Raw genomic sequence first — 72,089 nt, forward strand, 5'->3', positions numbered from 1 at the left:
GCATCGCTGACACTTAGGTAAGTATAAGTGTTTTTTTTTTGTTTTTTTTTACAATAGTGTTACTGGCACATTGGGGGGGGCTTATTACAAAACTGGCACATGATGATGGGGGGGACTTTATACTGGCACATGATGATGGGGGGGAACTTTATAGTGTCTGTGACTTTCAAAGTCCCACAGTCCTTTGTTCTATTGCTTTAAGTATATTTTTGTTTTGAAACAACATTGATTCTTTCTTAAAAACGGGGGGGGGGGGCGCAGTTTGCCATCTTCGCCCTGGGCACCAAATGGCCTTGTCCCAGCCCTGCTGTATATTGATAAGCCTGTTTTAGGTTGTTTGGTTCTCTCCTATATGGTTGCCTCCTGATTTTACTGTCACAGGTTTAACATCACATTATACCTAATATGGTACGAGACTGGCACTCCCACGTAGGAGTAATAGTAGTACAATATGGAATATCGACAATATTTATTACATCACATAAGATCCAAATTAAACAAGCTAAATAATTGCTGCAGCAAGTATATAAATATTAAAATCTTTAGAATAAAAGATCCAATAAAAAACTCCAACAGGAGTTTCCCAAGAAAATGAGGGGGGGATAGATCCCTGAATAAGAAATAGAATGCACAGTTCTGAGCAGATCCGCCCACGCTATAGTGCGATGTTTCCAATCTGTTTAATACTTGCGTCTATGTCAGACTCTTGACTATATGTCAGGCTCGTTCCTTTGATATAAATAGCAATAGCAAGTATCCGATAATACTTTGGTATGAATATGGAGGAGAAAAGTCTGATTTTATTACATGACACGGAGGCTCCTATTGCATTCTCTTTCTTTACTGAAATTTCTATAGCAGCACAGAAAAAGAAGAAAAAACTTTACCACACAGGGTAACCATGGCAACAAGCCCTCCCCTAACCCAGTATAAGAGTCCTGGCATCAAATATCTCCTCCTCTTTCTTTGCTGCTCCACATCAGATAAGTAGCACTTTTTTCTCTTGTGTAGCTAGATATATATATACGGTGATATTAATTTTGATATCTGACAGAGGGGGTTTTCTCCCCTTTCTGGGGTCTTGTTCCTTTTATCTAGGTTCCGTTTTACTGTGCCCTGCTGTGGTTTTATTACCCTTTTGCCTGCGCTTCTGGTTATTTTCCCAGAGATTGTTCCCTTTAGTCTGCCTTTTCCCCTTATTCTTATTTGTTTTTCCTCTCAGCGCTTCAGCGTTCAGCGCTTCCCCCTTTCTCCCTTCCTTGCGGCGCTCACCTTATTCGGCCGCCGTCTTCTGCTACTGAATCCACTCCCCCTCGCCATCTTTGCCCGCCCTTCTTCTTCCCTGCTCGCTTTCCCGCTTCTTCTGGTCGGGCGGCGCGCTCTTTTCAGTCCTACCCGGAAGTCTCGTTTGTTCTCGCGAGACTACGCCTGTCTGTCCCTGCAGTTACCGGATTCGGCTGCTCCGATCCTCTCCTGCCGATTCACGTCTGTTATTCATGCTTAGTTTCTAAGTATTTATACTTTCTGCTGTTGTTCTTACATTATATTGTCTACAGTCGGCTATAGCCTATTTTATTCATTATGGCTGAGGGAAATATTATTAACCCTTCCCTACCTGGGGGCCCTGAGGAGGTTGTATCCCCTCCTTCTCTACTCCATAGTGCCCCTGCTGTTTCTATGCCTCTACAGGCTTCTGATTTGCAGCGTTCTGTTACTGCTGCCATTCAAGCCGCCATGGGCTCTGTATCCAGCGCCATATCCTCCTCTATATCTGAGGCGCTTAGGGGTCATTCTTCTAAACGTCAGCATCGCCCTGCCCGTCAGTACAGTCACCCTGTGCCTGAGCCCACCGCCTCCAGAAACCCTATGACTGGTGTGCAGAAATCCACCATTGAGAGCGCGCAGATATCGCGCAAAAGAGCCCATGCCCGCCGGGCAGAAAAGGCGAGGCCTTGGAAATGCGCCAGAGCGCAGCCAGAACCCGATTCTGAATCGGATGTATTTTCTGATGAGGAGGCTAGTTTACAGGATGTTTCTTCTGCTGAAGAAGGGCTTGATTTTGTAGACGAGGTCCTCCCGGGCACCTCTTCCACCTTGGTGGACCCTATGGTCTCTCCTGCCCCACCCCCTACTTCTACTTCAGCGGTCCTAGACCCATCCGGAGAGTCCCTCTTTGACCCTGATGCTCTGCATCACCCTCGCTCTGCCGAGTGGCTGCCATCTGATCATGTGGCTAAATACTTGGAATTCCGGGTTCGCCATCCCTTATCCAAGGAGGCGAGAAATAAATTACGGGCTGAATGTCCCAGGCCAATTATTCCTAACAAAGTGGGCGAAACACCTTCGGTTGATCCGAAAATGACCCAGTTCCTGGCCAAGTCCGGGTGGAACCCGCGTAGGGGTTTGGAGTCGGCCCTGAAGGCCTGTCAAGATAAATTGCTTGACGTTTTAGGTCCTCTGACCAAAATATTTGAGATGGCAGAAGCTGCCAGAACCCAAAACCTGGCCATTGACCCAGAGGAGCTTAGTGGATGGGTTCAGAGAGCCGTGTGTATTACCGGCAATGTCAATACCTCTCTATCCATCGAGAGGAGAAAGGCCATATTATTTAAAATAGAGCCGAAGCTCTCAAATTTGGCTCTTACTGAGACCGGCAAGGACGCCCAGGGCCTTCTATTCGGGGACTCCTTTATTAAGGACCTCGGCCGCTTTGTAGGGGCCTTCACTGCACTCGATAAGGCTCAATCGTCCATGAAACGTGTTTTCCATGGGCGGGTCTCTTCTAGGGCCGGCAGCTCCAGGGGCCGCCTGTCCGGCCGTGCATCGTTCCAGTCCCGCGGTTTTGCGGGTCGAGGCTCCTACCCATTCCGTGCCTCCCAGGACTCAAGACAGCCTCCGACATTCTTCCCGTCCCGTGGTTCCTCTTGGAGATCCAGAGGCCCCAGAGGTTCTTCCTACCGTCGACCCCTTGGTAAGTCATCCTCTGTATTCTTCAGCAATTTGGATAGGAGGCAGACTCCATCATTTTTCCCATGTTTGGTTGACTGTCACCACAGACCCTTGGGTCCTAACTACGGTTCAGGGGTTTCATATAGAATTGATTGTTCCATCTGTTCAGATTCCTGTTCCCCATCCCGTTTGTCTTCCATTTCAGAAACAACGCCTTCTACACCTGGAATTGTTTTCTCTTTATCAGAAGGGCGCAATAGAGCGTGCTCCCCCTACTCCTGCGGGTGTCATCAGCAGCATCTTCCTGGTGGCCAAGAAGGACGGCCAAATGCGGCCGGTAATAAATCTCCGTCCCCTGAATCGCTATGTCCGTAACCGCCATTTCAAAATGGAGGGCATTCATCTTCTCCGGGACATGCTCCTCTTCAACGATTGGATGGCCAAGCTCGATTTGAAAGACGCCTACCTGACGGTTCCGGTAGCGGATTCTTCCAGGGACCTGTTGCGTTTCCATTGGTGCGGCGAAACTTGGAGATTCACATGTCTTCCATTCGGCCTATCATCAGCCCCTTGGTGCTTCACCAAGCTGATGCGGCCGGTTGTGGCCTTCCTCCGCAGTCGGGGAATTCGTCTAGTTATTTACCTGGACGACATCCTTCTCATGGCCCAGGATCGCAACCATCTTCTGGAGCACCTGTCGACTTCTATGGATCTTCTCTCCCGGTTAGGTTTTCTCATCAACCGGGAGAAATCTTGTCTTGTCCCGTCTCGTTCCATGGAGTTTCTGGGCTTCCGAGTCGACTCTGCCTCAGAGTCCCTCAGTCTTCCTTCCGCCAAGGTTCGGTCTATTCGCAGGGAACTTCACCGGACGTTGACTCTCCCTCAAGTCTCGCTACGCCAGCTTGCCCGAGTGATAGGCCTTCTATCCGCTTCCATTCAGGCGGTCTTCCCGGCTCCGTTACACTACCGAGCTCTTCAACACCTCAAACTCGCACACCTTCGTGCCGGTGCTACATACGAGGACCTGATTTTTCTGGACAGAGAGACCAAGGACGAGCTTCAGTGGTGGATCCACAATCTGGAGGCCTGGAACGGCAAGGCTATCTTTGGCCCGCTCCCGGACTTCACGATAGAGTCGGACGCCAGTCTCTCGGGCTGGGGTGCCTACTGCAACGGGGTGACCACTGGCGGGCGTTGGTCCCCTGCAGAGACGAATCTGCACATCAATTCTCTGGAGTTGCTGGCTGGCTCCTTCGCGATTCGCAGCTTTACGAATGGTATGGCCAACGCATGTGTGAGACTGCGGATGGACAATATCTCGGCGGTGCGTTATGTCAACGCCATGGGAGGAACACGCTCTTCAGCTCTTTCCCAGCTAGCGAGGGACTTCTGGGAGTTTTGCCTGGAGAAGGACATCAATGTTGTGGCAGAATATCTTCCGGGTTTGCACAACACTCACGCAGACTGGTCCTCTCGTTTTCTGGTGGATTCCAGCGATTGGAGATTAGACGTGAAGATGTTCTCTTCTATTTCTTCTCGATGGGGTCCCATGTGCATAGACCTTTTCGCTTCTCGCCTGAATGCTCAGCTTCCGAGATTCTACAGCTGGAGACCAGACCCGGACGCGGAGGCGGTGGACGCTTTTCTCCAGAAGTGGACCAGTCGTCTGTCATATGCGTTCCCACCGTTCATGATGATCCCTCGAGTGCTTGCTCAACTGCGTCTTCAGAGAGCCGAGATGGTCCTTCTGGTTCCTTTCTGGACTGCCCAGTCGTGGTTCCCTCAACTTCTGGAGTGTCTGATCCAACCTCCCTTGCTCCTGCCGTCTCTCCCGGACCGTCTACTCGATCCGTCAGGTCACCAACATCCGCTCGTTTTGGACGGGTCTCTACGCCTGATCGCGTGCAGAGTTTCAGGAGTCCCTGGGACGTCTCTGAGGTTCCGGAAGCAACTAGACGCCTTTTGGAGAGCGCATGGGCTCCGGGGACTAGGAGATCCTACCGTGCTGCCTGGCGATCTTGGTCTGACTGGTGCCTGGCAAGGAACTTGGATCCCGTATCAGCCTCTGTAACTGAGATCTTGAAGTTCCTCACTTCACTGTTTGAGTCGGGTAAGGCTTACCGAACAATTAACTTGTTTCGTTCTTCCATTTCTGCCTTTCATTCGGGTTTTGACGGTCGCCCGGCTGGGCAACACCCCTTGGTCTGTCGTCTTCTCAGGGGTTCCCGTCTTTCCCGTCCACCTCGTCCTCGATTTTCTTGTACCTGGGACGTTTCCTTGGTTCTTTCCCTTTTTTCTTCCTGGCCCTCCAATGAGCAGCTCTCCTTGCGACAGTTGTCTGCTAAGTTGGTCACTTTGTTTTGTTTAATTTCATGTAAGCGGGTTTCCGATGTCAGGGCCTTAGATTATGATGCTAGGTCTTTTACGCCTGAGGGTGTTGTTTTTAACATTTCGCGGCGTACTAAAACCAACATTAGATCGGTTTCTTACCCTAGCTTTCCCGAGGTTCCTGCCCTTTGTCCAGTTGCGTGCCTACAGGTATATGAGGCCCGCACGTTTCCTCATCGCTCTTCGGCATCGCCGGAATTATTTCTGTCGTATCGGCGTCCATTTGCTCCAGTCACTTGTGTTACCTTATCCAGATGGGTTAAGTGGATTATGTCCTTAGCGGGTGTGGATACTTCTGTGTTCACGGCTCATTCCACTAGAGGCGCTGCTTCTACATCTATGGCGGTTGCTGGTGCCCGTCTGGAGGATATTCTTCGTGTGGCTAACTGGTCTCGAGTTTCCACATTTCGTGAGTTTTATTTCCGTCCATCCACTCATGTATTTTCTTCTGTTATTCAACAACTTTAAACTTGCAATAGGAGCCTCCGTGTCATGTAATAAAATTGCATGATTTTCCTAGTTTATGACGTAAAGTCATGATTTTATTAAGGACACGGAGGCGAGTATTGCCCCTCCCATATTTATATTCTCCTACCCTCATTGTCTATTTTATGGTATTTTTATGATATTATTATTATTACTGTTATGCTATATCATACTTCAGGTTGCTTAATATTTATTTATATTCTTATTCGGCTTTACTACAGTACTGATCTGCTCTTATCGCTATGCAGTACATTAGACTTGCATTGATCTTACATTATCTATGTTCTCTTGTCTGTTTTTTCCTTAGGATAACAACACTGGCGTTCTTGGTGCCTGAGGTCAAGTTTGGCTCTGTTGCCTGGTCTCTACTGTCATCCCGGTTGGATGTTTTCGGATTGGGTTCTTCGGGTTTGGATTCGGTCCTGCTGTCATCACGGTTTGGAGGATGTGCCTACATCAAAGAAAGAGGAGGAGATATTTGATGCCAGGACTCTTATACTGGGTTAGGGGAGGGCTTGTTGCCATGGTTACCCTGTGTGGTAAAGTTTTTTTCTTCTTTTTCTGTGCTGCTATAGAAATTTCAGTAAAGAAAGAGAATGCAATACTCGCCTCCGTGTCCTTAATAAAATCATGACTTTACGTCATAAACTAGGAAAATCATGCAATTTCTACTTACAGTGTCCTTGCACCGTCCCTGGTTTGAATGTTCGGCGTCTCACCTTGTTTGTACGCTGCCGCTGCTTCTCGGTCGATGCGCCGTGATCTCAAGGACACTGTCAGTAGAAATCGGACTTTTCTCCTCCATATTCATACCAAAGTATTATCGGATACTTGCTATTGCTATTTATATCAAAGGATGAGCCTGACATATAGTCAAGAGTCTGACATAGACGCAAGTATTAAACAGATTGGAAACATCGCACTATAGCGTGGGCGGATCTGCTCAGAACTGTGCATTCTATTTCTTATTCGGGGATCTATCCCCCCCCCCTCCCCCATTTTCTTGGGACACTCCTGTTGGATACTTTTATTGGAGATTTTTTATTGGATCTTTTATTCTAAAGATTTTAATATTTATATACTTGCTGCAGCAATTATTTAGCTTGTTTAATTTTGATCTTATGTGATGTAATAAATACTGTCGATATTCCAGATTGTACTACTATTACTCCTACGTGGGAGTGCCAGTCTCATACCATATTTTGTATACCTGCTTTGTTTGATTAAGTGAATCAGCTGAGACTAGAGCACCCATTCCAGACTTGTCAGAGGGACTTCATAATGTTTGATGCACTTTCATATTTATATATGTGCAACCTGTAGTAGAGATCCAATTACCTGTTTCTCTCCTCTCTTAAAGGGACACTGACAGGCGAAATCAGCATATATAGTTAGATATATCACATTACAGGTCTTATAGAGTCTTTTAAAAGCATATAACTATCCCCCCCTGTCCACCTTATAAAGAGCGAAATATAAAGTTTTATAACCTGCTTCTCCGTTCAGCAATCTGCCCAAGGGGCGGCGTTTCATGTGAAAATGCGCCCAGCCAGCCTTCCCAACTGCCGTTCTTAAGCCCCGCCCAGCTCATCATTATTCACTTCGCTGGGCGGGGCTACCTCAGCCATGCACTGTTCAGAGCAGCGCTTCAGAGCGCTGCTCACTCACATCATATAAGGGGTTAATTATAGTGCGTCCGACGGCACGGCGGGGCGCAGGCGCAGAAGATTAGGCATGAACGATGCCCGGAGGATTGAATTGCGCAGGAGCAGGATCAGGACTGGGGAGAGTTCTAGCCCCGCCCAGCGAAGTGAATAATGATGAGCTGGGCGGGGCTTAAGAACGGCAGTTGGGAAGGCTGGCTGGACGCATTTTCACATGAAACGCCGCCCCTTGGGCAGATTGCTGAACGGAGAAGCAGGTTATAAAACTTTATATTTCACTCTTTATAAGGTGGACAGGGGGGGATAGTTATATGCTTTTAAAAGACTCTATAAGACCTGTAATGTGATATATCTAACTATATATGCTGATTTCGCCTGTCAGTGTCCCTTTAAGCACTTTATTAGGTAGTATATGTGTCATCAGCAGGAGGACATCTTTCTTGTGCTCACCTTATATACTTTACACATTTAGTCTCATGCCAGTTGTCCCTCTTACACTTTTTTAGTCCCACTGAAATGGTGGGGACTCCTGTGTATATGTTTTTACATGTCTGTTATACACTCACCTAAAGAATTATTAGGAACACCATACTAATACGGTGTTGGACCCCCTTTTGACTTCAGAACTGCCTTAATTCTACGTGGCATTGATTCCACAAGGTGCTGATAGCATTCTTTAGAAATGTTGGCCCATATTGATAGGATAGCATCTTGCAGTTGATGTAGATTTGAGGGATGCACATCCAGGGCACGAAGCTCCCGTTCCACCACATCCCAAAGATGCTCTATTGGGTTGAGATCTGGTGACTGTGGGGGCCATTTTAGTACAGTGAACTCATTGTCATGTTCAAGAAACCAATTTGAAATGATTCGAGCTTTGTGACATGGTGCATTATCCTGCTGGAAGTAGCCATCAGAGGATGGATACATGTTCTCATTCTGTTTACGCCAAATTCGGACTCAACCATTTGAATATCTCAACAGAAATCGAGACTCATCAGACCAGGCAACATTTTTCCAGTCTTCAACAGTCCAATTTTGGTGAGCTCGTGCAAATTGTAGCCTCTTTTTCCTATTTGTAGTGGAGATGAGTGGTACCCGGTGGGGTCTTCTGCTGTTGTAGCCCATCCGCCTCAAGGTTGTGCGTGTTGTGGCTTCACAAATGCTTTGCTGCATACCTCGGGTGTAACGAGTGGTTATTTCAGTCAACGTTGCTTGTAGTGTCCCACTAGGTAAAGGTGGGCACTACACAAGGGTTAATGTGTTTATTGCATTTACTGCCGTGTGTTGTATTTCCCTGTGTTATCTGGGTGTCAGGCCTGTCAGGGTGCAGTTTAGCCTCCCAGGCGTTAGAGGGAGCTAGAGAGCCCTAGTTATATATAGGTAGGCCCAGACAGGGAGGAGAGAGATCATAGTCAGGAGTCTGTGGAGACAGAAGTGAGAAGGCACCAGCCAGAGATATGCTGAGGGCCTCCTCCTGACATGCAGCTTGATAGCCCTGGCTGCTAGCTACGACCAGGAGGCTAGTGAAGAACTCTAGCCTGCCTGTAGATCAAGTGAGCCTCAGTTAGCTCAGAAGATTACCCCAGTAGAAGAGATGTACCTCCTGGGAGCAACCTGCAGCATCCCTCACAGTAAGGACAATACAGCAAGTTCAGATAAGTAACCTGATGGGCAGAAGTACTATAAAGTAAAGAGCAAGGGTCAATACTGGAGGAAGGATTTATATACCAAGGATTAAAGCCAGCAATTAGGCATCCGGGCCTTGGGATCCAGCCAGCTAGAATAGCTGAAGGGGATAGAGTAGCATTGACTGCAAAGCATTAACTGTTTGCCCTCCAAGTATCTTGCATGATTAATACCTGCCATTATTGAAAGAAAACCTGCTTGTGGAGTATTGTTCAAGGGACTGCATCATCATTATCAACTGTAACTGTCTGTACAAAGTTGGACTACTTTTCCACCAAGTAAAGCAACGTTTGGTTCCCCAACTGTGTACTCATTTAATCCTCCTACAAATCGGTGTGCCACCGTTACAGGCGTATCTTAAAGGGACCTTACCTAGGGCACTCAAAACACCTACAACACCCAGGGCACCTCACATACCATCAGGCCTGGTCCCTATCTACAGAGTGTGCCCCAGAGGAACTAGTGTCTGCCTCTCCTTTCACTGTTGCATGCCTGCCCAGGGTTCTCCTCAGAAAAGTGAGTAACCCTCGATTGCCCATACCGTGACCTCACTGTCGCTATACCCTGCAGGTCTGGCGTGCTGCATAAATTGGCGTCACAAACAGGATACGATCATTCCTGCGCCATTGCGGATAAAAAAAACTGTGTGCTACTATATGCCTTAAAGTGACCAAGCCCTAATTGCTTTATTGAAAATTGCTGGGCCAAAGAACTGTAATAATTTGCGGTGTGAAACTGTGCTTTTTATGGACTGTTTTACTGTTGTAAAGCCACCGCTTGCTGTCAGTGAATAGACAGCGATTTTGCTTAAAGATGGCCGCTTAACCTGACTGGATTTATTTGCTGCGTCATCTTCATACTAAATTGGCGGTAAAAATTGGAGCCTTCTGCTGAAAAGTGCGGGAAAGGCTATATGTCCGCGCCACCGCCCTGTCTGGACATTTGCATGTCTGCAGAAATGGACTCTGCCTCCCCCATACTGGAGTACCTGGGGGGTGGCCTCTCAGAGCAATGGGAGGATCTGTCTTCAATTATTGGTGCCGCCCTGTCGCTCTCCAGAGAAGGATCGAGCATGTTGAAGAGTGAGGACTGCTCTGGCATTATGTCGGCACCCATTGGATTACAAATGGATCCTAATACCATGGAGCAAGAGGACGCTCCACCGGCCTACTCTCCGGTACCGGAGAGACCCGCCTGCCCGCCACCGAGGACGCAACCAGAGAACTACTATGGCTCCTGGAGAGACTTTTTCCAGCCCTCATTTAAATGGTCGGCGCTGATGGCAGAGATACGGGAGGCCACCATAAAGAAAACTACCAAGACAAAGATCTACTATGAGGAACTGGCAAAGACCGTTCATGAGCGCCACACTGACACCCAACCCCGCCTGGAAAGGAGAAAGGGGTTGGTTGTGGCCTTTGACAAGAACCGTGGCTACGGTTTTATCCAGGACTATACCACCAGCAGAGATTTGTACGTAAATCGGAGGTCCGTCAATCGGAGTTACCTCTCCGAGTACATGCATAACCTCCGTGAGGGAGAGGAAGTGGAGTTCACCCCTGCCGAGGGCCTGCGAGGCCCATATGCCACTGCTGTGACCCGTCCCAGAAAAGAACCGGAGGACTGGGAAGCTGATGAGGACTATACTGGCTGCGAGCGTGAACCAGCGCGCTCTCCAGAACCGGGCCATCATGCATTTCAAGAGCAGGGCTCTTTCATTGGCCGGAACGTATTCTGGCAACCAACGGTAGTGGAGAAGTGGGTGAGCCCATATCCATCCCCTGAGCTGCCTCGCCGGGAGAAAGCCATAAAAGAATTAGAGAACCTGGAGCGATTCCATGTGACCCTGGACAACATCCAAAAGGGTAAAAGAGCGGACGCCTCACCTGAACCTGCAACGGCTGCGCAGGATGCGCCCTCTACTTCACAAGTGCCGGCGGCGACATCGGAGGACATCGATCCCGAATCCGAGAGTCTGGGTGACCAGATCGTCCGTCTGGAGGAAAAGCTGCGTGAACTACGCCGAATTGCCACCGCCAGAATCCGGATGCCACCTAGAAAGGAAGAGGTTCGACTCCAATACTCGGACATCGCTGGGTCAGAGGTAAGGGTACCTGTCCCTACCAGCCGGCCACCTACTGCGACTGCGGCTGCATTGAGGCCCCCAAGGAGGCCCTCTCACACTGTATCCCGCTGTGCAGAGTCAGTTGTCACGGAACCCACCGGACCGCCTGCAGCAGCGGTACCCAGGCCAGCGCAGCAGCCCACAATTGTCATGCCTGCACCGGTGCGGTCAGCAACCGTGATCACCCCTAGGCCTATGGGGCCAATACCAATTAGGGGTCCCTTTATGCTGCAGCTGCCCCCCTATACTGTGTTGTGGGCACATCCGCCTGTTGACTCTCATTACAGGCCCAATCTACAAATGGAGCCAGGGAGCACCACCGTGATGCAAAGTGGATATGAGATGCCCCTGTGAATTGGCCTGCTAGGCCATTGATTTGTTTTCTTTTGCCAAAGGGACCTTATTGCTGAGGATTTAACCCTTCCAGGAGTCCTTTTTTTTGTTCCTTTGTTGCTGCTGCCAGTTACCCACGGCTCAGTGGTAGTGTCGCCCACTGGAATACCAATTGCAGCAAAGCCATGTTGTTTACAGGACCTCCTGCCTGCTTCTTCATTATTTGAGCCAAGTTGTGCCCATTTTTTTATGTTGCACCTTTAACCCTTTTTGACCCCCTTTTCAGGTTGATTAAGGGTATTGCAGCACTTATTTTTATATATGCCATTGGAATAATGTGGGCTATTTTTATGTGCTGTCATTTTATTGTGCAACCTAAGTCCAAGGAAATGTGCCCAGGGATAGACTCAAATGCACATGAGCCTCTGAGATATTGCTACTTTAAAGAAATGTGCCCAGAGATAGACTCCACTGTATGCGAGCCTCTGTGATCCTATACCTTCGCCACTGCTGTCTTTGAAATACTTGCTGTGAATAAGAAAGGAACCTGGGTACGGACTCATGTTTGTTCTTTGAGCCTCCAAGAACTTTTAATTGTTTTGCATTTTTCTACTGTTCTATTATGGACAATTTGCACTTAAAGTATTATATGGACTATCCTGGTATCACTGATACGCTGCACCAGGTCAGCGCCCCTGTTCCCTTACATATCCTGAGAGAAGAGAACAACGACCCTTTTCACCACTCCTTTCAGTGACACTGTTTGTAAATTTTTATATTGTTACTGTGGTGATTGCTGTATGTGCATGTTCTCATTTGTCTTTCAGGTTGCCGCTTCCAGATGGGCGGACCCTCCATGTTACGCCGAGGACGGGCAACGTCATAGCGTGGGGGTATGTAGTGTCCCACTAGGTAAAGGTGGGCACTACACAAGGGTTAATGTGTTTATTGCATTTACTGCCATGTGTTGTATTTCCCTGTGTTATCTGGGTGTCAGGCCTGTCAGGGTGCAGTTTAGCCTCCCAGGCGTTAGAGGGAGCTAGAGAGCCCTAGTTATATATAGGTAGGCCCAGACAGGGAGGAGAGAGATCATAGTCAGGAGTCTGTGGAGACAGAAGTGAGAAGGCACCAGCCAGAGATATGCTGAGGGCCTCCTCCTGACATGCAGCTTGATAGCCCTGGCTGCTAGCTACGACCAGGAGGCTAGTGAAGAACTCTAGCCTGCCTGTAGATCAAGTGAGCCTCAGTTAGCTCAGAAGATTACCCCAGTAGAAGAGATGTACCTCCTGGGAGCAACCTGCAGCATCCCTCACAGTAAGGACAATACAGCAAGTTCAGATAAGTAACCTGATGGGCAGAAGTACGATAAAGTAAAGAGCAAGGGTCAATACTGGAGGAAGGATTTATATACCAAGGATTAAAGCCAGCAATTAGGCATCCGGGCCTTGGGATCCAGCCAGCTAGAATAGCTGAAGGGGATAGAGTAGCATTGACTGCAAAGCATTAACTGTTTGCCCTCCAAGTATCTTGCATGATTAATACCTGCCATTATTGAAAGAAAACCTGCTTGTGGAGTATTGTTCAAGGGACTGCATCATCATTATCAACTGTAACTGTCTGTACAAAGTTGGACTACTTTTCCACCAAGTAAAGCAACGTTTGGTTCACCAACTGTGTACTCATTTAATCCTCCTACAAATTGGTGTGCCACCGTTACAGGCACTGGCGTCACGTATCTTAAAGGGACCTTACCTAGGGCACTCAAAACACCTACAACACCCAGGGCACCTCACATACCATCAGGCCTGGTCCCTATCTACAGAGTGTGCCCCAGAGGAACTAGTGTCTGCCTCTCCTTTCACTGTTGCATGCCTGCCCAGGGTTCTCCTCAGAAAAGTGAGTAACCCTCGATTGCCCATACCGTGACCTCACTGTCGCTATACCCTGCAGGTCTGGCGTGCTGCATGCTCTTCTATTAGCTTGAATCAGTCGGCCCATTCTCCTCTGACCTCTAGCATCCACAAGGCATTTTCGCCCACAGGACTGCCGCATACTGGATGTTTTTCCCTTTTCACACTATTCTTTGTAAACCCTAGAAATGGTTGTGCGTGAAAATCCCAGTAACTGAGCAGATTGTGAAATACTCAGACCGGCCCGTCTGGCACCAACAACCATGCCACGCTCAAAATTGTTTAAATCACCTTTCTTTCCCATTCTGACATTCAGTTTGGAGTTCAGGAGATTGTCTTGACCAGGACCACCCCCCTAAATGCATTGAAGCAACTGCCATGTGATTGGTTGACTAGATAATTGCATTAATGAGAAATAGAACAGGTGTTCCTAATAATTCTTTAGGTGAGTGTATATCTGTATTTAATAAAGAGATTTTTTTTTATCAATGAGATGGTTGTTTCTATCTTTCTTTAGTTGCAGCAAAGGAAAACCTTAGTTTTGCAGCCTCAGCTTCTGCACGGGTGAGAGCAGCCTTTTCTTTTATTGAGGACTTGCTAGAGCAGATTGCTCGTGACCTGGTCCTGTATGATGATGCCTGGCTAGCGGACATTTGCAATGGGCCGGACCATGGTACAGTTACACGGATGCCAAATTATGCAGTGGGTCAGGATATGAGTATAATAGTATATAGTTTTGTTCGTGACGCCAATTGCAGCGTGTGCAGGGTACTAACACAGGGCCCTTTAAGGTGTTATAACTCACGTACCAGGTTAGGAATGCCAGAGTGGTGTAATGTCTCTGTATGGTAGTGGTAATAGTGTCAACGGTGTCTCCTACCTGGGTACGGCTGGACTCCTGGCTCACTTGCAATAAATTGAGTGTGGTGCTAGTAGGAGTAATAGAGGAATTTGCAGCAGTAATTGATTAATTTGTAGCTCTGTAATGTGGCAGGAATTTGGCTTCTGCACTCTTCTGCTGTGTGGGGACTGACTAGCTGAGGAGGAATGGATTCTCCTAGGATCTCTGGTTTGTACTCACAGTTAGCTTCACAGGGTATGGTTCTTCCTCGAACTGGAGTTGTCTGCTTGCTTTTTTTCCAGCTGAGACAGAAGGGCTCAGGCTGGGGATGATGATCAATGTCTCAGCCGAGACAAGATCCTGGCTTTGGATCCCTATATCTGGGAGCTCCTACACGCGCAGCCTTCCCCTAGCAGGGGATGGGCTACACTAACTTAACTAACTTCCTTCTCTCCCCATGAGGCAGGATATGGGCGCAGCCCACTTCTGCTCATAGAGGGGGGATCTGAACTGGAATGAACCATTCCAGCCTAGAAACACTAAACTGGCTCTAACTCCTTGCTAACACATTGCTGCCACCTGCTGGTGAACATGAAGAATGACAACAATATACGTTTAACAAGGCTTTCAATGCACATTTGTGAGGATGTTATGTAAAATTACATGAGATGACAAAGTTAATGCTCCTAACAGATTGTAGCGGGGTAGAAGAGTTTAGTAACAAAACTCTGGGGTGTTACACATTGTGTGCCTTTTGCTGGCTGCTTAATGTCTCTGTGCAGACTCAGACTAGGTAGGGGCGGACGTCAGCGTGGTCTGGATTGTGCTGCTCTTGCTGTGGGCTGCGCTCCCGCTTCTTGTGACTGTATGGCAGGCGCTGCAACCTTGTACACAGGACCGCATGTGTGACAGTGGCTCTGTATAGTCATATCCACTATCACTGGTGACTAGCCTCTGTTTTACTGTTCTGTCTTCATACACGTTCACACAGTGTGCAGTCTGACATTCAGCATAAACCATTCCTGTCTTCCAAATAAGAGGACTGTTCTTTGTAGTCTAACTTGTTTATTGGTAAAACAGGATTGTTGATTGGTAAAACTATAAGAATACAAATAGCAAGTATAAGTATACATAGCATGTACTGTAACATTTGCATTAACACTGAAAGCACATGGTAAAATGGCTGCCTATACATAGGATTACATGTCTAGCTAACAACTACAACTAGCTGAACAGCGCTGCATAACATCATGTCCCTGAAACAAAGGTAGATCTCTCACCAGATATGCTTATACAAGGATGGTGGAGTTTAAGAAGGAGACATGCATAGGACAGCTCTGCTGATGTGTTCTGGAGACTGAAGACTTCTCTTTCCCAGGATGCTTTGCACTCCCACAATGCAGTAGTCTTTGCAACAGGAAAAACAAAGTGTAATACAAATTAACACCGCTAGATGGTGCTATTACCACACTAACCATTTGAAAAATACTAAGACTCTGGAAGAATGAATTGGAATCATTTATTAACACTGCTGGGCAGAACACTGCTACTTGTCTCCACCTTGATGGTCTGAACTGTGGTATTGATCAAAACGTCCGTCTTAGAAGTAGTCATCATGATGGTCTCCTTGGAAGTGGCTGTCAACACCTTGGTTTCCATGCTTGGCACACTTTGGGCCATGTCATCTGGACTAATTATGGTCACTGAGCTTTCCTTTTTGGGAAGCCAAAAGGCAGCATAAAGGGGTTCGGAAAAGGTGCCCTCAAACCTGTGGAGAAGAGTCATGGTGTCCTTGACCCCATAAAATGCCACCGTGCCTCTCTGGTAATTTATATAGACTCCAATCCTTGAAAACTTCTCCTTCTTTAGTGGTGTCTCCACATCGCTGTGCCAGGCGGAAAATTCTTTACCATTCCATTTGAGGGACCAGGAGAAATCATTTCCGGTAATGTTGCTGTTACTCTCCGTCCCCTTCCGGTCAATGCTGTTGTAGGTCATGCCAATGTAGATGACCTCCCCTTTGAATTCAACCTCGAAGTAGTGGCGACCCATGTAAAAACTTTCTTCACTTAGAACCTGACGCCAGTACTCAAACCTTTCTGGGTGTTCCGGGTACGACTGTTGCCATGGAGATACATTGTTCACTTTACGGTTGTTCTGCAGTAATCTCAGGAAGCAGTGAGCGGTTACTGGGTCCAGGGTAACGTTTGTTTTGTCTACAATGGGGGAAAAAAACAGGAAATATAAGCATGGATGTTTTTTTAGGATTCTTGTTGAGTGGAAACAGCTAGTTCTTGCTGAAGGATCTTTTACGACTTTATTATAACTATGGCTTATGTTGATCTTCCAAATGGATATCTAATATGTTCACTCAGCATTTAAAGGTTAATGAACCAAACTTCAGGCTCCTCCAGTGATAAACCATATTGGTTGAGGAAACCTAGCAGCGGGTTAATTTCCCTGCAGCGCCCCCAGAGGAGAAATATAGTATTACACTATGTTCATTCAAATCAATGGGTTGCAGGACAAGGCAGGTCCTCCAGAGCGAGAGGATCTCTGTAGCCGCTCTCCACTCTGGGCCAAGAGATGAAGGTTCTAAACAGAATTCCCTAATGAGTTGTATGAAAATGGAGTCTCTAAACTGGAGAAGCCCTTTAAATGGGTTCTACAGGAGGTTTTAAAAGTTGGCACTGAGCCAGTCAAAAAATGGAAAAAAATCCTTTCCTTTATAATGTCCAGCCATCGTCCCCACTACTCCTGCAGTGATCACATGCTGTTCATCGACCACTGCAGATAGTCACTGCCCTCAGTGGTCACATGACTTTCACACGCATGACTGCTGAAGCCACTGATTACTGGAGATCCCCTTTAAAGGTGTAAATAAGACAATCACTACCTATGCAGATCAGGATACTATTATGTACTGATTGATGAAAGCAGAAAACTTGTGATCAGAACAAGAGATTAGTCAACAGCAGCTTGCTGACAGTTTATATTTTTTTCTACACTAGCCATGAGAAAAGGGGGTTGGTCCTCTCGAAGAGGAAGTCTTTTGGAGAGATTTCAATATATACATGTACCCATAGCTATTATTGAAAGTACCTTGCAGTTGATTACGCCTGTCTGAACAGGACTTTAGAGCAGAGGGGGGGCTACTTTTTGAAACAAAGCTCCTAATCAGCTGCATAGATATAGGGGGAATCTATCAATCTGCCTGGGTCAGAAAAAGGGGGGAAACATCAGTTTTTGAGAAATGACTTCTATTCTGTCTGCCTGCAGCCACCACTAGGGGGAGCTATAGAGTTACCTAAGCTCCCCCAGTGGTGGCTAGGGGGAAATTGCAGTTCTGTACCACAAAAACAGAGCTATAAAGATATATTAAAAAATGAATCAGCACAGAAAAGAGGCTCTAAAAGCAACATGGGGTTTAAAGGTGCAGTCCACATCCGATACACTATCTCGCTCTGATTTTGTGTGATATCAGAATGGCTTTTGTTAATGATGTCCTTTCTCTCTCCACTTGTAATTATGATTGTATTGTCTAAAAATTCATGGCTTACTGCGATACATGTCTTGCATAACTCCAAGAAACTTTTTTGTTCTATGTTCTTTGCTGTATCAATTACCTATGTAATTATTTGTTTTGCTCAATATTCAATAACCCAATAAATGATCTTTGAAACTAAAGGTGCAGTCCAAGGTCTGGGACCAAATCTTGCCTGCGGGAATCATTCAGCATTCATCGAAACCAATGAACATGGACAAGGAAGGTCTCATCAGGAGCCATATGGAGCATTACCGCCATACATAGAAACATAGAAACATAGAATGTGTCGGCAGATAAGAACCATTTGGCCCATCTAGTCTGCCCAATATACTGAATACTATGGATAGCCCCCGGCCCTATCTTATATGAAGGATGGCCTTATGCCTATCCCATACATGCTTAAACTCCTTCACTGTATTTGCAGCTGCCACCTCTGCAGGAAGGCTATTCCATGCATCCACTACTCTCTCAGTAAATTAATACTTCCTTATATTACTTTTAAACCTTTGCCCCTCTAATTTAAAACTGTGTCCTCTTGTAGCAGTTTTTCTTCTTTTAAATATTCTTTCCTCTTTTACCTTGTTGATTCCCTTTATGTATTTAGCAGTTTCTATCATATATCCTCTGTCTCTTCTTTCTTCCAAGCTATACATGTTAAGGTCCTTTTAATCTTTCCTGGTAAGTTTTATCCTGCAATCCATGTACTAGTTTAGTAGCTCTTCTCTGAACTCTCTCCAAAGTATCAATATCCTTCTGGAGATATGGTCTCCAGTACTGAGCACAATACTCCAAATGAGGTCTCACTAGTGCTCTGTAGAGCGACATGAGCACCTCCCTCTTTCTACTGGTAATTCCTCTTGCTATACACCCAAGCATTCTGCTAGCATTTCCTGCTGCTCTGTGACATTGTCTGCCTACCTTTAAGTCTTCTGAAATAATGATCCCTAAATCCCTTTCCTCAGATACTGAGGTTAGGACTGTATCACTGATTTTATATTCTGCTCTTGTGTTTTTACGTCCCAGGTGCATTATCTTGCACTTATCAACATTAAATTTTAGTTGCCAGATTTTTGACCATTCCTCTAGTTTTCCTAAGTCCTTTTCCATTTGGTGTATTCCTCCAGGAACATCAACCCTGTTACAAATCTTTGTGTCATCAGCAAAAAGACACACCTTACCATCGAGGCCTTCTGCAATTTCGCTGATAAAGATATTAAACAATATGGGTCCCAGAACAGATCCCTGAGGTACCCCACTGGTAACAAGACCTTGGTCTGAATATACTCCATTGACTACAACCCTCTGTTGCCTGTCCCTCAGCCACTGCCTAATCCATTCAACAATATAGGAGTCCAAGCCCAATGACTGCACTTTATTGATAAGCCTTCTATATGGGACAGTATCAAAAGCCTTACTAAAGTCTAGATAAGCGATGTCTACTGCACCTCCTCCATCTATTATTTTAGTCACCCAATCAAAAAAATCAATAAGATTAGTTTGACATGATCTCCCTGAAGTAAACCCATGCTGTTTTTCATCTTTCAAACCATGGGATTTTAGATGGTCCACAATCCTCTCCTTAAGTATGGTTTCCATTAATTTCCTCACTATTGATGTCAGGCTTACTGGCCTATAGTTGCCCGATTCCTCCCTACTACCTTTCTTGTGAATGGGCACAACATTTGCTAGTTTCCAATCTCCTGGGACGACTCCTGTTGCCAGTGATTGGTTAAATAAATCTGTTAATGGTTTTGCTAGTTCACCGCTGAGCTTCTTTAATAGCTTTGGGTGTATCCCATCAGGCCCCTGTGACTTATTTGTATTAATTTTAGACAGTTGACTTAGAACCTCTTCCTCTGTAAAGACACATGCGTCAAAAGATTCATTAGTCTTCTTTCCCAACTGAGGTCCTTCTCCTTCATTTTCCTTTGTAAAAACTGAACAGAAGTATTCATTGAGGCAGTCAGCTAGTTCTTTATCTTCTTCCATATACGTTCCTTCTTTAGTTTTTAATTTGGTAATTCCTTGTTTTAGTTTCCTTTTTTCATTTATGTATCTGAAGAATGCCTTATCGCCTTTTTTCCCTGACTGAGCTAATTTCTCTTCTGCCTGTGCTTTAGAAGCTCTTATAACTTGTTTGGCCTCTCTCTGCCTAATCTTATAAATTTGTCTGTCATCCTCGTTTTGTTTTTTTTTATAATTCCTAAATGCTATCTTTTTGTTTTTAATGATTTTGGCCACTTCTGCTGAGTACCACAGTGGTCTCTTCCTTTTTTTGCTTTTACTGACAAGCCTAATGCAATCTTCTGTTGCCTTCAATAGTGCCACTTTTAAGTAGTCCCATTTCTCCTGGACAACAATGAAACTGTTCCAGTCTGATAGGGACTCGTATACCACTAATCTAATTTTAGAAAAGTCTGTTTTTCTAAAATCTAAAACTTTTGTTTTTGTGTGGTGTGACTCAGTCATTGTACTTATAGTAAACCACACTGACTGGTGATCACTAGATCCCAAGCTTTCCCCTACAGTAATATCAGATACCAAATTCCCATTTGTGAATACTAAATCTAAAATGGCCTCCTTCCGGCTTGGCTCCTCCACTATATGGTTGTACAATGCAGATAACCCCTTCCAGTCCTGGCATCTGCATTCACTTGCATTGCTCCTGCTCTGTAATTGTTCAGAGAGGGCTGCCTACTGGCATTGAGAATCTGCCGAGAGTTTATTCGTGAAATTGCTACACTGCTCCTTTATGAGGCTGTAAAACTAACAGAGCTGGGCGAGTACATTAAATATAAATTATCACCGCTGACTTTGTGTACTGATCACGATAACAGGAGAGCGTGACCTACACAGAGCGGGGAGGATAAAGTTACACCCTAATGGAGACAGTAGACATTTCCAGATTCAGTCACTGCATTCAGAGCAGGGACGTCTTTAACGCGGAGCAAAAGGTGCAGCTGCCCCGGGCCCAGTTGCTCCTGGGGGGCCCAAGGCAACTGCCTCTTGAGCCCCGCTGGCCATTGGAGGACCTTTCATGGGTCTATACTTTATTAACTAAGTAGCAGGACATGTAGGGCATGCATGGGGGATGTCCCTGCACTCACTATTATTTCTGGGCGCCACTCCATTGCGCTGCTGTGGCCCCCGTTACATTCTCCCGCGCTGTATGCTGAATAACAGCTTTGGAACACCAGGGAGGAGACATCAGCTTCTCTCCCTGGGCGTTCCTTCTCCCTGGCTGTAGTGCTGTCCAATCACAGCGCAGAACGTCACACCCAGGGAGAAAAGTAACTCACCTTCTAGCTGGCTGTGACGTTCTGCACTGCGATTGGACAGCGCTACAGCCAGGGAGAAGGAACGCCCAGGGAGAAAAGCTGATGTCTCCTCCCTGGTGTTCCGATGCTGTTACTTAGAAAACAGAGCAGGAGAATGTAACGGGGGCCACAGCAGTGCAACGGAGTGGCGCCCAGAAATAATAGTAAGTGCAGGGACATCCCCTATGTATGCCCTACATGTCCTGCTACTTAGGCTACTTTCACACTAACGTTTTGGCTTTCTGTTTGTGAGATCCATTCAGGGCTCTCACAAGCGGTCCAAAACGGATCAGTTTTGCCCTAATGCATTCTGAATGTAAAAGGATCCGCTCAGAATGCATCAGTTTTCCTCCGTTCAGTCTCCATTCCTCGGTTCAGTCAATGGGGACGGATCCGTTTTCTCTGACACAATCTGGCACAATAGAAAAACGGATACGTCTCCCATTGACTTTCAATAGAGTTCATGACGGATCCGTCTTGGCTATGTTACAGATAATAAAAATGGATCCGCACAAAATGCGAGTGTGAAAGTAGCCTTAGTTAATAAAGTATGGAGCCATGAATGCAGCAACAAATTTGCAACATTGTAAAACATTCTTTGGATCCAAAACCTGAAGCTCTATTGGCCGTTAGGAGGACACAACACAGCAATGGTTCACTTACATTTCAGAAAGTCTTCTCTAGTGGAGGGGTCGGGAGCTGTTAACTTGTGATTCTTTGACATAATTGCAGATACCATGGTCTTCATCCCTACATCCTCTGCAAAAAAAAAAATATATAAAAAAATATAAATTTTCTTATCTTAAAGGAACTCTTTAAACAATGTCTTGGTAGGTATCGTTCCCACACGGGTTCTACACAGAGGAACAAGTTACTGCTTTTATGGTATGTACCTCACTAGTGCTTTCAGTAATATTCTGCCACCCAGTGGCCATTTGTGTTATTGCTATGCAATATTTTGTTATGTGCACAGGACCTTGTGGTCACATCTTCCAGTTTTGTAGGTCCTCTAGCCCAAAAGTATACTGCCGTTTGTTGCAGTGTGATTGCTCATCTCTGAAGGAGGAGATGGGTGTACGCTAAGTAGCTAGCAGTGCCCGATGCTGAAATGCCAGACTGTGACTGTGGAGAAACCAACCTCGCCACTGGGTTTTGGAGAGGCCTGTTTACTAGCCTCTTGCCCGAGGATTATGGGCCCTCTCATCAGCCAGGCCTCAGGATTATGGCCCATACTAACTTTTAAACCCCTGAACCTATTCAAGTGAATTTTCGATAGGTTTGTCCCCAAGTTATACTGTTTAAATTGATGTACGTTACATGTATGGACAATGTAAACTCACAAAGTTGTAACAATTTATAATAAGTGTAACTTGTCAGCTTGGGAGGAATATGCTGGGTGTGTTTCTATTGTGCCAAATGGTGATGTCTGTCCTGTTGTCTGCACATGTGTATTGGCGATTTCCCTTTGTCCTGAGAGATAATTGGATTGCTCCTTGGTTGTCTCCGGGACAGAGAGGAGGAAACCATGATGCATTGTGGGGATATGTTGTATCTGTCCTGTGTTGCAGTCTCCCTTCTGGTCCTCTGGGGGCGTGAACGATTGGTTGCTGTACTTACATTGTATGTGTTGTAAATTACTGATTGGTTGTATTTCAAACCCCTGTGGGCAGTACTATGTTTTTGGTTTGTGAATAAAAGAGGCTGTACGTGAAGTACAGTCAGTTCCTGTTTTATACCTTCATGAAGTCTTGGCTCATGTTTGGCTCATGGGATAACTACACTCTTGGGGATTGCTATATCATAATACTCCCCTGAGTATAAGCTCTTGTAAGAGCTTGCTCCTGGTTCCTGTCTCTGGATTTAGGAGAGGTTCACCCACTGGAGCCTGGACGTAGGTCCAGGGTGGGTAGGAGACGGCGAGACCTCCACCAAGCTTCAGCGGTTCGTGGGGTCTGCAGTGCTGACGGTGTCGAGTGGAGTGCTTGGAGTCCTCTGGAAGCACTAGGAGCAGCTATCGACTGAGGTACCCGGTCGGGGTGCTAGGCGTTCCGTTACAGTGACCAAAACTAGGGGCACAATGTCTGTAACTGACTGAAATGGAAGTTAACATCTGTTGTTTGCACAGAGCTCCCCCTAGTGGAAAATGTAGTATTTTAACATTTAAAAGAGTATTTTGGAGACAGGGCCCTCCCGGCCCATAGCAGTTGGGCGCGTCACCGTCTCGGTGGTGTGAACTATGTACTGCTATAATCACTCTCACACAGACTCTTCACAGAGGAACAAGTTTTTACTTTTATTGCATGTTTCCAGTCCTATGATACCATTTTTGTTATTGCTATTGGATAACATTTTGTTTTTTTCACAGGACCTTTTGGTCACATGTTCAAAAGTAGACTGCTGTCTGTTGTATTACTCATGGCATGCTAAAGGTTAGCAGACAAGGGCGATCACGTGTGTCATTATTCAAGTGGACCTGTGGCAAGAGTTTATAAAAGGGACTGCTCTTGGGGGTAAGTTATGGGCACTTGTCTGTAATAGAGGTCACTGACCAGAATACATTTTTATAGATGGACCCCAGCATTTTAGCAAGTAATAAGATGGCTCTGGTGGAATACCTCTGCAGGGATACTCTGTTACACTGCAAGCTTCTTCAGTAAAATTTATCAATTGCTGAAAGAGAATTTTGTCTTTACCATCTGTCTCTTGTGAGTCCTCCTGAGCAACAATACAGGACGCAGTTAGTAAGAACTACCCATGTCCATAGAAATAAAGGAAAAATTATCTACAGTACCACTGATAACCACCGGGTGGCTGAATACCTGGCTGCAATTATTATTGTACACAATAAGGGCTCATGCACACGACTGCATATATTTTGTGGTCTGCAAAAAAACATGGATGACATCAGTGTGTCCTCCGTATTGCATCCGTTATCTTTGCGGATCCATTGTAACAATGCTTATCCTTGTCTGCAAAACGGACAAGAATAGGACATGTTCTATCTTTTTTACGGAACGGCCAGGCAGACATACGGAATCGAAATGCGCAGTCATTTTTTTTCGGACCCACTGAAGTGAATGGTTCCGCATACGGGATGCAAAGGAAAAAAAACGGTACGGACACGGAAAACAAATACGTGCCAGAAATTCTAACTTATGCCATCTATGGTGTAGATCTGAACTGTAATTCATGCCCATAAATTACAGGCCGCAGGAGGACACGCTACTCCTGGTACACCCCACCCACTTTTGTCACTGCTTTTGAATTTCTAATTAATAATCCAGTATTTCATAAATTTTAATTAATTCCAATATTTTTTCATAATTTAAAACCTACATATAACGCTGAGCAATTGTGTCTGTGTGGATTTTCAGTTATTTTGTGTCATTTACTCCATGAATATATATATATATATAAAGATACATTTATATAAATAAGTTCTGCTGGTTGCCCTTGTAAACAGTCAATGGTTTAGCTCCACCCTTCTTGAATCTAACATTTTAAACCAAGCTCTGGGAGTGAACAGTGAAGAAAACATGACTAATTATTAACATAACTTCCTGACATCATCACAATGCTTACTGCCGGAACTATTCTCCTATTTTCTTCTGAAGAGGGAGGCGCCCCTTTAAGAGTAACTTGTCAGCAGAATCAAATAGACATACTGTTTGGTGGGGTTGATCTTGCTGATTAAAATGATACCTATCTTGTGAAAATCGGTTGTGGCGTTCCTGAGAAAAAAGGCTTTTTAGTCTACATGCAAGTGAGGGGTGTGGCCAGCTAAGTGACTCGGCCACGCCCCTCGATACACTAAAGCTTTCAATTGCATAAAGAATCAAAATATTTTTTTCTCAGGAATGGCGCAACCAATTTTCACAAGACAGGTATCATTTTAATCAGCAAGATCAACCCTACAAGGCATTATGTCTGATTGAACAGGGTTGACGCTGCCGAAAGGTTCCCTTTAAGAGGGTTTGTCTGTTCCTGTTGGTGAGTGTCTCTACCTGATTGTCCTCATGTTGGTTTTCAAGGTCATAAAATGATATTATCTAAACTCCACTTTAAATATTTACTCACCTAAACTATTTGCCCGCAGGTGGTAGTGGTCAGAGCTCAGACTAAAGCTGCAAGGACGTTTATATACTTTGGATCTAACCACCTTCTCCTAGCACACAAGCATTATGACCATTGCTTGCTACCACCCCCTTGTGGCTCAAACTCTCCAAAATTGAAGGCAAGTCAAAGTGTGCGGGGAAAGTTTAGGGACGTTATTGCATTGAGAGATTCCAAGAGGCAGCAAGCAGAATTGTAACTGCACTTTTAGATGTGAGTGGAGTACAAGATAAGAGAATTCAATATGACATCCAATCATAATGGTCCCTTGTCTCCAACTCTCCATCCATAACTGCCACTTACCTTCCTTAGCAAACTCCTGAAGATTATCCATGTATGATGTCTGCAGGACATGAATAACTTTCGTGGTTGAATCTTTTAGCACCTTCCTGATCCCAGACAACTTGTCTATAAATCCGATATAAACACTGGGTAGGGTGTCGTCTCCTGCGGCCTTCTTAAATTCACAATATTCCTGCGGAAATGAATGGGTGGCATTTCTAGAAAGGTTGTAAGAATTTCATGATTAAAGGAAATATGGGTAAGGCCTATTGCACACGACCGTATGGCTTTTTCAGTGTTTTGCGATCCGTTTTTCACGGATCCGTTGTTCCGTTTTTTGTTTCCGTTGTGTTTCCGTTTCTGTTCCGTTTTTCCGTTCCGTTTTTCCGTATGGCATATACAGTATACAGTAATTACATAGATAAAATTGGGCTGGGCATAACATTTTCAATAGATGGTTCAGCAAAAAACGGAACGGAAACGGAAGACATATGGATGCATTTCCGTATGTGTTCCGTTTTTTTGCGGACCCATTGACTTGAATGGAGCCACGGACTGTGATTTGCGGGCAATAATAGGACATGTTCTATGTTAAAACGGAACGGAAAAACGGAAATACGGAAACGGAATGCATACGGAGTACATTCCGTTTTTTTTGCGGAACCATTGAAATGAATGGTTCTGTATACGGACCGTATACGGAACGCAAAAAACGGCCAGTAAACGGGGAAAAAAAACGTCCGTGTGCAATAGGCCTAAGACAGATGAAAACTGGAGGTATAGGACAATGCCACCTAGGATATTGGAGCAGTGGGCTCACCGTGTATCTGGAGCTCCATATCAGTAAAGCTGTTGTAGCATTTTGTCCCTCTATAGCCAGTCAAATAATTTTGGGAAAAAGCTATAACTGAAAAAATTGCAGTACCACCAATGACCACCGGGTGGCAGTGAAATTCCTTTACAATATAATTGGTAGGCTTATAAAGGTTAGGAATAAGACACATTATAGCCCATTTCCATCGAAAATAAACTAAAAATCTCCGCTACCCCCCCCCTTCCCTCTGTATTTAATTTAGAGAACAAGCAGTTTTATTTTCATTTTTTGATCTTTACATTCCAAGAGCCATAACTTTTTTTTTTTTTTTTTCTGTCAATGTAGCCGTATGAGAGCTTATTTTTGCAGGACAACTTGTTACTGATTAACTCTAATATTTTGCGGCATATATAACATATGTTTTTTCAATTTTTACACAATTACACCCCTTTTTTTGTAAAAGAAAAAGTTTTTGCATTGCCACATCCCAAGATCCATAACGCTTTTATTTTTCGTTCTATTGATCTGTGTGAGGGTTTGATTTGTAGTTTTCATTGGTATTATTTTGGCGTACATAACACCTTTTGACCTTTTTGTGGCGAATAGGCAAAAAACTGCAATTTTGGCATTGCTTTATGTGATTATTTTGTATTTCTTTTTTTACGGCACTTACCGTACAGGATAAATTACATGATAATTGTGTAGTGCGAGTTGTTATGGATGCGGCAATACCAAATATATAGAGGGGATTTTATTTTTATTTTTAACTTTAAATTTTTTTTATTTGATAAAACTTATTTTAACTTTTTTTGGACCATTTACTAGTCCCATAAGGGGACTTTAACAGGCAATCCTTTGATCCCTTCTCTGATACTCTGAACTGCTCATGCAGCCCAAAATATCATACTGTCAGTGCTATACTGACAGTCACCAGCAGGCTGCGCCTTATTGAAGGCCTTCATTAGGATCCAGACTCCAATACCATCGGCACCCCACAACAGGGCTGGTGTCAGCACCCGGCATACCCGGGCAAGTGCCGGGGCCCACTGCTCCTGTGGGGCCTACTGCGCTGCTATGAGCGCTTCCATCAATACAGATGGAAGTGCTTATTGCTGGAGCGCATGGCGCTAAGTCACATGAAAGCCTTTTTTAGCAGCATGCAGAGTCCGGCTGCCGCTATCCCCCTTACAAGCTTCCGTGCTGTGGAAAATTAGACACACCCCCTCTTTTCTCCAGCAGGGCAGCACCTTACCTTACCAGCTTCAGACACGCCCCCTGCTGCCTGAGGAGGAGAGAGACCCCAGCGGAGCAGAATTGTGAAGAGATGCAGTTTGTGAGTGAGCCTGCACTGTGACTGTCTCTTCTCTGTGGCACAGGAGGGATGGGGGGATGTCAGGGAACTCTTCAAGCTGCTGCTGGATGCTGTAGTAGACCAGCAGCTTCATGCTATTTAGTTGTTTTACTGCCTCATTAAGCAGTTTGCCTCCATGACACCTGCCCCCCATATCCTTTCCTATCTCATCCTCATGGAGCCCCTGCTGTCTCCTTTCCTCCCTCATGTATCCAGAGCTCCTGTTCCACCCTCTTATCTCCTATTGCTGCCCTGCACAGACCTACTGCCACTACTTCTTGTATGAATCCCCCTCAGTGCCCCTTCCATCTACTTGCTGTGTCCACCCCTCCTGTTCATCCAGGGCCCCGGGCCCCTGTCTCAATCCTCTGCCTCTCATTATGGTAGTGTGTAAACTGCATGGACCATAAGGACATTTTAATGTCACAGGGTCACGTGACTGTGCCCCCTTAAACCCTGTATTGTGCCCTCTTACCATACCCTGTACAGTGCCCCTAGTCATTCCCTATACTGTGCCCTCTTATACCCTTTTATCCGTCACTGTATGGTGGTGCTATCCAGTTACTGCATAGCAGTGTTATCCAGTTACTGTATGGCGGTTTTATCTGGTCACTGTATGGAGGTGTTATCCAATAACTGTATGGCCTTAACTGTATCCCCTTCCCTGCCCACGCCACCTTTTTAAGACCTGGCATGAGTGGGGAAAAGTTGCAGATTGCTGAGCACTAGGACCAGGTTGTGCGCTCGGTCAGTACATGGCAGCCTCCCCTCTCTGCTCCGCTGAGTACTAGTGCTTATTCTAACACTAAGGCTGGGTTCACATCACATTTTTGCCATCCATTTAATGCATACCAAAAATGTATACATTAACAGATGCCTCAGTTCCATACAGTTCCATAGTAAAAAAAAACATATATGTTAACGTATGTATTTTTTTACTGGACTCTGCAGGATACAAAAACGTGGCGTGCTGCACATTTATATACAGTGCCTTTTTTGTATACATCAAACGTATAGAAAAACGTGATGTGAACCCACTGGGGGGGGGGGGTGTACAAAAAATTTCTGTGGGGCCCAATCAGTTCTAGCTAGTCAGGGCCCCTTACACAGTATAATGACCCCCAGTGCCCCTTCATACAGTATGACCCACAGGGGGACCACTGCGGGTCATTATTCTTAATAGGGGGCGACTGGGGGTCATTATTCTGAATGGTGGGCCACTGTGGGGTCATTATACTGTGTGGGGGGCCCACTGAGATTTATCGCCCAAGGGCCCACATGAACCTGGAGCCGGCCCTGCCCCACAATTTCATTTGTGGGGTGCCGATGGCTAAGAGACAGAGGGAACTCCCTTCCTCTAAACCACTTAGATGCCACAGTCGCTATTGACTGTTGCATCTAAGGGTTAAACCACCCAGATCAGCGCTTCTGACTTTCCAGACCATAAGGCCAGGCGCCTGACTCTCATGTGAGAGTCAAGATCCCGCTCTCCACTGCACAGGAGACCTTTGCAGTGATTATTTCTGCCCACTGTAGAAAGCCGAAGGTCTAGGAATACAGCCCATTAATGACCGCCAGAGAAAACTATATCGGCGGTCATTAAGGGGTAAGGATGAATTCTGCATCTATCTTCTTCTGTCCTTAGTTGTCTGAATTTCTTCAGCTTTTATGTTCATACCTGGAGGAAGCAGAACTCGTTTGTGTGTTTGGCAATCCCCTCCACTTTAGCTTTAATCTTCCTAATTTCATTGCACTGCTGCTCGAGGTGGGTCTTAATACCGATGGACTGGTTGATAGCCACTCGCTCACGTTGTTCCAGGAACTCCAGCACTTTGGAATGAGCCATCTTGACGACATCTTGAAGTTCTTGAAAATTAAGATCTGTGGTTCGTTTGGCTTCCGCTACAGAGTTCTGAGATAACATAAATAGAGAGAAAAGCTCCACCAAAATTCACCAACATCTTCTGAAAACTCTAAGAGGAAGGGTCTCCATGAATGTAGAATTACGGTAACTAATATCAGATGTAAGGACCAGGGGCGTTGCTAGGTTAAAACATTCGGGGCCTGGGCCATGTGATCAGTGCTAAATGCAGAAGCTGAAAAGGACCTGCGATGAGGTCACTGTCATGTGACCAGTGCAGGAGAGGACGGCTCAGCAGTGAAGAGAAGTCCTGTGAAGAAGCTGTGGTGAGGTCTGCTACATGAGGAGAGGTAAGTGAAGGAGTAGATTACTCAGTGTGAGAGGCAGAGCAATGTTGGGAGTTGTAGTTATTTAACTGGGATTGTATGTTAGGGATGAATGGAGGGAGGTTATTTACATGGGAAAGTGGGGTGTAGTGATAGAGAATGGAGAAGGTGATGACAGAGAAGATCTACATCTGAGGAGACATCACCTGGGAGGCACTGGATGTGACAGGTATGTGCTGCTGTATAGCAAGTACAGTAAAAGGTCTTCAATGCTAGTGTTTGTGAGGGGGGGGGGCAGGTTTGGGGGGGTTGGTCAACTTAGAGAATTGGGCCATAGCAACGCCCCTGGTAAGGACACTTCTTAGATGAATGAATGACTGCCAAACCTGAAGATTTCAGTGGGATCAGCCAACCATCTAATTTTTATGGGGCCTGCTTGGTCAATGTTTGAGGAGGAGTCTGGAGAGATAGCTGCCTGCTGAACCTCTAAAATGTATTACCAGCTTGAACAATCAGCTGGCCACACCTATTAATGTCATTAGTATAATGCCAAACCCAGCAATTGTAGCAGGACTATCCAACCTTCTAATGTGTATAGGGTTGCCCTGACTTCCCTCAATGTTGGTGACAGCAAAGGTCAGGCTGTTAGATTTTGACATGCCCCCTGATTTTTCTCTCAGGGGTGGCATCAGCTTATTCATCTTTCCTGATTCAGAACAGATGCATACTTGGCCGAGCCAAGTTTTATGTACATAGGGGGTTGCGAAGAATAGCCTTTGGCCAAGTTAGTCATCAGAAGTGTATGACCCGCTTTATAATGAACCCATGATAAGGGAGTCAACATCAGCTGCATTGGGTAATATCAATGTAAAATGACCTCCCACACCTCTATTTTGGCATTGCCAATAAGAACTATCCACATCCTCATTTTTAATGTCTGAACAAGGTCCCCTATATTTATCATATAGACCAGACCGATGAGGGCTACAGTGGGACCGAAGAATTCCCTGACATGACCTCACAACAGACCCCCATATAGCAATGATGAGTTCACCTGCATGAGCCTTTAAAAAGAGTCTCCAAAATGGACAGACAACACCAGCTCCAAAACTACCAGACTTCTGACCCATGCCTCTTGGTAGAGTTGAGCACCATATTTGACTGTGAACATGCCAACTGTTATGGATCACCGACTATGGACCCACTATGACAACTAACCAGTTTGGCTTTGGTCTAAACCCTAAAGGTGCTATTCTGGCGCTCTCCACATATTCCCACTTTAACCCTGTACAAGGATCTAGACTTCGTTGATGGGAAGTAACCAGGCTGCTACCTCCTAGAATAGTACCAGTGTAGTTGACAGCTAACCCACGCAGGTGGGAGACTCTGGAGCAAGCAACAGAAGTTCTGAATACAGAAAAATCACCAAAAAAGCAAGAAAACCACTAATACAGTCGGGAACAACTACTAAGACTTGAATGCAGGTTTCTGAGATTCAGACAGCACACTTGAAGCCCAGATGGTAAGAGACACAGAATAAACAGGCAGGCAGGGTGATAGTGAAGATATAGATGAGGCAGGCAGGCTGGACACTTGGCAGGAACACAGATGAGGCAGATGGACAGGGTTAACTTAAACAGGAACAGAACTGAAACTGAAAGTGCTGGAACACAGACAGGAACAAACGCAGGATAACCATAGGAAAATTGCAATAGTACAAGACTATCAGAACACTTTGCTGGTCACCAGTGAACCTAAAGCTCAGGCATCCTCTGTATGCAGAGGGTGCCTTAAATACCCTGGGACCCCCAGCCATTGGGGAAGGAATTGGAAGCGTGTGCACTGGCCCTTTGAGAGGCCGGAGGCCATAAAGAGACAAAACCTGGAACACGAGGCAGAAGCATGGAGGCAGCAGCAGAGGGACTTCGACAGCTGAACTAACACCAACCATGCACCATGGACCACCAATCTTCGTCTAGGAGATGGTCCATGTTCTGTCAAAGGTCTGGATCAGCAATTTGGAAACTCTGGTCATTGTGGTCTACTCGTTCAAACTTTAGTAGGTTGGAACCTGTCTCCTCTTGTTCTCTCACCTGTATAGATGTTGTGTTTGCCTCCAGCTTGACAATGGCATTCTCTGCACATTTCAGCTTGAAGTCGTATTCGGTGGCCATCTCTTGAACTTCTGTCTGGAGGCATGAAAGAAGATACTGGTTATTCACTGGTAAGTGCACGTCCCACAATGTAATGAGAAGAGTAAAGAAATAGAGAAAAATACAAAAAAGAAAAAAAACACCTCTAGCTCTAAAAACATACCCAGTGGCTTCTAATAGTGAAACGTGTTAGCCTAAGGTAAAACAAACATTACAAATAAAGGGGAACTCCATTTGCAATTCAGATCATGCTTTAAATTATTGCATGGTTGGACCAGGCCATGTTTATACGTTCCACCATCAGGGTAGCACCACCAATGAGGCCAGGTGAGTGTCACGGCCATGGCTATGACCGTGACTCTTCAACCGCATGGGATTGTCAGCGGTTTGGTTTTGTTGTCAATCACAGGTGAGGGCAGTGGTATTTGCCTCACCTGTGGTTGCCGCTGACAACGCTTGCTTGTGGCAGCTTTCCTGCTGTGCATGCGGTTGCACCTAGCAACCCCTATGTTAGGTGTGTGTGTATTGTGTTCACTGTGTTGTTTGTCTGTGTGCACTCTGTGTAGTGTGTTGTGTGCACTGACACTTTTCCTGCACTGTGGTTGCCCGTGGCAACGTTTGGCTGTCTGTACATGTGGTGGCAGTGTCCCGGCCTCTGGGCTATTCCCCAGGACACGGTTGCCACCCATGTCATGGCCAGCGGCAACAACCACAGTGGGTTGCTACTGTTGGACACTTTCCCTTTAATGTTGTGTTTTCCCTTCCCGGGTGTTGGAAGGGTTAACTTCCTTCCCAGTGTGTGTGTGTGTGTCACTGGGTGTGTCCGACTGTGGGGTGTGGCTTCCTGGCCTATATAGCCTCACTGTTAGCATGGCTCTGTGGGTTGTTTCAGCCATGCTTGCTGGAGCAGCCTCCTGTGTTACTATCTGCCAGTGAGAGCCACCCCTGTGGTCATAAAGATATTGTCCTTATGTTTATGTCTGCTGTGTGTTGATGTGGTATATTATGTTCTGTTGGGACCTTTCTATGTGTTTGGTGCAGCTTACGGTTCTGGATTCCTGTTTGCGCAGGGATCCAGTCAGCAAGGCTGTGACAGGTTGGTGGAACTAATAGTTCGCCTGTCATTCCCGTAAGGCTGTATGAGTTCCCCTTTTCCCAACAGCTTGGCCATTGAGACTCCTGCTCCTCTGTGCCTAGGAGGAGTAGGTCGTCTTACCCTGACTCCTAGCGCAGGGACCGGACGGAGGGTGAGTTAGGGATCCGAGGTTCCTGCGCATGGGTCCTCCTACCTTTAAGGTCGGCCCATGCAGTTAGGAGTTAGGGTCAGGGTAGGGACGCTGTAGGAGGTGACCTGCTCCCTATCCTGTTCTCCTGGCCGAGTAGGCCTACAGCACATGGCAGCGCACGGCTGAGGATTTCCCCCATCCTCAGCCGTGACAGTGAGGCGATCGCATCAGGCAGCTCCAGGTAGGGGCAAGAGGGAGGCAGTAGAAGGGCCATGGACAAAGAGAGCTTTCATTGTGACAAAGGGGTTAGGTTAAGAATTTGGCATTGGGGGGGGGGGGGCGCCGTTTCAGTTTTCGCCTCAGGCAGCAGAAAGGCTAGGTGCACCCCTGTCCACCATGCTCATGTTTACACATTAACCTAGTAGTTTGCACGATGTTTACAGTGTTCCTTGTGCAAAATGAGACGTGAGAGCTCCCCGGACATACATGAAACATATCCATAGGCTCCCTGTTACCTGATGGAGGACAAGCGGGAGTCCTTGTGGTCTCTCTGGGCTGTATAAGTTTGAATTCCTTTTATCTACTGTTTGTACTAGCGCAGCATGCTGCACTATTCTGTACAGAGGCATGCCGTAAAATATGTATACCTTTTTTTTTCTAACACAGGGTTTATGCCATTCTGTGGCTACACATTGGAATTCTTTGGCGGCATACATGAAAAGTTTGTCTTGTTCTGAAGCCTGGAAAGTACCTTAAAGGGTTAATGGGGAAAGTCACAAAAACAGCCTCAAGTTTTTCCAATATCATAGGGAAGATCAAGGTCACCAAAAAGAACAAGCAGATCTAGGTCATACACAGGTGTTATCAGCAGCAACAAGCAATGCTACATTGTAGAAGACTGACAAATTATTGTTTAAAGGAGCACTTCTTAACCCCTTCAGGACCCTGCCATTTTTCACCTTAAGGACCAGGCGATTTTTAGCAAATCTGACCAGTGTCACTTTATGTGGTGATAACTTTAAAACGCTTTTACTTATCCAGGCCATTATGAGACTGTTTTCTCATCACATATTGTACTTCATGACAGTGGTAAATTTGAGTAAAAACATTTCATTTTTATTTATAAAAAAATACCAAATTTACCTAAAAATGGAAAAATTAGCAAATTTCCAAATTTCAATTTCTCTACTTTTATAATAGATAGTAATACCTCCAAAAATAGTTATTACTTTACATTTCCCATATGTCTACTTCATGTTTGGATCATTTTGAAAATGACATTTTATTTTTTGGGGACGTTAGAAGTTTAGAAGCAAATCTTAACATTTTTAAGAACATTTCCAAACCCCAATTCTTTCAGGACCAGTTCAGTTATGAAGTCACTTTCTGGGGCTTACATATTAGAAACCACTTATAAATCACCGCAATTTTAGAAACTACATCCCTCAAGGTATTCAAAACTGATTTTACAAACGTTGTTAACCCTTTAGGTGCCCCACGAGAATTAAATGAAAAGGAGAGTGAAATTTCAAAATTTCACTTTTTTTAGCAGATTTTTAATTTTAAGCTATTTTTTCTGCAACACATCAAGGGTTAACAGCCAAACAAAGATCAAAATCTATTACACTGAATCTGGAGTTTACAGAAACACCCCATGTCTGCTCAAAAACTGATGTATGGCCGCGCAGCAAGCTTCAGAGTGGAAGGAGCACCATATGGCTTTTGGAGAACAGATTTAGGTGGAATGGTAATTGGGAGCTATGTCGCATGTGAAGACGCCCTGAGGTGTCTCTAGAGTGGAAACCCCCAAAAAGTGACCCCATTCCGGAAACTACACCCCTCAAGGAATATTTCAAGGTGTGTAGTGAGCACTAAGACCCATCGGGCGTTTCACAGAATTAGGAATCGCTTGGCTGTGAAAATAAAAAAAATGTTGCTTTACACCCACATTTTTCACAATCACAAGGGGTAACAGGACAAAATGCACCCCCCATTTTGTTCTCCATTTCCCCCCAAATACACTAACACCCCATATGTGCTAAAAAAATTATGTATGAGCGCATGGCAGGGCTCTAGATTTAAACAGGTAAATATGGATTTTGCTGACCTGAATTGGCAGACATGGATTTAAGGTGCCATGTAGCATTAAATTAATTCCTGAGTTCCCCAGAAATGAAAAACTCCAAGAAATGACCCCATTTTGGAAAGAGCACCCCCGTAAGAACATTTTAAGTGGTTGAAAGGGTACTTTTTAGCAAACAGGTGTCTCACAGAAGACAGAATTACTTGAGAGAAGCATTTCAAAGTACACATTTGTAAAAAATTACTAGCAGACCCCAATTTTTCACTTTCAAAGGGGTTAAAGGAGAAAATGCATCCCAGTATATGTTTCCCGATTTCTCCCCATTTTGTGAACACGCCATATGTGCTCGTAGCCTGCTGTTTTGATGCACAGCAGGCCTCTAGAGGCAAAGTGCAAAATATGTTTTTTGCAGGCCTGAATTGGCACACATGGATTTTAGAAAAGAATTGTGATGGCACACTCGCATTTGGATTAAATTTGGGGATGTTTAATGTTATTTAAAGTAAAATATTCGATTAAGGCCTCATGCACACGACCGTTGTGTGCACCCGTGGCCGTTGTGCCGTTTTCCGTTTTTTTTCGCGGACCCATTGACTTTCAATGGGTCCGTGGAAAAATCGGAAAATGCACTGTTTTGCAGCCGCATCCGTGATCCGTGTTTCCTGGCCGTGAAAAAAATATGACCTGTCCTATTTTTTTCACGGCCAACGGTTCACGGACCCATTCAAGTCAATGGGTCCGTGAAAGAACATGGATGCACACAAGATTAGCATCCGTGTCCGTGATCCGTGGCCGTAGTTTAGTTTTTATACAGACGGATCCGAAGATCCGTCTGCATAAAGCTTTTTCAAAGCTGAGTTTTCAAAACTCAGAACCGACAGTATATTCTAACACAGAAGCGTTCCCATGGTGATGGGGACGCTTCTAGTTAGAATACACTACAAACTGTGTACAAGACTGCCCCCTGCTGCCTGGCAGCACCCGATCTCTTACAGGGGGCCGTGATCAGCACAATTAACCCCTTCAGGTGCGGCACCTAAAAGGGTTAATTGTACTATCATATCCCCCTGTAAGAGATCAGGGCTGCCAGGCAGCAGGGGGCAGACCCTCCCCCCCCTCCCCAGTTTGAATATCATTGGTGGCCAGTGCGGCCCCCCCCCCTCCCTCTATTGTAATAATTCGTTGGTGGCACAGTGTGCGCCCCCCCCCTCCCTCCCTCGTAATAATTCGTTGGTGGCACAGTGTGCGCCCCCCCCCCCCCCTTCCTCCCTCTATTGTAATAAATCGTTGGTGGCACAGTGTGCGCCCCCCATTGCCCCCCCCCCCCCTCCCTCTATAGCATTAACAACGTTGGTGGCCAGTGTGCGGCCTCCCATCTCCCCCCCCCCCATCATTGGTGGCAGCGGAGTTCCGATCGGAGTCCCAGTTTAATCGCTGGGGCTCCGATCGGTAACCATGGCAACCAGGACGCTACTACAGTCCTCGTTGCCATGGTTACTTAGCAATAGTACAATAGTTGAAGAGTCATACTTACCTGCTGCTGCGATGTTCGTGTCCGGCCGGGAGCTCCACCTACTGGTAAGTGACAGTGACAGGTCTGTGCGGCGCATTGCTAAATGAACCGTCACTTACCAGTAGGAGGAGCTCCCGACCGGACACGAACATCACAGCTCCCAGGTAAGTATGAATCTTGTACTATTGCTAGTAACCCGCTGCCACCAATGATCGGGGGGGGGGGGGGCGCAAGATGGGAGGCCGCACACTGGCCACCAATGTTGTTAATGCTATAGAGGGAGGGGGGCCAATAATTGCCACCAACGATTTATTACAATAGAGGGAGGAAGGGGGGGGGCGGGGGGGGGGCACACTGTGCCACCAACGAATTATTACAATAGAGGGAGGAAGGGGGGGGGGGCGCACACTGTGCCACCAACGAATTATTACAATAGAGGGAGGAAGGGGGGGGCGGGGGGGGGCACACTGTGCCACCAACGAATTATTACAATAGAGGGAGGAAGGGGGGGGGGCCGCACTGGCCACCAATGATATTCAAACTGGGGAGGGGGGAGGGTCTGCCCCCTGCTGCCTGGCAGCCCTGATCTCTTACAGGGGGATATGATAGTACAATTAACCCCTTCAGGTGCGGCACTTGAGGGGTTAATTGTGCTGATCACGGCCCCCTGTAAGAGATCGGATGCTGCTAGGCAGCAGGGGGCAGTCATGTACACAGTTTGTAGTATATTCTAACTAGAAGCGTCCCCATCACCATGGGAACGCCTCTGTGTTAGAATATACTGTCGGAAATGAGGTTTCACGATCTAACTCATATCCGACAGTATATTCTAACATAGAGGCGTTCCCATGGTGATGGGGACGCTTCAAGTTAAAATATACCATCGGATTGGAGAAAACTCCGATCTGATGGTATAAAAGGGACTCCGGACTTTACATTGAAAGTCAATGGGGACGGATCCGTTTGAAATGGCACCATATTGTGTCAACGTCAAACGGATCCGTCCCCATTGACTTGCATTGTAATTCAGGACGGATCCGTTTGGCTCCGCACGGCCAGGCGGACACCAAAATGACTTTTTTTTTCATGTCCGTGGATCCGCCAAAAATCAAGGAAGACCCACGGACGAAAAAACGGTCACGGATCACGGACCTACGGACCCTGTTTTTGCGGACCGTGAAAAAAAACGTTCGTGTGCATGAGGCCTAAGGAGGATATTTATTTAAATTACATAAAAATGATGAAATAAAAATGATGAGATAAAAATATATATAATATATGTTACGATAGAGTGACTACTCTTGGTGTTATTTGATATAAAGTCTATTGGACAAAGGTGTATATTCCAATGGGTATTGTTGGACGGGAAATAGGATTCCCTAGGATTGGAGATGGTATCCAAATGTTCAAAAAGTTCTTCAAAAAGGTCCTTTAATCAATAAGTATACAGTCCAAAAAGCTTAACAGTATATGTTGATTCCCTTCAGTGAAGTAGTGCTGTTCTTGAAAGGTGTGCAGTATATTCGCATATAAAATCCAATAAATATAATATAAGACAAAGTGCCGTGCAAAAAAATTGAAAAAAGTGCTCAATTGAGTAAAATACGTTGTGCACAACAAAAAAATGTTGATTTTTTAGCATACGAGTGTTCTTAAAAATGTGTTCTTAAAAACGTGAATCATATACCATATAGATAGTCTTCATATTTTGCAACGCTATAAAGTAGCTGCTGGTATGGATACAACAATATTAGGTCCTGTGTTCACCGGGTTTTCAAGTGTTAGAGTGTCCGCCTTTTAAAGAGAGAGCGACTCTCCTGGCAGTTTTCTAATTCACTTGAATTTAGATGTAAATTGTCCCGATATTCTTATCACATATAGCCGTTATTGTGGGCAAAGTACATATGCTGTATTATGGAGGAACAGTAAAAGATGTAATTTACTTTACATCTTTCTTCAAGAAAGACCCCAATTTTTCACTTTCACAAGGGGTTAAAGGAGAAAATGCACCCCAGTATATGTTCCCCATTTTCTCCCCATTTTGGGAACACCCCATATGTGCTCGTAGCCTGCTGTTTTAGCGCACAGCAGGCCGCTACAGGCAAAGTACAAAATATGTTTTTTGCTGACCTGAATTGGCAGACATGGATTTTAGGTGCCATGTCGCATTTAAAAAAAATTCCTGAGGTCCCCAGAAATTAAAAACCCCAAGAGGTGACCCCATTTCGGAAAGAGCACCCCCATACGAACATTTTAAGTGGTGGAAAGGGCACTTTTGACCTAACAGGTGTTTCACAGAAATGAATATGTATTGGTTGGTGAAAAGTGGATATGTAAGCTATGCGGACTAAATCATAGGTATAAGGTGGTAAAACTACAGGGAGCATCAAGGATGAAATTAATATTCCATGGATGTGTGGTAGATTCTAAAACACTCCTGCATGCACAGGGCAGGTTTTTCAGGGCAGGCTTCGCAGTGGTAAATGGTGTTTTTCCTTATCCCTCTTTTGGAACACACCCTGCATCTTTTTTTGGGTCGTTCCTTTCCTTGCTGTTTGGGGGACTTGACCTGGAAAATGTTGCCCTGGTACGACACGGGCACCATGACTTCCAGAAGTACTGGGACCCTCCCCGGCCTGGCCTTGAAAAATTAGGACCTTGATAACCACCTCTTGGAACTGGAGGAAAGTTCCTGTGTGGCCTGCAGATTGAAATAGCACGTATGCATTGTACATTGCCATCTGTACTATGTGTACGGCCAGCTTTTTGTACCACACTGTAGTTTTTCGTGTGGCACTGTAGGGCTTCAGAACTTGATCTGAAAGATCAACCCCTCCCATGTGCTTATTGTAGTCCAGGATGCAAACTGGTTTGGGGACAGTGGTAGTGGTACCACGTACAGGGGCAGGGGAGCTGGTATTTGTGTGAACGATGGTCAGTAGAAGGACGTCCCTCTTGTCCTCGTACTTAACCGCCAGCATGTTCTCATGGAGGAGAGCCCTGCTTTCACCCACTCAGTGGTTGCCCTATCAGGGATCTAGGGAGGCCTCTCTGATTTTTGCACACTGTACCGCAAGCCACAGTACTTCTGGCAGTTACGGACCTGAATAGGGGTATGCTGGTATAATAGTTATCCACATAGAGTGCCCGCCCATCCAGGAAGTAGAAGGCGGTGTCATACTGCAGCCTGTGCCATGGGGTAAACAATGCTGGGGAACCGATTGCGGTACCGCACACGCGTCTACAACATGCTACTCATCTGAGGTTGTAGCTGTACTGAGCAGCTGGGTGTGGCTTCATACAAGTGGGCGTGACTTGACTGTGAACTGTACTTTGGTAGCAGCAATCTCCTTCAGGCAGCCTGAACCACTGTCCACTACTGATGACTCTCCAGTGCCCCCATAATAGTCCCCTAAGAGCATCTCGCACTGTCTACTTCTGATGACTCTCCAGTTCCCCCATAATAGTCCCCTAGGAGACTCCTGCACTGTCCACTACTGATGACACTCCAGTGCCCCATAATAGTCCCCTCAGAGAATCCCACACTGTCCCTAAGGCTATGCTGATATGGTGGGTTTTTGCTACAGATTTCTGTACAGATTCTGCTCTGAAACCCACGCGGCGCCTGCACTGAAAGCGCCGGCCAGAGTCCATGTTGCCAGGGACTATTCCTGTGTGGTTTTCCAGACCATGCCAATAAGTTACAATCCTTTACACACACAACAACAAACACAGAAAAAAACTCTCCCAGCTCCAGAAAACTCAGTATTACATGACTAAGTCCTCAGAAGGGCCCATATGCACTCTCTAGACTTTACTGTAACAATGCCAAATTTCATTTTTTATTCATTTATTTTTTTACCCATCCCCCTTTCCCCCTTTTGTGTTAAGAAGAAAAAAAAGCTCACCTCATCCATTTGGTCACGCTGCGGTGAACACTTGCTGACTGGATGTGCAGGACAGGACCTGCGAGACGTAATTACACTGGAGCGCAGGTCCTGTCCTGAGCATTCAGTGAGCAGGTGAGTGTTCACCTCAGCGCGACCAAATTAATGAGGTGAGTTCCCCCCCCCCCCCCCGAAGATTAGGGGCATTCCTATTACTGGCGGGCACTAATTGGGGGCATTCCTATTACTGGCGGGCACTAATTGGGGGCATTCCTATTACTGGCGGGCACTAATTGGGGGCATTCCTATTACTGGCGGGCACTAATTGGGGTATTATGAATTCTGGGGGCATTATTAATTATGGGGGGGGGCACTGATGGAGGCATTAGTATTGCTAGTGGGCCCTCTTGGGGTCATTATTAATACTGGGAGCCACATTTTGACTTAGCACTTAACACCCTGTGTTAAGCCATGTCCCCACAACCACACTTTTGGGGTGTGGTTTAACTTGGCCAGTATTTTTTGTTGGGAAAGGTGGCAACCCTAGCTGGGACAGAGTCTGCAGAGCCATCTCATCATGTGGGGATGTGTATTACAATATAATGCAGTTCTATAGCACTTTACATGACGGTGTTCGGTCCAGAAAGCATACTCCATGTGATGGCCACTTCTCCTCTAGTGTAAACTTACAGCATCATTAATGACCGCTGGTATACTGTCATAATATCAGGAATACGTGGCAGTACATTACTGTACCTGTGGTCAGGCAGAGGTTGCAATAATGCCTGCTCAAGTTACACCTCTAGCTAGAGAGAAGGGGTTAGGTCAAGATTTGGCTTGGGCGGTGCCATTTCAATTTTCTCCTTCCCTGCCACTGGCCACAAAGCAAGGGAAGGGGGGCCCAAGCTGAATTCTTGCACCAGGGCCCATGAGCCTTTAGCTACGCCCCTGATGTCTTCAGTTCAGTCACTGAACGGCTTTTTGGAACATGCTGCGGTATTATCTCCGTCCAAAAATTCCGGATCAGTTGCCGGAATGCCGAATCTGGCCTTAATTTACATTGAAATGTATTAGTGCCAGATCCAGCATTAAAAATACCGCAATGCCGGATCCGTCCTTCCGGTCTGAGCATGTGCAGACCGGTAAAAATGTTAAAAAAATATATATATAACGGATCCGTTTTTCCGGATGACATCCGGAGAGACGGATCCGTTCTTGCAATGCATTTGTAAAACGGATCCGCATCCGGATCCGTCTACAAATGCTGCCTGCCGGATCACTCTGCCGCAAGTGTGAAAGTAGCCTTAAAGGGAACTGTTTACAGCAGCAATTCTTAAAGGGAATTGTTTACAGAAGAGTTCTTAAAGGGAATTATTTACAGGAGCACTTCTTAAAGGGAATTGTTTACATCAGCATTTCTTAAAGGGAATTGTTTACATGAGCACTTCTTAACGGGAACCGTTTACAGGAGCACTTCTTAAAGGGAACTGTTTATAGGATCACCTCTTAAAGGGAATTGTTTACAGAAGACTTCTTAAAGGGAATGGTTTACAGCAGCATTTCTTAAAGGGAATTGTTTACAGCAGCACTTCTTAAAGGTAATTGTTTACATAAAACTGCTTAAAGGCAATCTGTCACCTACCTCCACTGTATTACACTAACGGCAATGCACTCTAGCTCTGTGTTCCATCAGTAAAACTATTCTCTTGTTGGGGTGGGTTCACGTTTTGCGTAGTGCAGTACAGGAAGGACAGACGGTGGTGATGGGGGGCTGTGGTCATGGAGACTAAATACAAGTGCTGCTGCTCATTCCCCCCACCTCCTCTCTGTACTTCGTGTCTCCTCATGAACTCCAGTCCTAGATAGATTCAGCTGAAGATCTTATAATCTGTATTCAGGATCATAATCCCTGACAAGCAGAGCAGAGAGGAGGATGAGGCAGCTCTATAGCTCAGTGTTGTGAAGTAACTTGTTCTGCTGTGTGATTGGCCTTATGCACACGACAGTATTTTTTTGCGGTCCGCAAAAAGGGGTTCTGTTGTTCCGTGATCCGTTTCCGTTTTTTTTTTCGTGTGTCTTCCTTTATTTTTGAAGGATCACCAGACATGAAAAGTGAAAAAAAAAACTAAGTCAAGTTTGCCTTGAAAATGATAGGAAAAAGACGTACACGGATCACAGACGCAGATGACAATCTTGTGTGCCTCCGTGTTTTTTCACGGACCCATTGATTTGAATGGGTTCGTGAACCGTTGTCCGTGAAAAAAACAGGACAGGTCATATTGTTTTCACGGACTGGAAACACGGATCACGGACACAGATGACAAACGTTGCATTTTCCGAGTTTTCAACGGACCCATTGAAAGTCAGAAATTTTCAAAAACCCAATTTTTAGGGACCAGTTCAAGTCTGAAGTCACTTTGCGAGGCTTACATAATAGAAACCACCCAAAAATGACCCCATTCTATAAACTACACCCCTCAAGGTATTCAAAACTGATTTTAACAAACTTTGTTAACCCTTTAGGTGTTTCACAAGAATTAATGGAAAATAGAGATACAATTTCAAAATTTCACTTTTTTGGCAGATTTTTCATTTTAATATTTTTTTTTACGTTTACAAAGCAAGGGTTAACAGCCAAACAAAACTAAATATTTATGGCCCTGATTCTGTAGTTTACAGAAACACCCTATATGTGGTCGTTAACTACTGTACGGGCACACGGCAGGGTGCAGAAGGAAAGGAATGCCATACGGTTTTTGGAAGGCAGATTTTGCTGGACTGTTTTTTTTGACACCATGTCCCATTTGAAGCCCCCCTGATGCAACCCTAGAGTAGAAACTCCATAAAAGTGACCCCATCTAAGAAACTACACCCCTCAAGGTATTCAAACCAGATTTTACGAACGTCGTTAATACTTTAGGTGTTCCACAAGAATTATTGGCAAATGGAGATGAAATTTCTGAATTTCAATTTTTTGGCTAATTTTCCATTTTAATCCATTCTTCCCAGTAATAAAGCAAGGGTTAACAACCAAACAAAACTCAATATTTATGGCCCTGATTCTGTAGTTTACAGAAACACCCAATATGTAGTCGTAAACTACTGTACGGGCACACGGCAGGGCGCAGAAGGAAAGGAATGCCATACGGTTTTTGGAAGGCAGATTTTGCTGGACTGTTTTTTTTGACACCATGTCCCATTTGAAGCCCCATGATGCACCCCAAGAGTAGAAACTCCAAAAAAGTGACCCCATTTTAGAAACTACGGGATAAGGTGGCAGTATTGTTGGTACTAGTTTAGGGTACATATGATTTTTGGTTGCTCTATATTACACTTTTTGTGAGGCAAGATACCAAGAAATAGCAGTTTTGGCACCGTTTTTTTTTTTTTTTTTTTTTTGTTATTTACAACATTCATCTGACAGGTTAGATCATGTGATATTTTTATAGACCAGGTTGTCACGGACGTGGCGATACCTAATATGTATACTTTTTTTTTAATTTATGTAAGTTTTACACAATTATTTATTTTTTGAAGCAAAAAAAAATCATGTTTTAGTGTTTCCATAGTCTGAGAGCCATAGTTTTTTCAGTTTTTGGGTGATTACCTTGGGTAGGGTATGATTTTTGCGGGATAAGATGATGGTTTGATTGGCACTATTTTGGGGTGCATATGACTTTTTGATCGCTTGCTATTACACTTTTTGTGATGTAAGGTGACAAAAAATTGTTTATTTAGCACACTTTTTATTTTTATTTTTTTACGGTGTTCATCTGAGAGGTTAGGTCATGTGATATTTTTATAGAGACGGTCGTACGAACGCGGCGATACCAAATATGTATACTTTTTTATGTAAGTTTTACACAATAACAGCTGTTTTAAAAAAAAATATGATGTTTTAGTGTCTCCATATTCTGAGCCATAGTTTTTTTATTTTTTGGGCGCTTGTCTCAGGTAGGGGCTTATTTTTTGCAGGATGAGGTGACGGTTAGGCTACTTTCACACTAGCGTTCGGGGTTCCGCTTTTGAGCTCCGTTTGAAGGCTCTCACAACCGGCCTCAAACGGATCCGTACTGCCATAATGCATTCTGAGTGGATGCGGATCCGCTCAGAATGCATCAGTTTGGCTCCGCTTGGCCTCCGTTCCGCTCAGCAGGCAGACACCCGAACGCAGCTTGCAGCGTTCGGGTGTCCGCCTGGCCGTGCGGAGGCAAACGGATCCGTCTAGACTTACAATGTAAGTCAATGGGGACGGATCCGTTTGAAGTTGACACAATATGGTGCAATTTTCAAACGGATCCGTCCCCCATTGACTTTAAATGTAAAGTCTGGACGGATCCGTCTGACTAACTTTCACACTTAGAATTTTTTCTGAACTATAATGCAGACGGATCCGTTCTGAACAGATCCCAACGTTTGCATTAAAGGAGCGGATCCGTCTGACCAGACACCTTTTTGATTGTTTGCTTTTGTACTTTTTGTGATGTAAGGTGACCAAAAAATGGTTTATTTAGCACAGTTTTTATTTTTTATTTTTTACAGTGTTCATCTGAGGGTTTAGGTCATGTGATATGTTTATAGAGCCGGTCGATACGGACGCGGTGATACCTAATATGTATACTTTTGTTTTTTCCCCTATTTTATACCAATTTTTTTAACTTTATTTGGGGAAAATGACGTTTTTGTTTATTTTTACTTGAAACTTTTAATTTTTTTGTGGGGAAAACTTTTTTTTTCACGAATTTTTTTTCCCACTTTGGGACTTGAACTTATGGGGGTCTAATCCTTTACAATGCATTCCAATACTTCTGTATTGGAATGCTTTGGCTGTATGAGCAATACTGTCTGTATTACTCATACAGCTTCCGGTCTGTGAGATCCAGGGAGCTGGATCTCACAGGCTCGTCACCGGAAGGCAGCGCAATGCCTCAGGAAGGCATCGCGCTGCCTTCCATGCTATCGGGTCTCCCCTACAGCCCCATGGGGACCCGATGGCACCACCGCCGCTGCCGCCGCACCAGTTAAAAGCCACAAACCGCAGGTCTGAATTGACCTGCGGTTTGCGGCGATCGCCGACACGGGGGGGTCACGGGACCCCCCCGCGCATTTAGCCAAGGTGCCTGCTCAATGATTTGAGCAGGCACCGGGTTCCGATCACCGCCCGCCGGGCGACGGTGATCGGAACTATACATGACGTACCGGTACGTCATGGGTCCTTAAGGGGTTATAGTAGTTATATTCTTGTACATAGGGGCAGTATTATAGTATTTATATTCTTGTACATAGTGGCAGTATTATAGTAGTTATATTCTTGTACATAGGAGGCAGTATTATAGTAGTTATATTCTTGTATATAGGAGCAGTATTATAGTAGTTATATTCTTGTACATAGGGGGCAGTATTATAGTAGTTATATTCTTGTACATAGAAGCAGTATTATAGTAGTTATATTCTTGTACATAGTGGCAGTATTATAGTAGTTATATTCTTGTACATAGGGACAGTATTATAGTAGTTATATTCTAGCATACAGGGGGCAGTATTATAGTAGTTATATTCTTGTACATAGGAGGCAGTATTATAGTAGTTATATTCTTGTACATAGGAGGCAGTATTATAGTAGTTATATTCTTGTACATAGGAGGCAGTATTATAGTAGTTATATTCTTGTACATAGTGGCAGTATTATAGTATTTATATTCTTGTACATAGTGGCAGTATTATAGTAGTTATATTCTTGTACATAGGGACAGTATTATAGTAGTTATATTCTAGCATACAGGGGGCAGTATTATAGTAGTTATATTCTAGCATACAGGGGGCAGTATTATAGTAGTTATATTCTTGTACATAGGAGGCAGTATTATAGTAGTTATATTCTTATACATAGGAGCAGTATTATAGTAGTTATAATCTTGCACATAGGGGGCAGTATTATAGTAGTTATATTCTTGTACATAGTGGAAGTATTATAGTAGTTATATTCTTGTACATAGGGACAGTATTATAGTAGTTATATTCTAGCACATAGGGGGCAGAATTATAGTAGTTATATTCTTGTACATAGTGGCAGTATTATAGTAGTTATATTCTTGTACATAGTGGCAGTATGATAGTAGTTATATTTTTGTACATAAAAGGCAGTATTATAGTAGTTATATTCCTGCACATAGGGGCAGTATTATAGTAGTTATATTTTTGTACTTAGAAGCACTATTATAGTAGTTGTATTCTTGTACATATGAGCAGTATTATAGTAGTTATATTCTTGTACATAGGAGGCAGTATTATAGTAGTTATATTATTGTACATAGGAGGCAGTATTATAGTAATTATATTATTGTACATGGGAGCAGTAGTATAATTGTTATATTCCTGTACATGGCAAGCAGTATTATAGTAGTTATATTCTTGTACACAGGAGGCAGTATTATAGTAGTTATATTCTTGTACATAGGAGGCAGTATTATAGTAGTTACATTCTTGTACATAGGAGCAGTATTATAGTAGTTATATTCTTGCACATAGGGGCAGTATTATAGTAGTTATATTCTTGTACATAGGAGCAGTATTATAATAGTTATATTCTTGTACATAGGAGCAGTCTTATAGTAGTTATATTCTTGTACACAGGAGCAGTATTATATTCTTGTACATAGGGTGCACAATTATATTAGTTATATTCTTGTACATAGGAGCAGTATTATAGTAATTATATTCTACTAGATAGGAGCAGTATTTTAGTAGCTATATTCTTGTATATAGGAGGCAGTATTATAGTAGTTATATTCTGATACATAGGAGCAGTATTATAGTAGTAATATTTTGGTACATAGGAGGCAGTATTATAGTAGTTATATTCTTGTACATAGGAGCAGTATTATAGTAGTTATATTCTTATACATAGGAGCAGTATTATAGTAGTTATATTCTTGTACATAGCAGCAGTATTATAGTAGTTATATTCTGGTACATAAGAGGCAGTATTATAGTAGTTATATTCTTGTACATAGGAGCAGTATTATAGTAGTTATATTTCTTGTACATAGGACAGTATTATAGTAGTTATATTCTGGTACATAGGAGGCAGTATTATAGTAGTTATATTCTTGTACATAGGGTGCACAATTATATTAGTTATATTCTTGTACATAGGAGCAGTATTATAGTAGTTATATTCTTGTACATAGAAGCAGTATTATAGTATTTATATTCTTGTACATAGGAGGCAGTATTATAGTATTTATATTCTTGTACATAGGAGGCAGTATTATAGTAGTTATATTCCTGTACATAGGAGCAGTATCATAGTTGTTTTATTCCTGTACATAGGAAGCAGTATTATAGTAGTTATATTTTTGTACTTGGAAGCACTATTATAGTAGTTATATTCTTGTACATAAGAGCAGTATTATAGTAGTTATATTCTTGTACATAGAGGCAGTATTATAGTAGTTATATTTCTGTACATAGCAGCAGTATTATATTCTTGTACATAGGGTGCACAATTATAGTAGTTATATACTTGTACATATGAGCAGTATTATAGTAGTTATATTCTAGTAGATAGGAGCAGTATTATAGTAGTTGTATTCTTGTACATAGGAGCAGTATTATAGTAGTTATATTCTTGTACATAGGAGCAGTATTATAGTAGTTATATTCTTGTACATAGGAGCAGTATTATAGCAGTTATATTCTTGTACATAGGAGCAGTATTATAGTAGTTATATTCTTGTACATAGGAGGCAGTATTATAGTAGTTATATTCTTGTACATAGGAGGCAGTATTATAGTAATTATATTATTGTACATGGGAGCAGTAGTATAATTGTTATATTTCTGTACATGGCAAGCAGTATTATAGTAGTTATATTCTTGTACACAGGAGGCAGTATTATAGTAGTTATATTCTTGTACATAGGAGGCAGTAATATAGTAGTTATATTCTTGTACATAGGAGGCAGTATTATAATATTTATATTCTTGTACATAGGAGCAGTATTATAGTAGTTATATTCTAGCACATAGGGGCAGTATTATAGTAGTTATATTCTTGTAAATAGGAGCAGTATTATAATAGTTATATTCTTGTACATAGGAGCAGTCTTATAGTAGTTATATTCTTGTACACAGGAGCAGTATTATATTCTTGTACATAGGGTGCACAATTATATTAGTTATATTCTTGTACATAGGAGCAGTATTATAGTAATTATATTCTACTAGATAGGAGCAGTATTTTAGTAGTTATATTCTGATACATAGGAGCAGTATTATAGTAGTAATATTTTGGTACATAGGAGGCAGTATTATAGTAGTTATATTCTTGTACATAGGAGCAGTATTATAGTAGTTATATTCTGGTACAGAGGAGCAGTATTATAGTAGTTATATTTCTTGTACATAGGACAGTATTATAGTAGTTATATTTCTTGTACATAGGAGACAGTATTATAGTAGTTATATTCTTGTACACAGGAGCAGTATTATATTCTTGTACATAGGGTGCACAATTATATTAGTTATATTCTTGTACATAGGAGCAGTATTATAGTAGTTATATTCTTGTACATAGAAGCAGTATTATAGTAGTTATATTCTGGTACATAGGAGGCAGTATTATAGTATTTATATTCTTGTACATAGGAGGCAGTATTATAGTAGTTATATTCCTGTACATAGGAGCAGTATCATAGTTGTTTTATTCCTGTACATAGGAAGCAGTATTATAGTAGTTATATTTTTGTACTTAGAAGCACTATTATAGTAGTTATATTCTTGTACATAAGAGCAGTATTATAGTAGTTATATTCTTGTACACAGGAGGCAGTATTATAGTAGTTATATTCTTGTACATAGGAGGCAGTAATATAGTAGTTATATTCTTGTACATAGAAGCAGTATTATAGTAGTTATATTCTTGCACATAGGGGCAGTATTATAGTAGTTATATTCTTGTACATAGGAGCAGTATTATAATAGTTATATTCTAGTACATAGGAGCAGTCTTATAGTAGTTATATTCTTGTACATAGGAGCAGTATTATATTAGTTATATTCTTGTACATAGGAGCAGTATTATATTAGTTATATTCTTGTACATAGGAGCAGTATTATAGTAATTATATTCTACTAGATAGGAGCAGTATTTTAGTAGTTATATTCTTGTATATAGGAGGCAGTATTATAGTAGTTATATTCTGATACATAGGAGCAGTATTATAGTAGTAATATTTTGGTACATAGGAGGCAGTATTATAGTAGTTATATTCTTGTACATAGGAGCAGTATTATAGTAGTTATATTCTGGTACACAGGAGCAGTATTATAGTAGTAATATTCTGGTACATAGGAGCAGTATTATAGTAGTTATATTCTGGTACACAGGAGCAGTATTATAGTAGTAATATTCTGGTACATAAGAGGCAGTATTATAGTAGTTATATTCTTGTACATAGGAGCAGTATTATAGTAGTTATATTTCTTGTACATAGGACAGTATTATAGTAGTTATATTCTGGTACATAGGAGGCAGTATTATAGTAGTTATATTCTGGTACACAGGAGCAGTATTATAGTAGTAATATTCTGGTACATAAGAGCAGTATTATAGTAATTATATTCTTGTACATAGGAGACAGTATTATAGTAGTTATATTCTTGTACACAGGAGCAGTATTATATTCTTGTACATAGGGTGCACAATTATATTAGTTATATTCTTGTACATAGGAGCAGTACTATAGTAGTTATATTCTTGTACATAGAAGCAGTATTATAGTAGTTATATTCTGGTACATAGGAGGCAGTATTATAGTATTTATATTCTTGTACATAGGAGGCAGTATTATAGTAGTTATATTCCTGTACATAGGAGCAGTATCATAGTTGTTCTATTCCTGTACATAGGAAGCAGTATTATAGTAGTTATATTTTTGTACACAGGAGCAGTATTATAGTAGTTATATAGAAGCAGTATTATATCAAATATTTTCTTGTATATAGAAACGGTATTTATATTCTTTTACATAGGAGGTAGGATTATAGTGAATATTACTTGTGACTGGTTTTACCCTATAAAACAATCGGTCCTATATATTGCACTATAAGAGAGGTAAACTACACTGCTCGGTTTGTAGATATAAATATTAAAGGAGTTTTCCGGGAGTTAAATATTGATATCTTGTCCTCACTATAGGTCATCAGTATCAGATCGGTGGGGTTCAGTTTCCAGCACTCCTACTGATCAGCTGTTTAAAGGGGCTGTGTCATTCTGTTCCCTAATTATATATTTTCTATGAACAAGTATCATCATGTTGGGTGTAGTTGTTGCTGCACATCCTGTAGATACTTGCTCATACATCCATAAATTCCAGAACATTTTGAGTCCATCAGAAGCTAGTACATGTAGTGGTAAAAGATTGATATTAATGCTCCACATATATGAAATATTTTAGATACATATTTTATATTATACATTTGAATAAAAGTGGAATTTAATGATTATTTGCTACATTGTGGAAACCTGTTGCTGTGGCAAAATCGCAGCATTGCCACTTTTCTTCCAAAAATGTTGCGAGTCCCAGTAGTTTGATGCCCACCAATCAGACATTGATGAATATGCAACTGATATAAAACCTTTAGTGATGTCATCATGCTGGAAGCAGTGACATCACTGGTGGTAGTGCCCCCCTCTTATGTTAACTAAGCACACCTACAAATGCATTTAAAATGTCAACTTATTAAGAGTATGTTTGTTTGTTTTTCTGGGGAGATACAGAGGAACATGCATGGATGATGCATCGACTAGAAAGGTCTTACCTCCACCTGCTTCCTTGCTTTTGAACAAGGGATTGGGTTGTGGTCCTTGTGGTCCCCCTCGGCACATTCCTCACATACACATAGCAGGTCCTCTTTACAGAACCAATCCAGAGGTTTATTATGGAGGCTGCAGGACCTCAAGGCGGCCTCATTCACAGGGGGCACCAACTGATGAGTGTGCAGCTTGGGGTTATCCAGGTGAGGTCTGAGGTGGGTAGTGCAGTAATTCACCATGCAAGTAAGACAGGTCTTCACAGCCTTCACCCTGGTCTCCAGGCAGAAGTCACACCAAACCTCATCACCTGTAGGCTCCTCAGTTTTCTCCATAAAGGGATCATTTGCTTCTCCTGTTTCCACAGGAACTTTCAATGGTTCTATTTCTGCCATGGAGTGGCTTTTAGAAATCTTCTTGACCACATTGTCCTTGTCCTGTGGAGTGGATGAGATTTCTCCACAACTTTGGCATTTGGGGAATGGCTTGGAATTTTCTTCTGTGTCGGCCATGTTCAGGGAACTACCAAGTCGAGTCACTAACTTTTCTGCTTTCGCTGGAGTTGAGTATCAGGTTTACAGAGGGCCACACCTGGCTGAGTAACCCAGCCAGAAGTGTTTAACTGGTTGTGTGCCAGAAACGACGGAGGACAAGCAGATAATCCCGCATGACTCTGCTTCCTCCTGTCAAGTCATGCTTTCCTAACTTCTTTCAGAAAACTGTGTGTGAATTTTAGCTATGAACAAAAGACGTGGTGACGTGGACAATGCTGACATCGTCTGGTCTGCCCGGAGAATCTTCTGCCCTGAATCTATTGCCAGTGTTTGCAGAACTTATGTAACCTTCAGAGATATTCTTACCGGGGGAGGGGGAAGGGGAAGGGGAAGGGAGTGGGGGGGGGGGGGGGAATCTATAAAAAAAAGTGCAAAATTCCTACAATTAAAGGGGATGTCTACTTATGTTAAAAATGCCATAGTCACTGTATAATAAAAAGCTCTACAGCTTTCTAATATACAGAACTTTGTGTTTCGATTCCTCAGATTTCTTCATTTTCCATAGCTCTGCTTGCTACCAATGAATTCAAACACGGAGAAAATCTACAGTAATTCTTCTCCCAGCTGAGAGGTGGATACATTTGTATCCAGTCCAGACATCTCTGTCCTGTCCTGATTGCTACAATGTATCAGTGCGGGTTCAGTCTGGAGTCCAGGCAGTTGTTTTATTACGCTTGGTTGAACTTTACCCTAAAATTGTTCTGCAAATTGAGTGATTTAAACTGTATCCCATTAAGGATATGAATGAGGTGTCCTTCACCTAGATCCTTCCCTCAGGAAGACACTTCAGATTTATCTCCTGTCCTACAAGAAAAAGGAGGGTAGAGGAGACCCAGAAAATTGGAATGCGTTATGGGTGCGCATTGGCATGCAGTGTTATGGGGACACAGTGACTGGCAGTGTTGTGGGGGCACAGTGGCAGGAAGTGTTGTGGGGGCACAGTGGAAGAAGTGTTATGGGGGCACAGTGGCAGGAAGTGTTATGGGGCACAGTGGCAGGAAGTGTTATGGGGAACAGTGACTGGCAGTATTATAGGGGCACAGTGGCAGGAAGTGTTATGGGGCACAGTGGCAGGAAGTGTTATGGGGCACAGTGGCAGGAAATGATATAGGGGGGAATAACTCTAGCTGGTGGGCTGTGGCTAAACTGTTTTTCTGACCCTAGTTAAAGATCACGGTGAAGACTTGGGTCACCACCTCTGTCACTGGGGTCTGCTATAGCTGAAAATGAATATAAGGGTCATGTCTCTTTAATTTGAAGCATGTGAATTACTCGAGCTCAGTCAGAAGTGACTCGATATGTTATTTTCAGACTTTTTAGAAGCAAAACGAATTCCAGCGGCCGCCTGTCCTGGTTCTGATCCAAGCTTCCTGTCCGCAACAATGCTCCAGGACATCCTGTTATGATTTTGCTGCTCAGATTCCTGCATTTCTTGACATAGATGACAAGTGACTTCATAGAGATATATGCCCTCAAACTATGTATCCTCAAACTATAAAACTGATAATAGGATCAGAAATCCAAAATTCATAAATGTCACTGTCCTAAAAATCATAAAATAGCACCATATCTGACATGAGCAGAAGGTGCTTTAAAGGCTGTTCCCAGGTGACCTCCCTCTAGTGGAGGAGGAGTGCATTACAGGACTGTGATACAGAATGACATAAACATGACTGCCCCCAGGTGACCTCCCTCTAGTGGAGGAGGAGTGAATTACAGGACTGTTATACAGAATGACATAAACATGGCTGCATCCAGGTGACATCCCTCTAGTGGAGGAGGAGTGCATTACAGGATTATGATACAGAATGACATAAACATGACTGCCCCCAGGTGACCTCCCTCTAGTGGAGGAGGAGTGCATTACAGGATTATGATACAGAATGACATAAACATGGCTGCCCCCAGGTGACCTCCCTCTAGTGGAGGAGGAGTGCATTACAGGACTGTGATACAGAATGACATAAACATGGCTGCCCCCAGGTGACATCCCTCTAGTAGAGGAGGAGTGTACTACAGGACTGTGATACAGAATGACATAAACATGACTGCTCCCAGGTGACCTCCCTCTAGTGGAGGAGGAGTGCATTACAGGACTGTGATGCAGAATGACATAAACATGACTGCCCCAGGTGACCTCCCTCTAGTGGAGGAGGAGTGAATTACAGGACTGTTATACAGAATGACATAAACATGGCTGCACCCAGGTGAGATCCCTCTAGTGGAGGAGGAGTGCATTACAGGATTATGATACAGAATGACATAAACATGGCTGCCCCCAGGTGACATCCCTCTAGTGGAGGAGGAGTGCACTACAGGACTGTGATACAGAATGACATAAACATGGCTACTCCCAGGTGACCTCCCTCTAGTGGGGGAGGAGTGCATTACAGGACTGTGATACAGAATGAAATAAACATGGCTGTCCCCAGGTAACCTCCCTCTAGTGGAGGAGGAGTGCATTAGAGGACTGTGATACAGAATGACATAAACATGGCTACTCCCAGGTGACCTCCCTCTAGTGGGGGAGGAGTGCATTACAGGACTGTGATACAGAATGACATAAACATGGCTGCCCCCAGGTGACCTCCCTCTAGTGGAGGAGGAGTGCATTACAGGACTGTTATACAGAATGACATAAACATGGCTGCACCCAGGTGAGATCCCTCTAGTGGAGGAGGAGTGCATTACAGGATTATGATACAGAATGACATAAACATGGCTGCCCCCAGGTGACATCCCTCTAGTGGAGGAGGAGTGCACTACAGGACTGTGATACAGAATGACATAAACATGGCTACTCCCAGGTGACCTCCCTCTAGTGGGGGAGGACTACATTACAGGACTGTGATACAGAATGACATAAACATGGCTACTCCCAGGTGACCTCCCTCTAGTGGGGGAGGAGTGCATTACAGGACTGTGATACAGAATGAAATAAACATGGCTGTCCCCAGGTAACCTCCCTCTAGTGGAGGAGGAGTGCATTAGAGGACTGTGATACAGAATGACATAAACATGGCTACTCCCAGGTGACCTCCCTCTAGTGGGGGAGGAGTGCATTACAGGACTGTGATACAGAATGACATAAACATGGCTGCCCCCAGGTGACCTCCCTCTAGTGGAGGAGGAGTGCATTACAGGACTGTGATACAGAATTACATAAACATGGTGTTGAGGAAGGGTTGAGACGTATGCATATATATCCATGCATGCCTGCAAACACGTGCGGGCATGTATGGTGTATATATATGCATACATTAACCACCGCATCATGGGGTGATGTGCGCAGATGTGCCCAGCATCTGCGCACGTCTACCCATGGTGATCCCCAGGGGCTCATGGTGACCCCTGTGGGAAATATGTGGTCCCTGGAAGCTGTGCCCCCTTATAATCCCCCTTATATTAGTATATATATGTGCCCCCTTATATGTGTCCCCTTATAGTTAGTATATATTTCCTGTATGACCGTGTATATATTGGCCCTGTATGGCAAGTGGGGACATATGCATGTCCCCTGTATGTGATGCCCCAGATATATGCGAGGGTGTGTGTATATATAGATATGTGTGTATGTATTTGCACATGTGTCTATGTATATACACTTATGTCAGCATGACAGTATGTATGTGGGCTTATTGCTGCCCATTCATACCCCCAGTTTTGTATGTGTATGTGTTTATAGATGTGATATATGCAATTCCAACTGTTATCAGCAGAGTTGTTTAGAGAAAAACTTGTGCTGATAGCCTGTAGGATAACAGCTGATTAGCATCTAGTCCCCTTTTGTTCAGGCCCAAAGCAATCATACTCTTTGGCACCATTTGTGAGGGGACTTTCTAACCAGAGACATCAAGAACCTGTTTTTCCACACCTCTGCCCATGGCTAAAACTCCATGCCCCTACTCCCAGCATTTTTGGGACTAGGGGGGGGAGGACTCTGGGGATTGTAGGCAGGCATACGTCACAGTGACACTATGATGTCACATCCCTGAGGAAGAAGGAGGGGGGCTGGTTTTGGGCTATAAAGCCCCAAACAGAGCAGAGATGCGGCCTCTTGCAACCAGACTAGATTCAGAGACACATGGGAGAGAGCGGCTCCATGATGACCGCCTGGAAAAGGCCTACTAACGCTGGAAGGATTAAGCATATTCCCTGACCCCCTGATCAACCCCTATCCTACCAACGATTAACCCTTTCCCTGCCAGGCATTACCCCTGGTAGTTACCCTGGTCCCTGTGTGCTGGTAACCCCTGATGGACCCTGGTCCCTGCCTACTGTGCACCCTGGCCCATGATCTTACCCTTACCCCTGATATACCCTTTTCCTACCCTGATTAACCCCTGGTGGTAACCCCTGCTTAAACCCTGCCACACACCCCCCCTCACTGTACACTTGCAGGGTATTTAGCCCCTGCATTGCTGTACAGTTCTGATATTATCCCCATTGTTAACCCTTTGTGTTTGTGGTCGGCTTACATCCCTGTAAGACCACCGTTAACCCCTTCGGCGTACCCCATAGGGATAGTATATAGTACTAGGTGGGTGGGCTGTTAATATTGAATGTGTGTATCGTATAGTTAGTTGATGGGTGGAATTGGGAATGTGTAGTGTAGTTTAGGATTGTATATTTAGTGCTGTATTGTTAGTGTATTGCGTGCGTAGTGTATTGTAAGTAATAAATACCGTGTTACTTGTAACTATCTATGTAACGTGTAGTTATTGGCGATAGTTAGTTAGTAAGGCGCATGCAGCTAGCGTAGCGATCAGTGTAAAGCATAGCGAAGATATTGTGTTATTATTATATAAAGGTATAAATGGGCGGAGTCATCAATAGACGGCTCCTCCAATTTATGAATATTAATTACTGATAGTTGCATAAATATTGGTGATTAATATTCCCCCTTTACACATGGCTGCACCCAGGTGACCCCTCTCTAGTGGAGGAGGACTACATTATAGGACTGTGATACAGAATGACATAAACATGGCTTCCCCCAGGTGACCTCCCTCTAGTGAAGGAGGAGTGCATTACAGGACTGTGATACAGAATGACATAAACATGACTGCCCCCAGGTGACCTCCCTCTAGTGGAGGAGGAGTGAATTACAGGACTGTGATACAAAATGACATAAACATGGCTGCCCCCAGGTGACCTCCCTCTAGTGAAGGAGGAGTGCATTACAGGACTGTGATACAGAATGACATAAACATGACTGCCCCCAGGTGACCTCCCTCTAGTGGAGGAGGAGTGAATTACAGGACTGTTATACAGAATGACATAAACATGGCTGCATCCAGGTGACATCCCTCTAGTGGAGGATGAGTGCATTACAGGACTATGATACAGAATGACAAAAACATGGCTGCCCCCAGGTGACATCCCTCTAGTGGAGGAGGAGTGCATTACAGGACTATGATACAGAATGACATAAACATGGCTGCCCCCAGGTGACATCCCTCTAGTGGAGGAGGAGTGTACTACAGGACTGTGATACAGAATGACATAAACATGGCTACTCCCAGTTGACCACCCTCTTGTAGGAGTGGAGTGCATTACAGGACTGTAATACAGAATGACATAAACATGGCTGCCCCCAGGTGACCTCCCTCTAGTGGAGGAGGAGTGCATTACAGGACTGTGATACAGAATGACATAAACATGGCTGCACCCAGGTGACCCCCCTCTAGTGGAGGAGGACTACATTACAGGACTGTGATACAGAATGACATAAACATGGCTTCCCCCAGGTGACCTCCCTCTAGTGGAGGAGGAGTGCATTACAGGACTTTGAAACAGAATGACATAAACATGACTGCCCCCAGGTGACCTCCCTCTAGTGGAGGAGGAGTGCATTACAGGACTGTGATACAGAATGACATAAACATGACTGCCCCCAGGTGACCTCCCTCTAGTGGAGGAGGAGTGCATTACAGGACTGTGATACAGAATGACATAAACATGGCTGCTCCCAGGTGACCTCCCTCTAGTGGAGGAGGAGTGCATTACAGGACTGTGATACAGAATGACATAAACATGACTGCACCCAGGTGACATCCCTCTAGTGGAGGAGGAGTGCATTACAGGACTGTGATACAGAATGACATAAAAATGACTGCCCGCAGGTGACCTCCCTCTAGTGGAGGAGGAGTAAATTACAGGACTGTTATACAGAATGACATAAACATGGCTGCACCCAGGTGAGATCCCTCTAGTGGAGGAGGAGTGCATTACAGGACTATGATACAGAATGACATAACTCTGCCTTGCCTCCATGCTGGATGAGACATTGGTGTACATTTTGGCCAAAGCGTAATAAGCCACTCACCGCATCAAGGTCGTCTCATTTGAGTGGTCCCTAACACTAGTTCCTACCTGTTCATGGGCCATGACAGCCACACAAAGTCCAGGGAATGCAGGTCAGCATGCAAGCCAAGCACACTCTGCTTTTAACCCCGTCCGGTGCCATTACAGCTTTCATCGGATCCAGGGATGCAAGTACCAACATGCATGCTGAGCCCACCATATACTTTTCCTGGAGCTGTAATGGCACCGGACGGGGTTAAAAGCAGAGTGTGCTTGGCTTGCATGCTGACCTGCATTCCCTGGACTTTGTGTGGCTGTCAAGGCCCATGAACAGGTAGGAACTAGTGTTAGGGACCACTCAAATGAGACGACCTTGACGCGGTGAGTGGCTTATTACGCTTTGGCCAAAATGTACACCAATGTCTCATCCAGCATAGAGGCAGGGCAGAGTGCTGGATGTAGTGTGCGATCACATTTGCATTTTCCGCTTGTATATGTATTTCGCCATAGTGATGTGCACCTACATACGGATTGTGCTGACCCAATCCCCCACATTTTTTCTTTACAGAATGACATTAACATGGCTGCCCCAAGGTGACATCCCTCTAGTGGAGGAGGAGTGCATTACAGGACTATGATACAGAATGACATAAACATGGCTGCCCCCAGGTGACCCCCCTCTAGTGGAGGAGGAGTGCATTACAGGACTGTGATACAGAATGACATAAACATGACTGCCCCCAGGTGACCTCCCTCTAGTGGAGGAGGAGTGCATTACAGAAATATGATACAAAATGACATAAACATGGCTGCTCCCAGGTGACCTCCCTCTAGTTGAGGAGGAGTGCATTATAGGACTGTGATACAGAATGACATAAACATGGCTGCCCCCAGGTGACCTCCCTCTAGTGGAGGAGGAGTGTACTACAGGACTGTGATACAGAATGACATAAACATGTCAACTCCCAGGTGACCTCCCTCTAGTGGGGGAGGAGTGCATTACAGGACTGTGATACAGAATGACATAAACATGGCTGCCCCCAGGTGACCTCCCTCTAGTGGAGGAGGAGTGCATTACAGGACTGTGATACAGAATGACATAAACATGGCTGCACCCAGGTGACCCCCCTCTAGTGGAGGAGGAGTGCATTACAGGACTGTGATACAGAATGACATAAACATGACTGCCCCCAGGTGACCTCCCTCTAGTGGAGGAGGAGTGCATTACAGGAATATGATACAAAATGACATAAACATGGCTGCTCCCAGGTGACCTCCCTCTAGTTGAGGAGGAGTGCATTATAGGACTGTTATACAGAATGACATAAACATGGCTGCACCCAGGTGACATCCCTCTAGTGGAGGAGGAGTGCATTACAGGACTATGATACAGAATGACATAAACATGGCTGCCCCCAGGTGACATCCCTCTAGTGGAGGAGGAGTGCATTACAGGACTGTGATACAGAATGAAATAAACATGGCTACTCCCAGGTGACCTCCCTCTAGTGGGGGAGGAGTGCATTACAGGACTGTGATACAGAATGACATAAACATGGCTGCCCCCAGGTGACCTCCCTCTAGTGGAGGAGGAGTGCATTACAGAACTGTGATACAGAATGACATAAACATGGCTGCACCCAGGTGACCCCCCTCTAGTGGAGGAGGACTACATTACAGGACTGTGATACAGAATGACATAAACATGGCTACTCCTAGGTGACGTCCCTCTAGTGGGGTAGGAGTGCATTACAGGACTGTGATACAGAATGACATAAACATGGCTGCCCCCAGGTGACCTCCCTCTAGTGGGGGAAGAGTGCATTACAGGACTGTGATACAGAATGACATAAAAATGGCTACTCCCAGGTGACCTCCCTCTAGTGGAGGAGGAGTGCATTTCAGAACTGTGATACAGAATGACATAAACATGGCTACACCCAGGTGACCCCCCCTCTAGTGGGGGAGGAGTGCAATACAGGATGTGATACAGAATGACATAAACATGGCTTCCCCCAGGTGACCTCCCTCTAGTGGAGGAGGAGTGCATTACAGGACTGTGATACAGAATGACATAAACATGACTGCCCCCAGGTGACCTCCCTCTAGTGGAGGAGGAGTGCATTACAGGACTGTGATACAGAATGACATAAACATAGCTGCTCCTAGGTGACGTCCCTCTAGTTTAGGAGGAGTGTATTACAGGACTATGATACAGAATGACATAAACATGGCTGCCCCTAGGTTACATCCCTCTAGTGGGGGAGGAGTGCAATACAGGATGTGATACAGAATGACATAAACATGGCTTCCCCCAGGTGACCTCCCTCTAGTGGGGGAGGAGTGCAATACAGGATGTGATACAGAATGACATAAACATGGCTTCCCCCAGGTGACCTCCCTCTAGTGGAGGAGGAGTGCATTACAGGACTGTGATACAGAATGACATAAACATAGCTGCTCCCAGGTGACGTCCCTCTAGTGGAGGAAAAGTGCATTACAGGACTGTGATACAGAATGACATAAACATGGCTGCTCCCAGGTGACCTCCCTCTAGTGGAGGAAAATTGCATTACAGGACTGTGATACAGAATAACATAAACATGGCTGCTCCCAGGTGACCTCCCTCTAGTGGAGAAGGAGTGCATTAAAGGACTGTGATACAGAATGACATAAACATGGCTGCCCCCAGGTGACATCCCTCTAGTTTAGGAGGAGTGTATTACAGGACTATGATACAGAATGACATAAACATGGCTGCCCCTAGGTTACATCCCTCTAGTGGAGGAGGAGTGTACTACAGGACTGTGATACAGAATGACATAAACATGGCTACTCCCAAGTGACCTCCCTCTAGTGGGGGAGGAGTGCATTACAGGACTGTGATACAGAATGACATAAACATGGCTGCCCCCAGGTGACCTCCCTCTAGTGTAGGAGGAATGCATTACAGGACTGTGATACAGAATGACATAAACATTGCTGCACCTAGGTGTCCCCCCTCTAGTGGAGGAGGACTACATTACAGGACTGTGATACAGAATGACATAAACATGGCTTTCCCAGGTGACCTCCCTCTAGTGGGGGAGGAGTGCATTACAGGACTGTGATACAGAATGACATAAACATCGCTGACCCCAGGTGACCTCCCTCTAGTGGAGGAGGAGTGCACTACAGGACTGTGATACAGAATGACATAAACATGGCTGCTCCCAGGTGACCTTCTCTAGTGGAGGAGGAGTGCATTATAGGACTATGATACAGAATGACATAAACATGGCTGCTCCCAGGTGACCCCCCTCTAGTGGGGAGGAGTGCATTACAGGACTGTGATACAGAATGACAAACATGGCTGCTCCCAGGTGACATCCCTCTAGTGGAGGAGGAGTGCATTACAGGACTGTTATACAGAATGACATAAACATGGCTGCTCTAGTTGACCTCTCTCTAGTGGAGGAGGAGTACATTATAGGACTGTGATACAGAATGACATAAACATGGCTGCACCCAGGTGACCTCCCTCTAGTGGAGGAGTGCATTACAGGACTGTGATACAGAATGACATAAACATGGCTGCTCCCAGGTGACCTCCCTCTAGTGGAGGAAAAGTGCATTACAGGACTATTATACAGAATGACATAAACATGGCTGCACCCAGGTGACATCCCTCCAGTGGAGGAGGAGTGCACTACAGGACTGTGATACAGAATGACATAAACATGGCTGCTCCCAGGTGACCTCCCTCTAGTGGAGAAGGAGTGCATTACAGGACTGTTATACAGAATGACATAAACATGGCTGCTCCCAGGTGACGTCCCTCTAGTGGAGGAGGAGTGCATTACAGGACTGTGATACAGAATGACATAAACATGGCTGCTCCCAGGTGACCTCCCTCTAGTGGAGGAAAAGTGCATTACAGGACTGTGATACAGAATGACATAAACATGGTTGCCCCCAGGTGACATCCCTCTAGTGGAGGAGGAGTGTATTATAGGACTATGATACAGAATGACATAAACATGGCTGCCCCTAGGTGACATCCCTCTAGTGGAGGAGGAGTGCATTACAGGACTTTGATACAGAATGACATAAACATGGCTACACCCAGGTGACATCCCTTTAGTGGAGGAGGAGTGCATTACAGGACTGTGATACAGAATGACATAAACATAACTGCCCCCAGGTGACATCCCTCTAGTGGAGGAGGAGTGCACTATAGGACTGTGATACAGAATGACATAAACATGGTTGCTCCCAGGTGACATCCCTCTAGTGGAGGAGGAGTGTACTATAGGACTGTGATACAGAATGACATAAACATCACTGCCCCCAGGTGACATCCCTCTAGTGGGGGAGGAGTGCATTACAGGACTGTGATACAGAATGACATCAACATGGCTACTCCTAGGTGACGTCCCTCTAGTGGGGGAGGAGTGCATTACAGGACTGTGATACAGAATGACATAAACATGGCTGCCTCCAGGTGACCTCCCTCTAGTGGAGGAGGAGTGCATTACAGGTATGTGATACAGAATGACATAAACATGACTGCTCCAGGTGACCCCCCTCTAGTGGAGGAGGACTACATTAAAGGACTGTGATACAGAATGACATAAACATGGCTTCCCCAGGTGACCTCACTCTAGCGGAGGAGGAGTGCTTTACAGAACTGCGAAACAGAATAACATAAACATGGCTTCCCCAGGTGACCTCCCTCTAGTGGAGGAAAAGTACATTACAGAACTGTAAAACAGAATGACATAAACATGGCTGCTCCCAGGTTACCTCCCTCTAGTGGAGGAGGAGTGAATTATAGAACTGTGATACAGAATGAAATAAACATGGCTGCTCCCAGGTGACCTCCCTCTAGTGGAGGAGGAGTGCATTACAGGACTGTGATACAGAATGACATAAACATGGCTGCACCCAGGTGACATCCCTCTAGTGGAGAAAGAGTGCATTATAGGACTGTTATACAGAATGAAATAAACATGGCTGCTTCCAGGTAACGTCCCTCTAGTGGAGGAGGAGTGCACTACAGGACTGTGATACAGAATGACATAAACATGGCTGCTCTAGGTGAACTCCCTCTAGTGGAGGAGGAGTGCATTACAGGACTGTGAAACAGAATGACATAAAAATGACTGCCCCCAGGTGACCTCCCTCTAGTGGAGGAGGAGTGCATTACAGGACTGTGATACAGAATGACATAAACATGGCTGCACCCAGGTGACATCCCTCTAGTGGAGGAAGAGTGCATTACAGGACTATGATACAGAATGACATAAACATGGCTGCCCCCAGGTGACCTCCCTCTAGTGGAGGAGGAGTGTACTACAGGACTGTGATACAGATAGACATAAACATGGCTACTCCTAGGTAACGTCCCTCTAGTGGAGGATGACTGTACTACATGACTGCAATACAGATAGACATAAACATGGCTACTCCTAGGTAACGTCCCTCTAGTGGGGGAGGAGTGCATTACAGGACTGTGATACAGAATGACATAAACATGGCTGCTCCAGGTGACCTTTCTCTAGTGGAGGAAAAGTACATTACAGGACTGTGATACAGAATGACATAAACATGGCTGCTCCCAGGTGACCTCCCTCTAGTGGAGGAGGAGTGCACTACAGGACTGTGATACAGAATAACATAACATGGCTGCTCCCAGGTGACCTCCCTCTAGTGGAGGAAAAGTACATTACAGGACTGTGATACAGAATGACATAAACATGGCTTCTCCCAGGTGACCTCCCTCTAGTGGAGGAGGAGTGCATTACAGGGCTGTGATGCAGAATGACATAAACATGGCTGCTCCCAGGTGACACCCCTCTAGTGGAGATTGAGTGTACTATAGGACTGTGAGCAGGGATTTGCCAAGCCGGAGGTGACGAGCATCCACGCCCTCTTCACTGGGATCTTCTGGATAACCTTTGCTTCCGTGTCCATCTGCAAGAGGTACTGGGAGATGGTGAAAGCCGCACAGCCGGACTCCCCCTTTCGACGCTTTGTGGGCAGCTGCCCAGTCCAGAGAGAAGAAAGGAGACTGACCGTCGCCATGCGGAACCCACACATCCCAGGCAAGGATATCGTCACCTACCTGAAGCGCTTCTGCACCGTGATGAGGGACCCCACCCACATACTGGACGGAAACGGCTTCTGGACCGGCAACTGGTCAGTCATCGTCCGCCTGAACAGGGACTCCACAGACCCGGATGGCGTGCAACACCTGCCCCCGACCTTCTCGCTGGGCAACTCACAAGCGCTCATCTACTACCCCGACATGCCGCAGACCTGCAGGAAGTGTGGCAGGAAGGGGCACAGGCTGAGCGACTGCAAGGAAGTGGCCTGCTGGATCTGTCGAGTGACAGGGCACGAAACCCGAGACTGCTCTAAGAGGACGGCTTGCAAACTGTGCGGACTGGCTTCGCACATCTACAAGGACTGCCCACAAAGAGCAACAAGACCCCAAGCGAAGGAATCCAAAAAGAAGGAAGGTAAGCAGACACCTGCCCTAGGCCATGCTTCCGTTCCCCCCCTCCCGCCCCGTTGTCACCACCACTGAGGATTCCCTGATCCAACTGCCCATTACCTCAGTGATACCCTCCACCGCCCCAAGCCCAACCCGCCCCATTGTCACCACTGCAGCAGCACTAACCCCCCCTCCAGCTGCTGCAGCCTTCTCTTTGGAGGATTTTCCCCCTCTTGACTCCCCAGAGGTCAGGAAAGGGAAGAGGAAGGGGAGGGACAGCCCCATCGCTGACCACTCCAAAAAGAAGATGGTTGTGGTAGAGGAAGGGGCCTCACCCAACAAAGAGGAAACAGAACAGCAGACGGAAGAACCGGTGGCCACTAACGAGGACCCCCAACAGCAAATCCTCCACCCCCCTGTTAGCCTCGACGAGACCGAGGTGGAGGAAATGGTGGCCAACGGAGCAACCGCCGGACGACCGGAGTGGTAACTAAGATGTATCGTTTTCGCTAACCTCTTTCTTCCCTTACATGATGGCAAATTTTAACCTTTTTTCCATTAATGTTAGGAGCATCAGGGACAGGTTCAGACGCCAGACGGTACTAACCTTTCTTACTTCACAGGTCGCCGACGTGTTTATGTTACAGGAGTGTACTTTGCCCCCCTCTAGGTCATACAACTATCTGGCCAGGGAGTGGTCCCACGGCCCCTCCTACTGGTCCGGTGGTGGCGACTGCAAGTCGGCCGGGGTTGCCATCCTCCTCAGGGGAAATGCCTTCACACTTGACTCCGTCCAGGAGCTCGTCTGCGGCAGACTACTTGTCGTAGATGGCTCCTGGGCAGGAGAGCCGGTTAGGCTCATCAACGTGTACGCCTCCCCTGACAAGGGTGAGCGACTGGAGCTCTTCCAGGCCCTCCGACTGCAACTCGCTACCACTAGGACCGTAGTGATGGCCGGGGATTTCAACTGCCCAATCGAGGAGGACGGACGCAGCTCCGGGACGTCAAGCAAGCTTGACGTCACTTCCAAACTGCTCATCGAGATGGTGACCGAAGCGCATCTGCAGGACGTTGTGGGTTCCATGGGGAAAGGCTCCATTAACTATACGTGGAGCCGACCCAATGGCTCACTCCGCTCCCGGATTGTTTTTGTGTTTACCTCTCGGGCAGTCAGGCAGTGTAGACACTCTATGGTCCCTTGCTTCTTCTCCGATCACAGGGCCATTCAGGTCCAGTGCACCCTAGGCACCGGGTTCCCCCCGGGCCGTGGGTCCTGGAAACTGAACTGCGCCCTGCTGAATCGCGAGGACGTGCTTGCGGAACTTAGGGAGGTCTACATAGCCTGGCGGAATGTCAAATGCTTGTTCCGACAGACTAGTGACTGGTGGGAGTATGTTAAAGTCCAGTTTCGTTGTTTCTTTCAGGCCAAGCAACAACATCAGGCGTGTGAGAAGAAGAGGGCCTTCAGAGCGCTGCAGCGTGAGCTGCGGTCCCTGCAAGACCTTCACCGGTGCGGCTGGAACGTTAGACGGGAGCTGGAGGAGGCCAAAAAGAACCTGAAAAGGCACTTTGAGGAGGAATCCAAGCAAATCGTCTTCCGTTCCAAAGTGGAAAACCTGGAGAAGGATGAGAAGTGTAACTCGTTCTTTTTCAGGAAACTCCACGCCGGTCACATGCCCCTGAACGAACTTCGAGACAAAGACGGCAACATGCGTTCGGGAAAGGAGGAAGTAATGGGAGTCGTCTCAGACTACTACACCGACCAGACGGCCGCCGATAAATTCCTGTCAGGTATCACTAACCACCTTGACCCTGCAGGTACGGAGGCAATGGATGACCCTCTGACAGTGCGGGAGGTGCTCTCTGCCGCTAGATCCTTTAGGTCCGGCAGGACCCCGGGCAGTGACGGCCTCCCAGCGGAGCTCTATGTAGCACTGGGGGACCTGATCTGTCCGGACCTGTTGGAACTCTATGAGGAGATGGTGGTGGAGGGTAGGATGCCCCCATCGCTGAGGGAAGGAATGATCACGATCCTGTATAAGCGGAAGGGGGAGAGATGTGACCTGAGAAACTGGCGTCCCATCTCTCTCCTGAACGTGGACTACAAGATCCTCGCCAAGGTGCTAGCCAACCGACTGAAGGTCGTCATCGGCAGAATCATCCACCCGGACCAGACCTGTGGCATTCCCAGCCGCAGGATCGCAGACAGCCTCGCTCTCGTGAGAGACACGGTGCACTACGTCAAGGACCGCCACGTACATGCGGCCCTGGTCAGCCTGGACCAGGAGAAGGCCTTTGACCGAGTGTCCCATGCGTTCATGGGCAGGGCTTTGCACAGGCTGGGTCTAGGCAGGAGGTTCTGTTCGTTTGTTGACCTGATGTATTTTGACATTTGCAGTACGGTGTTGGTGAACGGCTGGAAGACTGACCCCTTTTCGATCCGCTCCGGGGTCAGACAAGGCTGCCCTCTTTCACCTCTCCTTTTTGTTTGTGTTATAGAATCCTTCGCGGAGTCTGTCCGGCAGAATGGAGAGATCAGAGGGATCACCGCACCAGGACCTGGACACCACGAGGTCAAGTGCTCGCTGTACATGGATGATGTGACCGTCTTCTGCGCTGATCGGCGTTCGGTGACTGCACTCGTCCAGACCTGCGAGTAGTTCGGACAAGCTTCAGGGGCCAAAGTCAACTGCGGCAAGTCAGAAGCCATGCTCTTCGGGGACTGGCAACTGGCCTCTTCTGCCCCCTTCCCATTTACCATCAAACCGGGCTTCATCAAAATTCTGGGAGTCTGGTTCGGGAAGGAAGGCGCAGCCCTCAAGTCTTGGGAAGAACGCTTAGCCAAAGTAAACCAAAGAATCGGACTATGGAGCATTAGACACCTCACGATTGAAGGTAAAGCACTCGTCCTGCGAAATGAAGTTTTGCCTGTGCTCCAATACACCGCACAGGCATGGCCCCCTCTTGCCACCGTTTCCAGGGCCATCACCAGGACAGTGTTTCGCTTCATCTGGGGATCTAAGATGGACAGAGTGAAGCGAGCCATCATGTACAAAGAGCCCCGCAAGGGCGGAAAGGGCATACCGGACCTGCCCACTTTATTGCGGATCGCCTTTGTTTGTGACAGCGTTCGCCGGACTCTGAGAACTGCCAACGGCTCTGCGGGCAAGGCTATGTCTCGCTTTTTCCTCCTGCCCCTCTGGAGGGGTCTGGGCTGGGACAAGTGGGACAGCTCCATCCCTTACAACTGGCACGCTCCCTGGTTCTACGGGGACGTCGTCAGGTTTGTAAAGGGAACACCAGCTGGAGGGCCTTAAACCCGACTTGTGGAAGCCAAAAACTATCCACAAACTCATCAGAGCAAAGGACGTGGTTGAGTCAATTACAGGGATCCAGGACGACACAATAGAGACAGTTTGGACTAATGTGTCGTCAAACAGGTTGACCAACGGGCATAAGGACTTGTCATGGATGGCCATTCAGGGCGGTCTGCCAATCCGGTCATTCATGCATGCCCGTAACCTGTGCAAAACCCGGTACTGCCCCAGGTGCCCTTTCGTGGAGGAAACATCTAACCACCTGTTTTGGGAGTGCCGCTTTGCACAGCGCCTGTTGGATGCCCTGGAACATGAACTCAAAGACTCAGTGCCCAGGAACAGCCTGCAACACACTTCGGTGCTGTACGGACTATTTCCTGGGATTCATACTGTTGGAGCCATCCAGGAGGCCTGGCGCCTTATGAACTGTTTTAAAGACGCTATTTGGTTTGCTAGGAACCGGCTCATTCTCAGGAGGGAGAACAAGTCCGTCCAGGACTGCCGCAGACTTATCCATAGTATGCTGTAGGACTACAACATCTCGGACGTCGACGAAGAAGAAGAGGACTAAACCCCTCTCCTTCCCCCTCTCCCCCCGTTTGTATTTGTCTTCTCAATAAGGCTAAGGGCAAGTGATTCCCCCCCCCAACCCCCCTCCTTCCCACCTCCCCTCCTTCCCTCCTTCCCACCTCCGCACCCCGTCATCAATGTCTAAATGCTTTGTTGGAAGGTTTTGTGATTGAATAGGTATGCTAGTGTAGCATTCATTGCGATGTATAGTGTGGGTTAGCCCGTGCTTTACATAACAATGCCATGCTCGCAAAGACGATTGTAAGTAATTTATTATGTACTGATTCATGGCCTGTGCTGCGTCACAGTACTAATGTATGTAAGTATGATGACTGATTGTAATAAAGACGTTTCAATAAAAAAAAAATAGGACTGTGATACAGAATGACATTGTGAGAGAAGGATTTATTATTTTATGCATATATAATTAGAACATTCTGTAGTACACATTTTTGTCCACTAGATGGCCGCAAACCATATGTATGAGAAGGTCAATAAGGGAGGGGGAAGAGGGGATTACATTACAGTTTTCAAATACACCTATAAATTCAGTTGAAGTTGCTGAAACCACTCCTATCAGGTTAAGGAGCCAATAGTCTCTTCTTAAGGAACACCCCTTTTGTGATGTCATGTCTGCTATTTAAGTGAATGTACTGTGAATAAAGGGTCTCTTCTACCATGGCTCAGGGAAGATGAGAAGATGCTTTCATGAAACCACCTAGTGTGTCTGGTCTCATTATAAAGCAGTATGGTGTACACATACTTATTCTTCTAATTGATTTGGCACCACACAAAGAAGAAGGAGAAGAGCATGAATTGCGCTAACAACATAAACATCACTGCCCCCAGGTGACATCCCTCTAGTGGGGGAGGAGTGCATTACAGGACTGTGATACAGAATGACATAAACATGGCTGCCTCCAGGTGACCTCCCTCTAGCGGAGGAGGAGTGCATTACAGAACTGGGATACAGAATAACATAAACATGGCTGCTCCAGGTGACCTCCCTCTAGTGGAGGAAAAGTACATTACAGAACTGTGATACAGAATGAAATAAACATATCTGCCCCTAGGTGACGTCCCTCTAGTGGAGGAGGAGTGCACTATAGGACTGTGATACAGAATGACATAAACATAGCTGCTCCCAGGTGACGTCCCTCTAGTGGAGGAAAAGTGCAATACAGGACTGTGATACAGAATGGCATAAACATGGCTGCTCCCAGGTGACCTCCCTCTAGTGGAGGAAAAGTGCATTACAGGACTGTGATACAGAATGACATAAACATGACTTCCCCCAGGTGACATCCCTCTAGTGGAAAAGGAGTGCACTACAGGACTGTGATACAAAATGATATAAACATGGCTGCTCCCAGGTGACGTCCCTCTAGGGGAGGAGGAGTGCTCTATAGGACTGTGATACAGAATGACATAAACATAGCTGCTCCCAGGTGACGTACCTCTAGTGGAGGAAAAGTGCATTACAGGACTGTGATACAGAATGGCATAAACATAACTTCCCCCAGGTGACATCCCTCTAGTGGAGGAGGAGTGCACTACAGGACTGTGATACAGAATGACATAAACATGGTTGCTCCCAGGTGACGTCCCTCTAGTGGAGGAGGAGTGCATTACAGGACTGTGATGCAGAATGACATAAACATGGCTGCCTCCAGGTGACCTCCCTCTAGCGGAGGAGGAGTGCATTACAGAACTGGGATACAGAATAACATAAACATGGCTGCTCCAGGTGACCTCCCTCTAGTGGAGGAAAAGTACATTACAGAACTGTGATACAGAATGAAATAAACATGGCTGCCCCCAGGTGACGTCCCTCTAGTGGAGGAGGAGTGCACTATAGGACTGTGATACAGAATGACATAAACATAGCTGCTCCCAGGTGACGTCCCTCTAGTGGAGGAAAAGTGCAATACAGGACTGTGATACAGAATGGCATAAACATGGCTGCTCCCAGGTGACCTCCCTCTAGTGGAGGAAAAGTGCATTACAGGACTGTGATACAGAATGACATAAACATGACTTCCCCCAGGTGACATCCCTCTAGTGGAAGAGGAGTGCACTACAGGACTGTGATACAAAATGATATAAACATGGCTGCTCCCAGGTGACGTCCCTCTAGGGGAGGAGGAGTGCTCTATAGGACTGTGATACAGAATGACATAAACATAGCTGCTCCCAGGTGACGTCCCTCTAGTGGAGGAAAAGTGCATTACAGGACTGTGATACAGAATGGCATAAACATGGCTGCTCCCAGGTGATCTCCCTCTAGTGGAGGAAAAGTGCATTACAGGACTGTGATACAGAATGACATAAACATGGCCGCTCCCAGGTTACCTCCCTCTAGTGGAGGAGGAGTGCATTACAGGTCTGTGATACAGAATGACATAAACATGGCTGCTCCTAGGTGACCTCCCTCTAGTGGAGGAGGAGTGCATTACAGGACTGTGATACAGAATGACATAAACATGGCTACTTCCAGGTAACGTCCCTCTAGTGGAGGAGGATTGCACTACAGAACTGTGATACAGAATGACATAAACATGGCTGCTCTAGGTGAACTCCCTCTAGTGGAGGAGGAGTGCATTACAGGACTGTGATACAGAATGACATAAAAATGACTGCCCCAGGTGACTTTCCTCTAGTGGAGGAGGAGTGCATTACAGGACTATGATACAGAATGACATAAACATGGCTGCCCCCAGGTGACATCCCTCTAGTGGAGGAGGAGTGTACTACAGGACTATGATACAGAATGACATAAACTTGGCTACTCCAGGGTGACCTTCCTTTAGTGGAGGAGGAGTGCATTTCAGGACTGTGATACAGAATGACATAAACATGGCTGCACCCAGGTGACCCCCCTCTAGTGGAGGAGGACTACATTACAGGACTGTGATACAGAATGACATAAACATGGCTTCCCCCAGGTGACCTCCCTCTAGTGGAGGAGGAGTGCATTACAGGACTGTGATACAGAATGACATAAACATGGTTGCTCCCAGGTGACCTCCCTCTAATGGAGGAAAAGTACAATACAGGACTGTGATACAAAATGACATAAACATGGCTGCTCCCAGGTGACGTCCCTCTAGTGGAGGAGGAGTGCACTACAGGACTGTGATACAGAATGACATAAACATGGTTGCTCCCAGGTGACGTCCCTCTAGTGGAG

At 45.4% G+C, this 72,089-nt stretch overlaps 1 protein-coding gene across 1 annotated transcript; it reads right to left on the reverse strand.

The window, feature by feature from the left end:
* Positions 1–15,765: 15,765 nt before the first annotated feature.
* On the reverse strand, positions 15,766–52,405 carry TRIM16 (tripartite motif containing 16). Its single transcript, XM_040436600.1, has 6 exons — positions 51,683–52,405; positions 32,090–32,185; positions 29,488–29,721; positions 25,666–25,837; positions 21,913–22,008; positions 15,766–16,601 (listed from the first exon to the last, which is right to left on the reverse strand). The coding sequence occupies exons 1-6, from the start codon at positions 52,184–52,186 to the stop codon at positions 15,901–15,903; spliced, it is 1,803 nt and encodes a 600-aa protein (XP_040292534.1). The 5' UTR covers positions 52,187–52,405; the 3' UTR covers positions 15,766–15,900.
* Between the last annotated feature and the right edge of the window lie 19,684 nt (positions 52,406–72,089).

This window comes from Bufo bufo, chromosome 6 (genome assembly GCF_905171765.1).
Source record: "Bufo bufo chromosome 6, aBufBuf1.1, whole genome shotgun sequence".
Classification (NCBI taxonomy): domain Eukaryota; kingdom Metazoa; phylum Chordata; class Amphibia; order Anura; family Bufonidae; genus Bufo; species Bufo bufo.

What these genes read in the sequence shown, in the direction of transcription:
- TRIM16 (XM_040436600.1), bottom strand. Translation starts at nt 52,186, where the DNA reads ATGGCCGACACAGAAGAAAATTCCAAGCCATTCCCCAAATGCCAAAGT. An exon ending in CAAACACAACATCTATACAG is followed by an intron (nt 29,722 to 32,089) that starts GTGAGAGAACAA and finishes ATGTTATCTCAG; the next exon opens with AACTCTGTAGCGGAAGCCAA. An exon ending in TAGAGAAGACTTTCTGAAAT is followed by an intron (nt 16,602 to 21,912) that starts GTAAGTGAACCA and finishes CCCCCATTGTAG; the next exon opens with ACAAAACAAACGTTACCCTG.